The sequence below is a fragment of the Camponotus vicinus genome, unplaced genomic scaffold (genome assembly GCF_025532165.1).
Source record: "Camponotus vicinus isolate PSW18456_S1 unplaced genomic scaffold, iyCamVici1.0 SCAF_4, whole genome shotgun sequence".
NCBI classification, from domain to species: Eukaryota; Metazoa; Arthropoda; class Insecta; order Hymenoptera; family Formicidae; genus Camponotus; species Camponotus vicinus.
The window spans coordinates 1,226,043-1,286,990 of record NW_028141976.1 but is presented as its reverse complement, the minus strand read 5'-3'; the positions used below and the strand labels follow the sequence as shown (position 1 = coordinate 1,286,990).

The window sequence follows — 60,948 nt, the reverse complement described above, 5'->3', positions numbered from 1 at the left end:
TAGGTGCACGTTTTCAAGGTCCACAGAGGGCGTATCGCTTTCAGGGATCACCTAAAAGCGGGCCGTGACACCTCTCATTCTTCTCTCTGCACATACTAGCTGGTTATAGCCACTGTCCTCCAGAAGCAAATTTCTCGACGCTTGACGCGCCGTCTGAGAAAGTGGACGTGAACTATGTACGTTACGTTCGGTAACAATACATGGTTCGTGTCCATACTATGGTTCATATCCGAACTAGATAAGATGGACAGAGTCAGACAAAGACGGACAATCAATCGCTCTGGCTTTGTCTCACCAACGCATGAGCAAACCACGCGGCGAGCTAATAGCGATTTGTCTTCCCCGTCTCGTTTTTAACTTATTGATATTTCGAAAAGGATAAGAAATATCGGAAAAAGGATAGAAAATATCGGAAAAAAAAGTTTCACATATATATTTAAAATTTTATATATTTTACTCAAAAATTGTATTTAGGAGACGTGTTCTATTGTGTACATGTTTTTTATTTCTCATAATATAATATCTTTATGTCATCACTTTTGCCTTCGCCTGCACCTCTATCCCGGCTTCTACCTCTTCCTCTACCTCTACCTCTACCTCTTCCTCTTCCTCTTCCTCTATCTCTCCATCCCCTTCTATCCCTCCATCTTCCTCTTTGGACAAAAATATTGCTAATTACAGTTTGCAACTGTTCTGTTTGCAACAAAAAAATAAATCTATTATGTAATAAATATTATATTTAAAAAAATAAATATATGTGTATAATCAATATTATATTACCGTAATATAATATTAATATGATAAATTATTGATAAATTATTAACTATATTAACTCTAAGGCGAATTCTGAAATATCCGCGTGCAAGACGTTAAATATGACATATACATGACAGATAAAAATATGCTTTCTTAAATATATATGAAAGTGAGACAAAAAATCAGGCAAGATAAAGCAAAACATTCCGCGATTCCTTTTATTAACACTGTCAATCGCACACGGATAACATGAGATATATGCGGCCATCAAAATGTTAATTATAATATGAATATTGGTTATAATATAAAATTTATTAATTTTTTACTTACAGTTAATATAATTGGCTCGGTTGTCAACACCGTCGGGGCCGTCGGAGTCGTCGCCGTCGTCGCCACCGAAGCTGCCGTGGCCGTCGGGACCGTCGGTGCCGTCGCCGCCACCATGGCCGTCGAGACCGTCGGCCCCACCGAGGCCATCGTGGTCGCCGGGGCCGTCACCGTCGTCGCCACCATAGCCGTCGGGACCGTCGCCGTCGTCGCCACCGAGTTTTTTTGAGATTTAAAAATTTGCTTACTTAAAAAAAATACATAAATGGATAAAAAATAAATTAAAAAATGAAAATTTACATTTTTTACATTAATATTACAAATATAATTATTAAATAATTTTTATAAATATATTAATAAATAAAATATATTAATAAATTTATTTATCGTAAATTATTATATATTAAATTAATAATTTAAATTAATTTAAATATTTATATATTAATGGATTCTTATTAATTAATTTAATAAAATTTATCATTAATATTCAAATAAATTAATAAAAAATTAAACAAAAGAAAGAGAGGAAGTATAAATCTGTAAATATAATTATATCTTTAAATCTGTAAATATAATTATATATAATTATTAAATATTAAATTTATATATAAAATTTATAAACTTATATTATATACTTCACATATTTCTACAGCATATCTGAGGTGTCCTACCGAAAATACAAGTAGATCTCGTTAAATTAAACTAAAAAGTCCTATACTATTTTGCAAACAACATCGTAAAATTTCAAGATTTATTAAAGAAAGAGATTAATTAAAGAAGAGCTGATGAGCACGTCTCATTCGTGTGGCTAAATCGTGGGATGTACGCGCTAGGCATGCCAGCGGCGAATAATAAAGCACAATAATAAAGTTTGGCTGTACGCCGCCCGATTCTTATCTTTTCGTTGCTGTAATTGCTTGCAAAATCATATAAGACTTTTTAGTCCAGTTTGTACTTGTACGAGATATACTTTCGGTGGGACACTTTACATGAGACACCCTGTATACGTAACACATACTCGGATTTTCCATTGCTAGCATGTCAATATATAAAATAATGACATAATTATTGCACAGAGACCTACCTGTATTGTGTATCCACATATTGCATCTTACATCTTCCTGCTTTGGAAATCTGAATAGTCGTTTTCCATGCGATTTTCCATTCTTGCACTCTTTGTACACACACCTACCATAATAACTATTTACAGGGCACTGACTCGACATTGTTTATTAAAATGCGATGCGAAAAAAAAATTTAGAAATGAAGTAAAAAAATGAAAAAAACTTAAAAAGAAGAAATACAACACGTGAAAAAAACAAACACAGAACCGACACGATAGAAATATACATATACGCGTATACGCGAAAATATTGACGGGTAATCGGATGCCGGATCAGATGTCAGATAAACGAAACGGCAACACGTGTTGCAAAACACACAGATTTTACAGATCGCTAAAAAGAATATAACTTTGAAAAAGAGAGCCGTGTATACAGGGTGTCCGATTCGTGAGGGATCAAACGAAAAGTGATGATAGATTGGGTCAAACTAAGAAGAAAAGTCCTCTACCATTTTGCAAAATTCGCAATAATTATGAAGTAATAAGCAAAAATGTCACATGAAGGTTACCTTTAATTTTTTAAATGGGACCCCCTATTTTTTATTATGTATTCTTATAGCTTATCTCGAGAGCTTTCCAAAACACTATAATAAAGTATTTCTTCATTGAGTACTTTTCGAGTTATGAGGCTTGAAATAATTTCTTAATTTTACATAAACCATAAAATATTTAGTAAAATATTCATTTTTCGATTATCTTACCTTAATACTTTTATATACAACACAATGAGAGGAATCAATTGGTGTAAAGAAAAAACAGTTGTTTTTAAAAAAAAATATGTAATTTGTAATTAACAATGGTAGAGGACTTTTCTTCTTAGTTTGACCCAATCTATCATCACTTTACGTTTGGTCCCTCACGAATCGGACACCCTGTATATTGTAATATACTGTAAGCACCGCAGAACCGAACGTCACTCGTAAAGCTCGCTACGCTGACTGATTATTCTCGGCGTATTGTCGTGCTTTATTTGTTTCATAGTACTAAAAAGCCGCGAAATTATGACATTTGGAAATTCAGGAATAATTATAAAGCTTGCATTGAATAAAAATATTTCATCAATTCGCATCCAGATTAGTGGAGAAATAAGTGTACTCTAATTTGTAAAAATAAAAAAATGTTAAACAGAACGTAATTTTATTAACTATCTCCAAATGTTTCGTGGATAAAAAATTACTATTATCATAATTTATATTTCTAATTAATATATTCCATTCGTGATAAATCTACAGTCATAAGTTTTCGCATTATTGTTAAATATATTAAATTCAGTTTTATAAATCAGTTTAAATCAGTTTAATGAATTCTTTTACTATTGATATTTTATATATTTTATTTTTTATGAATTAATATTTTATTTTATATATTCTCAAATAATTAATTAGAAAATGTTCATGTCGATACGAATGATATCTTATTTTGATTTGTGTGCAACGTTCAAATATATAGTAGATATTTAGATATTTATGCATTTTGAGAATTATAGCATTTTGAGAATTAAAAGTATTTTGCATTATATTATAATTAAATATGAATGATATATGATTAACGGTATTTATTTTTGCAATATTTAATTTTATATAGATTATTTCAATCTGTTTATTATATCTGTTATTAATATGTACATATGTGTATTTATATTAATAAAGACACATACATATGTGTCTGACATTACAATATATGTATGTATGTATGTACATTTATTAATTCATTAATAGAAACAAATAGATATATAGATTATAATAAATACAGATATATAGATTATAATAAATTGAAATATCGAAATTATCGAAATATCTAAATATTTAAATTACATATTGTAAATAAATATGGTTAATCATACATTACTTATATTAAATTATAATATAATTCAAAATACTTTTAATTCCCGACATACTAAATTTTATTTTCAATTATAATGCACAAATATATAAATACGATAGATTTTAACATTACGGACAAATGCATCAAAGTAAGATATTATTCCTATTCACATGTATATTTTCTATTAATTATTTGAAAAATATATATTTACCAATAATTAAAAAAACCGACAGGGGTGAAAGACATGAGTTTTGCGATATAAATCGCCGTTAGCTCGCCTCGTGCCTATCGCCGCACAGTTAGTGAGACAAAGCCAGGGCGATTCATTATCGATTCTTGTCTGACTCATTGTCAGTCCGCCTTATCTAGTTCGGACATGAACCATAGCACGGATACGAACCATATACCGTTACCGAGCGTAACGAACATAGTTCACGTCCACTTTCTCAGACGGCGCATCAGGACAATATGCCCGTTAAAACGGGATGGCCGCTTTCTCTGGTTATAGCTATACATATAGTTTATATTAGATGTTTAAAGTCGACCGCACACGGTACGATTTTTCGTACTGGATTTGATAAAATTTAGTAAAATACTAAAAATGCACCAATCAGAATGCAGCATTTCTAATATTTTACTAAATCTTATCAAATCCAGTACGAAAAATTGTACCGTGTGCCGTAGGCTAAAGTGACGAGCAAACTCCGAACTGATATTGGAGACCTCACGCGGTGACAATGCGAAACTCCGGTTTCAGGGTAACCAACTTGAGAAATAAATTCTCGGTCTCTATGTAGAGGTGTATGTCCGTATACGTACAAACACCATTGCATTGCTCACGCGGATGCACCGCAGAGAAGAAAGACAGAAAAGGACCGACAATCATGCTATCCTTGTTCCTCTAACATATTGTTTTACGACCGAGATACAGCCTGAAAATGCTTTCTGGCCTCTCGTGGCAGAAAGCAGTAATGCAACAAGATTAACGGGCGCCCACTTTTTGTGAATTTTATATTTGCATGTATACATATGTGTATACATATATATATAAAGTTAAAAGAATGAAAAACTAGTTGAAATATAAAAGGAAAATAATATATTTTTCTTAGCCAATTTTGTTGAAGAGTATTTTGCATACTAAAATTTAAAAAACTATGTTTTGAAAAATATTAGGTAACAAAGTGATATATTTATATAGTACACATATACAAATTTTGAATGAATAAAATATGTTATTTTCTAGGCATGTCTCTTAATTTACAATTAATTACCCTCATGGTCCTTTTGCTTCCAAGTTGGTATTAATAACTGCTTTATCTCATCATTAACACTTTCTCTTGTAGGCGTCATCAAATACACTCCATTTTTCCATGGATCACCCTCATATACACATTTCAGGGATGTTTCATTGCCTACTAACTTGCAAAGGAAAAGATCTACTTTTGTATTCATAGAAGCGTCGGAAGGAACATCTTTTAAACTTATCTTTGCCGAACAACTTCGTTGCTATAAAAAATGTATAGGCAAAGAAATTAAACCGATATTCAACGAGTTAATATAATATTCTTTCATTAGTATATAAGAATATCACCGACCAGTGCCAAGTTTTCCGGTAAAACTTGAAGTTCTTTTATGTTAACTTCATCCACATTTCCAAAATCTGTATATACTATTTGTGCTTTATCATTCTGCATTTTTACGACCAACGCGCGATAACGATTGCCATCAGAGAATGGCGCGATGACTGCTTGCATATTCTTTGGAGGATCGGATAGATACGGTGCTGCAAAGAGGACAAAATAATTGATCAATATTAAATAATTACCTCGTTATCATTAATCAATCAATTAATTGATTAATAATTATTAATACATTAATTAATCAATTATTTTACCTGTTCGTGCGCATTGTGCTACACGTTGCATGATAGTGTTATAATATTCTACTGCCTCTTCATCCAAAGAACGCGCAAACATAAAATAATGATTTCGATAACTGGTAAGACATATCTAAAATAATCAATGAACATAATGGAATCAACTTCACACATGCAAGCTACTTCAATATATGTATATGAACTAGAGTAGGGTGAGTAAACAGATTTCATCTCTCATTGTTTAAATATATATCTTTTCATTTCCGTAATGTCTACATAACAAATAGAAATTTGAACAACTAGATAGAAACAAATAGAACAAACAAATAAATTCTGTATAATATTATAATTGTTAAACTATTTATATCTCCTTGGATGTATCTGTTTACTTTTGCCATTTAACTATAATTTAAAATATTATTTAATTTAATTAGAGATTATATATTTTAACATTAAACATGTTTAATATTCAAACCTGAGATCCACTCTTTATTTCGGAAAATGCAGGAACTGACGATTTATCAGAGTTACTTATCATAGATTTCCAGGACTTCATTATAGCCTCGCATACAAGTTTGGAGTCTTTAATTATTTTTATTTTAAGATTTTCTTGCTTGTGGTTTTGTTCATTCATAATTGCTGTGAATTCATATACTTCTCCCACCTTGCAACAATATTAAATGATTAAAATTAAATTTTGTATAACACATATATAAATAAAGTATACAACCTATTCTATAACTCTTTCTATCTCTCTCTTTAATTAAGATAATATATATTCTTTAAAATGGATTCTTATTTATAAGATAATATATACATATAATAATATATATATATATATATATATATATATATATATATATATATATATATTCTTTAAAATTGATTCTTATTTAATTTCTTTTATTTTTTTTTTATAAATTTAGTATATAGATTTTTAATAATTATTTTATAAAATAATCATTTAAAATAAGTTTTACAATATTTTAAATGTATGTATAATATTAGATTGTCCAAGAAGTTATTGTGATTTCTTAAAACACAAACCAATATCAGAAACATAATTATTAATAAAATACAAACCAGTATCAAAAACATTATGTAAAAAGACAAAGACATCAAGACATCATGATCAAAAATACAATCATTATCAAAATGTAGAGCGAAGTTTGCGCTTTAAAATGTAATATATAACATTAACGTAAAGAAACAATTTTATATGAAAAAAATAATCAAACTTTAAACAATAAAAACTGTAATAACTTTTTGGACAATCTAATAGAATATTTTAACATACGTATGTCTATGTGTATGTGCGTGTGCGCGCACGCGCGAGCGAGCAATATATCTTATACAATATATAAAGTAAAGATACTCACTTTCAATTTATTAGGATGGCTTACTTCACATATTACCCCAATAGTATAAATGTTTAAGTATTTTTCAGGACATGGTATAATTTTATTTACTTCCACAATTCGAGCTTCATCTATTGCAATAATACGTAAATCAGATGATGTCGAAAATGATAAGATGTATCCTCTATACCAGGTACCTTTTTCTTCGCCACATAACAGTTCTTCCACTTGTGGTCTAAAAAAATATTTCTATTCATTCCAACTATCTGTGCTTATGTAATATTTATATATAATATATAGTAAATGTATTTGCAGATCTTTAATATTAATCAATATAAAATATTTTTTAAATATATATTTGTGTGTACATGTAATATCCTTACTTATAATGTGCAAATTCTTGTGCATTTGCACAATCATCTTGTAAATTAGTTAAAAGCATCTCAATTTCAGTCTCAAAATTTTGAAGACCCAAAGTTGCACTATAAATATTCTCTTGTGTAGATTCATGAATTTGTATGAGACCCGTAAATTCTAATTCAGAAACTGCTTTCTGAGTGAATAAATCAGCAAAAGCATTTAAGATACTAGGTATTTGAACCATGGAAGCCTTTAGATTTTCATTTGATGCTTGTACGTTTTCTTGTCGTACAAGTTTCTCTGCTGTATTCTTATTTGAAACATTTTTCACAGGTGAAAATAAATGTTCTGATTGCTCTCCCACATCTACTATAATCGTTTTATGAGCATCTATGGACACCAGTTTAACAAAGATTATGTCGTCATATCGGAAATTCTTACATCTTTCACTTGCGGCTGGTGTCAAGCGAATTTTTCTAGCAAGAGGAGGAATTTTAATCATATCTTTAGGTATACCTCTGATCTCGGCATCTTTTTGTAATATTTCATCGTTACCAAAATCGAGATAATGAACTTTTACAGGATTCAAAGATATTACCACAGCTCTGTGCCAAATACCTTCATAAAGTACAGCATAAACACCATCGATAATCGGTTGCACGTTACGTGATTTTCCTGCAACGTCTTGTAACTTTGTCATTAGATTCGTACGCGTATCTGAATCCTTTAAAGTGGCTATCCAATACTTGCTATTATCCAATGATATTAAAATTTGTACTTCTATGAATTCTGTTTTTGATAAATATGTATCTTTACAGAAATTTAAATCCTCATCCACCATAGTACTACTGCTCGAAGAGTTACTTCCTGGTCCATTTTCTCTGTCATTGTAGATAGTAGGCTTTTTATCAATCTGCAGTTCATTCTTTTGGTAAGATCTATTACTATTATAATTTTTGTTTCTTAAATTACTATTATCGGATTTTTCTTTATCAGGAATAGTTTTCCTGATAGCACCATTATGATTGCGACTATAATGATTTTGGTTAGATGTCGTCGAATATCTATCATTTCTTCTCGACTTCTCAATATCCTCCTTAGTATTATTACATCCTTGCAACTGATTTTGTCCTAAAAAATCTTTGGTATTCATTGTACTTAATGCAGGTTGATCTGCAGTTTTAGTGGTATATACATTAGTATTATTATCATGAATAGACAAATGTTCCCGATCATTAATACCATTATTAGTAGAACAGTTTGTAATATCTACATTATTCTTATGCATATTAGTATTTGCATCTGTGTTATTTGAACTCTCTGCTTGCAATGCATTAAATGCATTAGGTCGTCGCAATTTTACTTCATTAGATGCAATTGTTTTACTTGTAATTGTTTTATTTAATGTTAATGGTATCTTTGTTTGATTTTCATCTTTGTTAATTTGCAGTGATGATATATCCTTAACTGATTCTTCCACTAATCTTCTGAAAAAGATCAAGTTACATAAATAGAAATTTTAACTATGTTAGAAAAGTGATTAATAATATAGAATAAATATAATGGACAAATGCTTTAACATATTATAGCTCGTTTACATTATTTGATAATTGATATCAATTGATAATAAAACGAAAATTTCATCCAAGCAATATTTTTATCTCAAAATAAAAAGTTTGTACAAATAATATCAGTAGAAATACATCTGCAGTTAAATGTGTGACTTTCATTATTACAACAATTTACTCTATATTAAACATATTTGATTATGTTTAATAAATAATGTATATAATTACGGTATGCGTTGACATTCGATTTTATGTCGTGGCCAATCATTTCTTTGACAGTTGATGCTACAATAATATGTGTTACATTTTTCACAATGTTTGTTTGTTTTATTGGAACAAACAAGGCACTTTTGTACTTCATTCTTAAGTTTGTCATCTCCATATTCATATAATCCCTATACAAAATAAAAAATATAATTATATATTATAATATTATAATATTTATATTTTATATAATTTTGTATTTGCAATATTTCTGAAATATTTCAGAAAGATAAAAAAGTTTGATAAAAAAATGATTATATCTGTATGTTTCTAAATATGTAATAGTACATATGTATATAGAATATGCTTCCTCGCTTTGCCGCTATGTGGCGCTGCATCAAATTAGCTAACTCGTATTCAACTTTTCGTCATAAAGTGTATATAAAGAACTGATACTAACACGGTCCAAAGTTTATTTTTTCTTTCAAGGACCGTCTACGATGGAACTAATATTGGTGGAGTGGACGGTGGAGTAAGACGTAAGAGAATGGTTCTTTTCCATTTCGCATTACTTTTCTAGTCTTACGCCTTACTCCACCGTCCACTCCACCGATATTATTTTCATTGTAGACGGTCCTTTAGTCAGTTTAATTTAATAAACTGATTTAATTTAAAATAATTTGTTTAATAATCTGGATCGCTTGTTGGGATTCAGAATATGGAACAGATTATTTGAAATTAAACGGATAAATGGGAGATAGCCTATTTATTGCGTATATTAAAAATAAAATATAAATAAAAATAAAATTATTCTTATGGCCGAGTGTATTTATATACTTTTATAAATGTCCAAGATATTCACTTATTAAAAATGAAAAAAGTAATATGTCTCGAAAGTTCATGAAATTTTCACATAGATTCCACGTAGATTCTAGTACCGTTTTTGAGCGGATTATCCACTCGAATATCCACGTGGATTCAACGATAATAATCTACGTACTAATAACGTGGATTTCACGTACTGTTTTTGTCGGGTTGTATATTATCTGCATTCGTATATCATTATAACATATATTATGCCGTTTTTCGAATACATTTACAATGTATTCTTCAACTTTAGGGTTCGACTTTGGGAATTCATATTGTATAGAACCATGTCCAACGATTACATGTCTTTGTCCATCTTCTGTGATGGTTACGTCACCTCTGAAATAAGATATATAAAATACAATAAGTATGCAAAATAGAATAAGTATTAACACAACCGTTGTATTTATTTACTTTATCCATAATTTATTTGTGTTTAGAGTAGGTTTCTCAATTTCATAAGGATTAGATGCTTGTGAAGAAGATGGTAATAATCCATTTTCTGTAGATCTACCTGACATTGTCATTTGTGATTCAAAATGTTTACAAAGTGCATTCATTGTTCGATCACGACTCATACCCTGTTGACTGCAATTATATATATATTTTACTACCATATCACTTTTGCATTAAATATATAAAATATAAAAGCTATTTGTTATATACATATTCTCAATTTATATTTAATACTTAAAATATTTTTTAGGAATATATCAAATGTAAAACTTAATATAAGATATATTTAAAAACTTTGAATAATAATAATTGTTAATCATAGTAATTAATAACATCTTAATGATAATTAATATTGATTGTACTGTTTTGTATCATTGTGAGTAGACACAAATGGTTCTGCAGTAGCATCTTTTGCTCTTGATCTTCCTCCAGAAGCTTCCGATACAGGTGATCTTTGCAATTCCTCTTCCTTTATAACAGACTTTACTTTCGCAAGTGTAACTTTTAAATATAACGGTCTTCTATCATTGAGTTCTCGTATAGCACGTTCCGCTTCACGATATGAATTATATGTAATATAAGCCCATGTGGCATTATGAGGGTAAAATATTCCAGTAATTCTACCATATTGATTAAAAACTTCTCTAATAGCAACCTTAAATATTAACACAGTATCATCATTATCGAATGATAAAATATTCCAATCAAAAATATAAATAATATATAATATAAAAATTCATGAGAGACATATGTAACTGGCAATATATAATTAAATATATAAAAATATCAAATTAAAAAAAAAATTTATATACAGGGCGATCCTGAAAAACGTTATGTCTTTAAAATGACGTATTCCTGACACCATTCTAAGACAATTTTTCCTTTACCAAAATTTGATTTGAAGCGTAGTTTTTGAATTATGAGCAAAAATAGTTAGTAAATCACGCGTCGGGTACAGAAGGCAGGCAGGAGCGGCGCGGCGTGCCGCGAGCGCGGGCGCAGCTGACCGCCCGACGGGTGATTATCACCGCATGAGTCGCTAACTATTTTATCTTATAACATAAAATTATGCTTTAAATAAAATTTTGGTAAAGAAGAAAATGTCTTAGAATTACGTCAGAAATACGTGTTCCTTAAAATAACGTTATTATAATAATGAAAAGTTGTTCCGGATCGTCGGCCGTCCGACGTTGCAATCAGCTGATTGCTACACGCGATGTGTGTATGGCGGAGTGTGTGCGTAAGAGAGAGAGAGAAAGAGAGAAAGAGAGGGAGGGTAGGAGGGACAGACATTCATACACACGCACGCACTTTTTTCTCGCTCTCTTTCTCTCTTTTACGCAACACTCATACACTCTCTCATTCAGTCTCTCACTCACACTCTCTCGGTCACTCACTCACTCACTCACCTGCTTACTCACTTGCTCACTCACCTTGTAGCAGCGTAGCGAATCTTCATGCTATGTATTGTTGTTATCTGCTGCACGGTTATGATTGCTAGAGATGCGCGACACATCGAAATTTTTTCGATTATTAGTCTCACACTCGATTGACACAATACAGATTACACGATAACGAGTTTACTGTTTATTCACTCACTATTGATTTATCGATACCAAAAATTACTTTCAAAGAAACGCGAATGCAAACAGCACATGACTCGACGCGAAGCGACGGACCGCGGAGACTGCGCGACCACAAGAGTTATGTTGAAACGCGACACGCGACGTAATTAAAATTACATTATTCTTGCGATTGACTTAAATCTTGCATCGTGAATGCAATAATTTCGAAAACGTAATAACGTACAACACATGCTTTTTAAAATAATAATTATTTATTATAATTAGAAATAGTTATTATTTATAATAAATAATTAATTTTTTAAGTATGTCATTATACGTTTCATGTTTTCTACCGCATTCGCAATGCGAAGGTTTTAGCCGATCGTTCGTCTTATCTCGCGTCAATCACGCGCCACGCGCAAGTCGTTTGTTAGATGTCGCGTGTCGCGTTTCTGGCAACATAACTCTTGTGGTCGCGCAGTCTCCGCGGTCCGTCGCTTCGCGTCGAGTCATGTGCTGTTTGCATTCGCGTTTCTTTGAAAGTAATTTTTGGTATCGATAAATCAATAGTGAGTGAATAAACAGTAAACGCATCGTTATCGTGTAATCTGTATTGTGTCAATCGAGTGTGAGACTAATAATCGAAAAAATTTCGATGTGTCGCGCATCTCTAGCAATCATAACCGTGCAGCAGATAACAACAATACATAGCATGAAGATTCGCTACGCTGCTACAAGGTGAGTGAGCAAGTGAGTAAGCAGGTGAGTGAGTGAGTGAGTGACCGAGAGAGTGTGAGTGAGAGACTGAATGAGAGAGTGTATGAGTGTTGCGTAAAAGAGAGAAAGAGAGCGAGAAAAAAAGTGCGTGCGTGTGTATGAATGTCTGTCCCTCCTACCCTCCCTCTCTCTCTCTTTCTCTCTCTCTCTCTTACGCACACACTCCGCCATACACACATCGCGTGTAGCAATCAGCTGATTGCAACGTCGGACGGCCGGCGATCCGGAACAACTTTTCATTATTAAAATAACGTTATTTTAAGGAACACGTATTTCTGACGTAATTCTAAGACATTTTCTTCTTTACCAAAATTTTATTTAAAGCATAATTTTATGTTATAAGATAAAATAGTTAGCGACTCATGCGGTGATAATCACCCGTCGGGCGGTCAGCTGCGCCCGCGCTCGCGGCACGCCGCGCCGCTCCTGCCTGCCTTCTGTACCCGACGCGTGATTTACTAACTATTTTTGCTCATAATTCAAAAACTACGCTTCAAATCAAATTTTGGTAAAGGAAAAATTGTCTTAGAATGGTGTCAGGAATACGTCATTTTAAAGACATAACGTTTTTCAGGATCGCCCTGTATAAATTTTCAATATAATTATAATTTACAATTAAAATTAACAAAATATACCTCGTCTAACTCTGGTGGCAAACAATTCACATATATTCTATACTCTGCATCCGGCCTGAATAAAAAAATATTTATAAAAATTAATAAAAAGTACAATATACAAGCATAAAAAATATATAAAAGATATGTACGATATAAATTAAATACATATTGTGCAAATGTTACATAAAAATTATTTTAAGATTATAAAAAGTATAAATGTGATGAAAATTACATATATATATGAACATAAATTTAACATTACGAGTAGTAAGACTATGAGGTTTCTAACGCAGGGGCTCCGAGGGGGGGTGAGGGGCGAGGGGGAACTGCGGGGGGGTGACGTCACGGGGGGGGTGATGACGTCACGGGGGGGTGTGACGTCACGTGCGGGGGATGATGACGTCACGCGGAGATGATGACGTCACGCGGGGGATGATGACGTCACGCGGAGATGATGACGTCACGCGGGGATGATGACGTCACGCGATGGATGAGGGGGTCCGCGCGGGTAGGGGGGATCCGCGGCGCGAGCGATGGACGAGGGGGTCCACGCGGGTAGGGGGGATCCGCGGCGCGAGCGATGGACGAGGGGGTCCGCGCGGGTAGGGGGGATCCGCGGAAAGAAGACGGTGGTGTGAGAAGAATAGCGCTACGTGTGGGAAAAGGATAGCGTAAAGTGTGTGAAGAGGACAGTGCGACAAGGATGACACGTGACATCATCAACGTGTGACAAGGATGGCGTCAACGTGGGACAAGGATGATGCATTATAAGATGCCACATAGGTGGGAGCAGGACGACGCAAAGGTAAGTGAGTGATAGCGACGAGCTTGTGAATGAGAGAGAACGATAATAGCGCGAAGAGAACGCATACGAAAGAGAACTATAATATCGCGAGAACAACGTGTGCGAGAGAGAACGATAATAGCTAAGATAACGCGTGCGAGCGAGAACGAAGTTATCGCGAGACTTACAACTAACGCGAGACTTATTGTTAGAACGATAGCGCGTACGAAAGAGAGAGAGAGAACGATATCGCTATACTTACAACTAGCGCAAGAGAGACGCAAAGGATGGGAACGCAAGGAGAGGCGCGTAAATAAATACATTTCTTTTCAATACTAAATATAACATTTATTTTAAAATGTGTGCGTGTATTATACAATTTGTGTGTGTGTGTGTGTGTGTGTGTGTGTGTGTGTGTGTGTCTAATAAAATAATAATAATATAAAATTTAAAAATTTAAAAAATATAATAATAATAAGAATAGTAATATAATAATATAAAATTTAAAATTTAAAAAATATAATAATAATAAGAATAGTAATATAATAATAAAATAAAAATATAAAAATATAAAATACATGGGGAGGCCGCTCCTGCAACAGAAAAAGAGACATGTCATTAGCTTTATTTTAATAATTAATAATAAAAATTATAAAAAAATAGATATACCTTAGCCCCCTGGGGCTACTAAGTCCTCCCACTCCTCCTCTTCTTCCCAATCTTCCTCTTCTTGGACCCATATCTCTTCTTCTATTTCTTCGTAGGGCTCTTCCCCGAAGAGCCGCCGCAGATCAAATATATCTCCATCTAGGCCCTCCGGGGTGTCGCCCCACACGTCTCCAAAATTCTCCCTCCCGGCCCGGCGCACCGCCCGCACCCACTGGCGGTGCTCTATGTTCATGAAGCCCGGTATGCGGACTTCATCCTGGAACTACATAAAAAGTATAATTAATATAAATACAAAATTTTTTACACTTTTTCACAAAATAATCACAAAACACTACTTACGTTCCACGTGAAAGTCATGTTGAGTGCTACGATACATAATATGTCCATCAATTTCGTCTTCCAGTCCTTGTACAATGATGCAAGATGATCCATTGTTTTTTAAACTTTTACACACTTCTTACTCGCGCACTTCTAAACTCTTTCTGATGAGAGAACGAGGTCTCGGCACGAGATTTTATAGCAGAGATGCGGCATTATCACCATATCAAAAACGCGTCGTAAGACAAAAGTATATGCGGTCCCATGCAACTCTCAGCGTGGTATATAATATAATATTAATATTATCATATCGCTACTTTGTGAGGAGACAACGAGGTCTCGACACGAAACTTTAGAATAGGGACATATCATTATCGCTTTACCAAAAACGCGTCGTAAGACAAAAGTATGCATGATATAATATAACATTATAATGTGTCAACCCTGCTCGAACGGTCATCGAACGCAAACGAACGCTCGTCGAACGGTCATCGAACGGAAACGAACGACTGTCGAACGCAAACGAACGGTCATCGAACGGAAATGAACGGTCGTCGAACGGTAATTGAACGGTCATCGAACGCAAACGAACGCTCGTCGAACGGAATTGAACGGTCATCGAACGCCCGTCGAACGGAAACGAACGCTCGTTGAACGGTCGTCGAACGGTAATTGAACGATCATCGAACGGAAATGAACAGTCATCGAACGGAATTGAACGGTAATCGAACGGAATTGAACGGTAATTGAACACCCGTCGAACGGAAACGAACGCCCGTCGAACGGTAATCGAACGGAAACGAACGGTAATCGAACGGAATTGAACGGTAATTGAACGCCCGTCGAACGGAAACGAATGCCCGTTGAACGGTAATCGAACGGAAACAAACGCTCGTCGAACGGTAATTGAACGGTAATCGAACGGAAACGAACGCCCGTCGAACGGAAACAAACGCTCGTCGAACGGGAATGAACGCTCGTCGAACGGTCATCGAACGTAAAACTATATTCAATTATCAAATATTTAAATGTTTTATCATGTACCACAATGTAGTATCGAAATACAATATCTGTGGCAGCTGTGTCGCGTACGGAAACACGATACTGCACACGTACATAGATAGAGATGAGGAAAGAAAGGAGAGAATAAGAAAGACGATAAAAATATATTGCATCATCAATTTATTATAAATATGGATTCGATGAATCATGATGTTTCAACCACCAATTATAAATCTTAAATACATTTTCTAAAGCGCAATTTTTTACATGATTTTCACAACGTACAGTATTCTTAACATCTAACTTATTTAAAGAAGCTACATCCTCATAATCTGCATCCAAAGTTTCGATAATCACATCGTTTCTTGCATCATTGTCCAGTATATCGGCTAGCCATTGCCGTTTTTCATGCCCTTTAACGTACACGAGAGGTGACGCATCATCATCCTCCCCCGTTGCACCCATCACCGCTGTCGTAATTAAACGTTTCGATTTCCAATATGAAACGTGTCCATCATTCCACGATAATCCATGGTGATTTTTCATCAACCATAAAACCTGACATCTCTCAGATTTTGTGAGCATGTGCCATGGTTCGGGACATGTAAAAATATAATGAGAAAGTACGGATCCCTTTCTCAGAACAGCAGCTTCCTTCACGACAAAATTTTTCCCAACGATAAATCCTTGTAGATCCACAAACGTTGGCACAGCCATGATGACAAGATCCGATCGCAGACTGATGTCGATCGTCAAACATCTCAATCTTTTATATTTTTTCATATGCAATGGAGGGGATATTTGCTGACTTATGTAATTTTGCGGACTACATTGGTCAATGGATTATATTCGACAACCCGATCGTGCAAGATGAGACAGTAGGCGGTAGTATTCGCCGGTATATTTTCCCTGCATTCAAACTCTATTCTCACGTCCACGGTAACAGTTTTGACAGACTCGTTTTGTCGCGAGCAATCAATGACCGCGAGAGGACCGCAATGTAGAAACTTTGAAATGGTTAATAGCGTTGCATTATCATCGCATCCATAATAAGATTTGCGAAAACGAGAGTACATGTTGAATAGAACGGCGAATCTATTTTTTTCAAAATCTAAATTTAAATCATCATAGGGATAAAATTCCGAGTTTAAATAGAGTTTAACGTTGGTTAATTTGCAATCATCGAATAATGTAACATCTTGTGACACTGAATTCTTTTTACCAGTTTGCAATGCAAAGATCACGTATCGTGGTTTCTCTAGCTGGGAGGCGGCTTTCACGGTCCATGAATGCTTAGTCGTGCTATGCAGCAGAGGAAATTCGTATAGATCCCAAGATCTGAAACTCATATTCAAGTATCGTCCGCTTTCCAACATTCGCAACATCGACAATTTATTAATCTCGTTCAATATTACATGAGGCATACGCCACTGTATCTTGAGTAATTCAATCTCTGCCTCCGACGATGGGTGTCCGAATAGACAATTATTATCGTTGCGCGAACGTATCAAAATCAATTCGTGACGAGCGTTAATCACAACGCGTTTATAATCTTCACAAAATCCTAGCAGAATGTTGAGCGGTACGCAATAGTTGAAATAATTTTTGTCACCATTGTACGTCAAATCCCACGCAGCGTTCTTCAAGTTTATACTTTTCTGGTGCGTTAGAGAGACATAATTTTTGAGCGTCGAAGTTATTCCAACATTTCTGTTGCGATCAATCTCTACTCCGTCGAGTTCGTATCGAAGCTCATCAAACATGAATGCGACGCAATTGTTTCCCAATACAACCTTCATTTCGTCATTCGCTTTACGCACATTAAACCTTCCCTCGATGTAAAGAAAGCTTTCACACGGTAACGTGTACAAATCCTGATGTTGTATAGGTATTCGTATCTCGTCGCTGTATCCAAGCGTCGTATTGGCGTACGGATTGTATGTATGAGTCTCAATCTTGACGATGCGATCGTCAAAGACTGGTTCACCTCCGATATTCAAAATATCAATCATTCTTTTCGTACGATGAATCCCAATGATTTTAAAAATTCACGATTCAACGTGCTCAGCTTCTTCTTAATGGCTATCTTATTATTGTCACCCGATACCGCAATAGTATTGTCCCTCGTAAAAGTATTGTCTCTCACGTGCTCCGTTTCGTTCAGCACGAGCATACTATGTTTGTCGCCGCCGTATATGCAATCTTACGGTAATTTCCTCTCCTCGAAAATCGAGCAATCGACCTCTTTGATCCACAATACGTATCGTTAAATCCGTAATGCTCCGTACGATGATCGGCAGGTAAATGATCTGTGCCGGCGTTTCCGATATCTTATATCCTGGTGGTACGCTCGGTGAAAATTCATGTATTGTGTGTACGCGCATGCCATTGCTGTACGCACCAGTAGTCATGTTACATTCTATACGAATAATATTTACGTTTATAATATTAACTGGTTCGTCTGATTCGTACCACTCGCGAGGTTGCAATATACGATTCGATGAGAATCCAAGCAAGGATCCTACATTGTTGGGTTTGGTAAAGTTTATTCTGTAGGCACATTTGATTTCGCTCTTTAGCGTGCTATGATTGGCGCGGAGCGCTATTGGATATTCCTCATCATAATCGTTTTCAACATCTCTGGAAAGGTGTTCATCTTGCAAAATTGCACGTTTGAGATAGTCATTTATAGCGTGCAATTCGTACGATCCTTCGGGAATCGTAATTTCCTTGTCGTCGTTGCCAAAGTAAAATTTATTATTCGAAAAATTTACGTTTGGAATCGTATGATAAGTTTCAAAATCCGTTAATCCAAGCTCGTAATCGGCATCAGTCAAATCTATAGCGGGAAAATAGCTTACAGCGAGAACGCTGCTTCTGCCAGTCAACGTAAGTGTCAGTGACATGTCGAACGAATACTGAGTCGTGACGATGGATTGTCAGGCTTTAAATTGATCGTCGACTGTTTGAAGAAATTTTAAACACAACTGTCCACAGATGCTCTGATTGTAACTTTGATAAGATGCATAATTGTATTCAATTTTCACTCGTCCGAAATATCGCACAAGTTCCTTGAGTGGTCGAAGGTTTCCAAAACTGTCGAAATATACGACACGATCTCCCCTCTTTGCGTACGCTACCCAATGAGTACCGGGACCATCAACGTCATCCAAATTGACGATACCGCTCTCGTTTCGTCGTACACCGCTTATTGGTAAATTATTGCGCATGAAAACACCTCTAAAGAACGGTATGTGCATACGTTTCGCCAATTGTTCCAATTGCACGTTAGTTGTCGCACCAGTAGGCATTTTTAATGTTTTTTCGACGTTTTTTTTTTTCTTAGACTTTGTTGAGAATCCCTGTCCACGCTTGTACGGAGCGAGATAAAGTCCGCGACCTTCCATAGCGCGATTGTGACGCTGCAACTCTTCCAGCTGACGTTGCGCCGCCTTGCTATCGTTTACCGCCTTTGCGATTCCCGCCGCACCGCCGGCCAAAGAACCGACAACTCCCAACAACGGTAAAAGTGATAAAATACCACCGCGTTTCGCTACTGGAAGTATTCGTTTTTTCCTCCTCTTTGTCGTCGATGGCTTTTTCATCCCCATGCCGAGTTTTGTCTTTGCCTTCATTGCCGCCCAAACAGTCGTAGCGGCTGCTCTTTCGCCAAGAGTCGAATCCCTCGCGGTAATGCGTTCTCGCGCTCTTGCAGCTAGTATGCGATCCGCGACGTGTCGTTGACCGAGGTCGTTGCTTCGCGAGTAAGCAATGTCGTGCTCGCGACAAGCGGTGTCCAATGGATTGATGCCTCGATCGCCTCTAGCCAATCGTTTCTCTAATCGAGTTCCCGGGCCGCAAAACTGATAACCGGGAATATGTAATTCAATGGGAAGAGCGTTTATCGCACGATTTAAGAGACCGCTACCTCTTACGATTCTCGCTGACATTCGTAGCAATTTTTTATTAACGGTGGTGGACCGTCGATGTGTGTTCGCATCCACGGCTGATTGTAATGTCGCATGCACGAACGATATTGTCGAACCTCCGAATCAGCCTTTATATATTCTGGAAGCTTGTCCCACAATCGTTCCACGTAATCACCAAAATTTTGTAGTAAAACAATCTTTGGGATATACTGCAGTTGTTCGGCGGTAAGCCGGAAAATGTCTCTTTCATCCGACAGAAGGAGAAACATTTTGATACTGAACGGTTTCGAGTTGAGACACCTCTATAAATAGGTCTCCCCCCTCGTGATCATTCGCAAAATTGATTCGAAAGAGAAAACATGCGGTTCGTGCGACAAGCGCGGATAATCAAAGTATCAAATTTCAACGATAGACTAATATCGGAGAAAAAAGTACGCAAGCATGGAAACATGCTACCGACTACTATACGCGGTATCGTTTGCGGCCCTTCAAACTGCGGTAAGACAAACGTGTTGATTAGTTTGATAGAAAGTCCGTACGGTGTACGTTTCGAGAACGCGTACGTATACTCGAAATCGCTTCAACAACCGAAATATAGATACTTGGAAAATTTATTAGCACCTATAGACGAAATTGGCTATTTCACATTCTCTAATAACAGCGATGTCATTCCACCGAGCGAGGCGCTTCCGAATTCCATCTTTATCTTTGATGACGTGGCATGTGACAAGCAAGATACGATAAGAGAATACTTTGCAATGGGTCGACACTCGAGCGTTGACTGTTTCTATCTTTGTCAAACGTATGCCAAGATACCTAAGCATCTTATACGCGACAATGCGAATCTTTTGATTTTATTTAAACAAGACGGCACAAACTTGAAACATGTATACAACGATCATGTAAATACCGACATGTCTTACGACGATTTCCACACATTGTGTCAGAAATGTTGGCAACGCAAATATGGCTTCGTAGTCATTGATAAAGACAGCACGTTGATCAATGGACGATATAGAAGAGGATTTAATGATTTCGCGATACCGTAAAGCGATCAGTCGTCATCGACACATTGATCAAGCATCATGAACGACAATCGTGAAAAGATTGCGATAGAGATTGCAAAAATGAGCGAATCAATTCGCAAAAAATATCGCGCTTTGAAAACTGGTAAAATGGAGGAAGACGTTGCATTGGAAAGACAATTTAAGCCAATTACCGAACCTTTAAAACAGCTTATCGAAAATACTGCGGAATCTGATGCGCCGAAAATTGAACCATTGAGTTTAACGTTTGGAGAGAAGCACGAGGAAAAAATAAAAGAGTCGAAGCAAGGAATAAAGCGAGCACGGATAAATATGCCGATAAACGATTCGCCGATATATTCGACACCGAATCGATCGAAACGAAGGAAACAATTTTCTAATATGGCTACTGTTTCTACTCCGATAAAAGTACAACCGCGTCAAACAATACCATCCCCGTCCGTCGAAGAAATTTATGAGACCACGCCCGATTCGTTTGTAACATCGGTCCGACATGAATTAGAAACGTCCGAAGGTCAGAAAACGTTCCGAGATCATTTTGGTCCATTAGCGCAAAAATATATAGGAGCTATCATGAGTGTTGATAAAAATAAGAGTATGGATTACGTCTACGGTGTTAAATTTACCAGCGAAGGAATGATGCTCGGTGATAAACGTTTCGATGTGGACATGGAAGATAATATAATTATCGATGGAATAAAATATACGGGATCCGAAGGTATCTACGATTTGATTTTTAGAAAATTTCCCAATCATAAAAAATACACTCAAGACGATTTGTATAAATATCAAAGTATATTAAAAGCAACAAATGCGCATAAACGTGACAACAAAGTTAATAATCCTATTAAAAGTAACAAAGGATACAAGTACAAATATATAATTGCACCATTATTCCCCGATAGAAAGGTGGGAAGAGGTATAGACGCGCCGCACACCATGACGCTAAGCGACAACATGATCGATTACGTGCATTGGAACGATCCCAACGAATTGGTAGATCGTTTGCGATTGCTGGACGCCTCGCGTCGAGCCGGCAACAATGCTCACGACAATGAAATCTTGTCAATTATCGAAGAACTTCGCGAGGCTGGCATTATTATAAATTAAACTATGCGTCAACGATACATGTCATTCCGTCAAAGTTCTCGGTACCGAAATGTCGATTAATAAATTTGGATTATCGCTCGGAACGTCGAATAATTTGTACTATCAATGGAATGGATTATTGAGAAATTACGTTCGCGATAACGCTCTCTGCCAGACTACTACCGGCTTTGACGCAAGGTCGCGCAAGATTCAACGTGTAGCGCAACCGGAAACTGATACTGACGCTGTCAACAAACGATATGTGGATAAACTTTTGAGAGATCGACAGGGAGAAATTGAGCAAAAAATTATCACGCTTGAAACACACGTGCAGGCGCTACGAATAATGATGGGCGAGATAAAGAATGTGCTGAGATATGCAACATCTGACTCGACACAGTAAACGAGACATACTAATATCGCAATATTAATTATGCCTCGATCAAACGTGCGAAAGAAGATAAACACCTCCGAAAAGCGACAACTTGTCGAGGAACTACATGCTCCGGCGAGAAGAAATTTTCCACGAAGACGCGTCATTGTACGCGGATACGACGATCTGTGGCAGGCGGACGTGGTCGACATGCGTTCGTATTCTCGACTCAACAAGGGTCATAAATACATACTCACAGTTATCGATGTGTTGAGCAAGTATGCGTGGGCCGTACCGCTCAAGAGCAAGAGCGGAAACGAAATGTCCGAAACGATCGCAAAGATTATTGGAGACGATAAAAGGTGTCCGAAAAATTTTCAAACCGACAGAGGAAAAGAATTTTACAACGCGAGTGTGCAGAAACTCATGAAGAAACACAACATTAATCATTACTCGACGTATTCCATTATGAAAGCCTCGGTCGTGGAACGATTCAACCGTACTTTGAAAAACAATATGTGGAAAATGTTTACGCTCAACGGAAATTACAAATGGATCGACGAGTTATCTCGACTCGTTGCAGAGTACAATACGCGAAAACATCGCACCATCGGTATGAGACCTGCCGACGTCACTCCAGCGATCGCCGAAAAACTTTTAAATACGGTGTATAGCAACGTAAAAATTGCGGCTCTGACAAAATTTAAAGTAGGCGATTCGGTACGCGTAAGCAAATACAAGACCATCTTTGAAAAAGGTTTCACACCTAATTGGACGACCGAAGTTTTTAAGATTGTCGAGGTGCAGAAAACTAATCCCGCGACATTCATACTCCAAGATTCGCGTGGAGATCCCGTCGCTGGAGGATTCTACGAATACGAATTACAACGCGTCGCTAATCCCGACGTATATCTCGTGGAAAAAATTTTGCGGGAAAAGGGTGATGACGTATACGTGAAATGGTTGGGAATGGATAAATCATACAACTCTTGGATACATAAAAATAGTGTATTATAAATATTTATTAAAATAATATACATATAAACTATATAAATAATTTAATATATAAATATTTAATAATATAAAAATATATAAAGTGTATTAAATATAAAAATATATACATGGTTATGTACAAAATATACAATTAATAATAAATAAAATATACATTTATTTACAATGGTATTCTATAATGTCCCCACGGTAACGTATCGGTGGTTTCGGGTACGATATACCGCTTATCGTCGTACGGACTCAGAGCAATTTTCGTCTCGCAGATCGTGTATACTTGGTGCAGTTTAGATCGTATACACGACTGCTGACGCGTCATTTCAATTTCTTCTTTCAAACACCGCATGTAGTCGTCAAACGTTATCGTTCTCGCGACAACGTTACTCTTGACACCTTTAACTTTCTTCGTGTCCTTTTTTCCATTCACTCGTAACGCGTACATCTTTGCTCTGAGCCCGACGAATTCGGTCATTATGGTACCGTTGTTTTCGTCCTTCATCAGGCCCGGTACCTTTTTATTTACAAGCGGTATACCGTACACGTTATCCACTGCATAATCGCTCGTGTCGAATCTGATGATATCGCGCTTCATATTCTCATACACATCCGCGCACTCAATGTGATATATGAGACTATCCGTATCGGTGTACATTACCTGGCATTTGTCGCGATACATTGGCGTCATATACTCGTGATGAAACTCGTACAAACATGTCTTGGATATGTCGAGTATGCACATACCCACGTAAATCGGTTTGTAGAATTTCACCTCGAGTTTGCGCAATTCCACAGCGATTAAGTTTTCTGAAAAAACGCTTCTGCTGTGGAAATTTGGTTTCGCGATCATTGCCTCTGCGCCATACCGACCATCCCACTTTGTTAACAATTTAACATCGACACGATTGCGCACATTTTCCATCGTTTTACCAAACACTGCATTGTTCATTAATTTATATAAATTTTTTTCGAAATCATTTTTAGCCAATGTTCTAAAATGTGTATTTAATTCTATATAATTTCGAAGCCACGGAGATTGTGAAAACTGTAAAATTCGATGTATTTTTGTTACGCGAAGACCGTGACGCGTACACTGCTGCAGGTTGCGATAGTGTATCACGTAACGCTTCTTATCGTATAGCGTTGCAAGCAGTTAAATTCCCGCTTGCCAGGTGGTTTGTCGCGTGTCGGGCAAAACGGCAGGTCAGTGTGCGCATCGTGAAGATGTTGCGGGTACTCGAGGTCCACTTCGAGGACATAGCCTGTAGGCGAATCTAGCGTGATGGATGATACATCAAAATTGGTCACATCGTCGACCCATTGAAAATTGGCGTAAGGCAACGGTTGACACATTGCCCATCCGTACAAATTATTTATATCAAAGTACATCAAGTACGATGATGGTTTCGATGGATCGTACGACTCCATGTACTTGTTATTAGCGCGAGCGTATCTACCCGAACATTGACTCAGACCGCCGCGTATACCACGTTCGATGAACATAAGCATGTCGATGTCAGTAAGCAGCTCGAACGTGATCTTGGTATGTTTCAACATGGCGTCCCACGTGTATCCGGGGAGAGTATAGTAATACGCGGGGTCGAGTCCGTAACTTTCGATACATTTATCTCGAAAGTTTTCGAAAATGTCGGCTAATAACAAGACATCAATTTTAAGATATAAATCGCTATATTCGCCTAGCGTTCGAATGGAGAATCGCATCCAGATGTTCTCGGCGTGCGCGTAATCGCTCTCGGATACAGTATCACCGGTCAAGGAACTGTAAAACGATTCGCGCGGTGGTAAACACGTATCTTGCAACCTCTCTACAGAGTCGATGTATTCGTACGGAAATACACCTTTTCGCGTTAACAAATTGAAATTTTCTGTTGATAAATTTTGAAATTCTGATTTTAAAATTTTGAGTTTATCTTTGTCCAAAAACGATGCCAATTTGTCGAGACTCGATGCGAGAAATTTGAATGAATCGATGAAACGTAATTTTACATGATTTTTTGATTCTTCATCCATACAAACATCTTTTGTAAACGAAATATATTTCTCTTTTGTTATCGGAAGTAACTCGATTTTCCCTTCGAACGATGTGGCTATTTCCTCGATAATGAAATGTGAATCATAACCGGATAAATTGTGAAAAACTATGGGAATACAAAAAGATTCTTTATAATTTAAATTGCAATTTGAGTGTGCTGGACCTCTGTACCGCCCGGTCAGATGGCAATGATCGCGAACGCGTGTATCGTCTTGCACGAACGGTTTTTCGCATATATGACATTGAGTGGCGCTATGGAATTTCTCCCACTCTTCGGACGTCAAATTTACCATGGGGACATTTGTTTTTAAAATATTTTTTACACGTAACGCTAAATTTTTGAGATCTGCGGCGAACCATGCTATACAATCGGCGCTACGACGCGAATGATATGCCGATAAAGATTCGTCGTATGAACAATGTACATAATAAGCTAAACTAAATACTTGGTGATGTTGATATGCGTTTTTCTCTTCTTCCGTCTTGGCCAGAACGCATTCCAGGTCGGCGTAGACCACAAATGGAAGCCGCTCCTTCCGATTAAAGTTGTTGAACGATAACCACTTGTCCTTATCGCTCGGCAATCGGACAGCACAATCATTCATCTTTCCACAGTCGACCGTATGCGACTGCAACTTGGTGTCCGAATTAAAATAATGCAGGCATCTGTAAAAGAAAATTTTTTTAGATTTATATACAATTTGCTACATAACTTATAATTATTCAAATTAAACTTACCGATCGCAGATATATTTTGGATTCTTGTGTTTGCTCAATTGTGAGCTCACGAGCCGGGATAAATTCTTAATCCATGCAAAATGTCCGACGCTGTTGTCGTCTTCAATGTAAAGCAAGTTGATATGCTTGTCCTGCTTCTGCTGCGAAAGACGCATCGGGACAATGCTGTTCTTGTCTTCGATGTTGTACACATTTATAGAAATGTTATTGGCAAGTTCAAAATTTTTTATTTGGTTCACAGTCACTGGAAACTCAATGTTCTGGAGATTCAGCACTGTCGTGTAATGCGGGTACGATGATTCCCGATTCGTGTCTCTTTCGGCGGGGTATAGGGCGGCGACCACTGCCCACGCGAAACACGCATTGTCTTTAGATTGTACATTAATCACCGCTCTTTTCAACATAATCTCCCGCGGTAATTTGATGTGACACCCCGCACGCATAGGATTATACTTATTTATATTTACAGTTAAATTTAGTATTCGCGACAAAGCCCACCCGCTGTCGCGTTCCTGAAACTCTTCCAGAGACGCTAGGGTGGGTTCGATAACACGTCGTTCGTACCACTCGCGTAAATCGGATGTGCGAAAGAGTTCATAGTTTCGCGTATTGATACTTTTGTTGGCGTGTTTATCCCCAGCCACGAATTCACCGTTAAATATAGTGTTCACTTTCACATTACAGTGTTTTTTCATAACGTCCTGCACATGTTCTATCACTATGTCTTTGGCGTCATCGAGAAATTGACGAGGTTCAATGTGATTATAGTTTATCACCGCACCAGTCGATACGCGACTCTCGAACGCCGTATCAAGTCTATTTTGACGCGCGCTACATCCGGCACCCGCGTGTACGAAACGTCCACGTACCGAATTTTTCAACCCTTCGAGGCGCGCGATCCGAGCAATCAGCGATTGTCGATTTCCGATCGATAATCGCGGTCGCTTGATGCGACTTTGCTCTTCCAACGACTCGATGTATTGGTCGCATCGTTGTTCCCACACAATGTAATCTTCCAGCGAATCAATCAATGTGGATTGCTCTCGCAAATTTTGTTCCTCCATATTGTAACACACTTGCGAAATGCGCTTCCCAATGATAGTTCCGGATGTACTTTAGCAAAATTACTGGCGGGGTGTGCCTCTTGATCATGATTTATATACTGTCTCGTGCATATCATCGAACATTCTAGAATGATTTCATCTTAAAAAATTCCCCGGAGTAGCGTCTGCAATTTAACCTTGATAATTTCGCGTTTTGTCACGTACATTTGAAAAATCTGATGTGGTTGCATCGGGAGCAGCCGTAAAACGGCGCTTGATTTTAACACATTTAGCTAAATCTTTGTCTAGGGGTGATGTGCGTTTTAACCTTGGCGGTTAATCTTTGTTCCGATGCACATCTTAACCTTGAAAATTTCGCGTTTTGTCACGTACATTTGAAAAATCTGACGTGATTGCATCAGGAGCAGCCGTACATCGACGCTCGATTTTAGCGCATTCAGCTAAATCTTTGTTCTGATGCGCAATTTAACCTTGAAAATTTTACGTTTTGTCACGTACATTTGAAAAAATCTGACGTGGTTGCGTCGGGAGCAGCCGTACATCGGCGCATGATTTTAGCACATTCAGCTAAATCTTTGTCTAGGGGTGATGTGTGTTTTAACCTTAACGGCATGATTTATATACTGTCTCATGCATATCATCGAACATTCTAGAATGATTTCATCTTAAAAAAATTCCCGGAGTAACGTTTGCAATTTAACCTTGATAATTTCGCGTTTTGTCACATACATTTGAAAAATCTAACGTGGTTGCGTCGGGAGCAGCCGTACACCGGCGCTCGATTTTAGCGAATTCAGCTAAATCTTTGTTCTAGGGATGATGATGTCATCGCCGCCGTATATCGGCGCGACAAAATTTTAGAGGAAATTAAAATGTCGTGTCAGCAATAATCCCCTCTACATCGCAATTTGCGATACTATTTGAATTGATATTAATTCTAATACGATCAGTATTGCATCAATCGCGCGTGTGAAAGGTTCACTGAAGAAATCAACATGAATTTTTACGTTCCGATTCGAAACGGTGAAACTCCACCGTGTAAGAAGCAAAAATGTGACACGTAAGTTTCGATCTTTAAATATTTAATTATTTAATTTTTTTTTTTAAATATTGATCTAATTTATATATTTTTATAGCATTCAGCCTCGTCGTGCGACTCGCATACTTGGAAGAAGATACGCTCTAACCCCAACGTCGTACAAGTATTTGGACATTGGAATAAGCGTTGGAGCTGTGTCGTACGTGGAACTGATTCTCGGTGATAATCGAGGCAATCAAATAGTGTTACCTTTTTCAACGTGGAATTTGTTGTTGCAGAAGCAAGCAGACATTGAACAATTTCTACAATCGACTGCTCTCGCATTAAGGATTGGAGATTTATCGATCGAAATGTATCAATCGAAAATTGTAAAACTCACATTATGTGACAATTCTTTGTACATGAAACCACCGACATTATTAAATTTATTTAATTTTGAAAATTGTATCGATCATATGCATAATTGGTTATGCGAGAATACGTATCTCGTAAATGAAAAATTTAAACAATTTGAAACTGTTTTACGACGTAACAATATTACTACTGTATGCGATGCTGTAAAAACGATACGTAATAGTGACGTCTTTAACAGCGAATCATTAATCGATTGCGAATTATTAACATGTGCTGTAAATGATATTCTTTACGATGCGTGCAATAAATAATTATTTTTATTCCATCTATGATTTTAATTCTTTCCTTCCATACGAATAAGAATAGTTATACTTTTCTCAACACGCTCCGCTAAAGATGTAGAGAAATGCTGAGGTAGATGAGACGTGATGCTCTAGTTGGAATGAGACAAAAGATATTAAAAGATATATAATGAAGAGGAGCCTGCGACATTAGAATATTATTTCTTTCGTTGTTCTTTGCGTTTCGTTAGTCTTGTGTTACGTTAGTGCAATGGCTGAAGAAGAGATTATTATCATCGATGACGAAGATGTTATTATCATCGACGAGGATATTGAAGAGGTTGTTATCGTTGAAGATGGCAACCAAATGGATGTTGATAATCTAGACGAATCAGACGAGGATGGCTCTGAGGAAGAATCCGAGGAAGAAATACCACCTTTAGTGGATTCAGATTATGCCAGTGATAATGATGAAGAATTAAGACTGAAAAAGTATAAACATTTAAACGCGATGGAAATAAATAATTTGGATATTACCATAAAAATGTGTCGCATCAAATATTATTATTATGATGTGGAAGAAGGAACTAAGTATTGTTCAGACTGTTTTCTGAGATTGGCATCATCGTTTCGAAACGTATACTCCGTCAGGAAACACAAAACGGATTATTGTGCTCTATTATTAGGCAGTTATTGCAAAGAGTGCAGGAAAAATTTGCATCAAATAATATCATGCAATATGTGTCCCATTTGCACAAATTAAAATAAATGGATAATATTGTAAGTAACTTTCAATTTATATTACATCAAAAGTTCTAAAATAAATTATTAAAAACTATTCAAATGTCTTTTTCTGTTCCAGGAGCGGCTCCACTCAGCCCGGCACATCGACCCCTTAGCATTCTAGGAGCGGCCTCCTCCTTAGCCCGGCACACTCCCCCCAAATATATTATTCTTATTATTTTATTATTATATTATTATTATTTTTTTTTTTAAATTTTTAAATTTTATATTATTATTATTTTATTAGACACACACACACACACACACACACACACAAATTGTATAATACACGCACACATTTTAAAATAAATGTTATATTTAGTATTGAAAAGAAATGTATTTATTTACGCGCCTCTCCTTGCGTTCCCATCCTTTGCGTCTCTCTTGCGCTAGTTGTAAGTATAGCGATATCGTTCTCTCTCTCTCTTTCCTACGCGCTATCGTTCTAACAATAAGTCTCGCGTTAGTTGTAAGTCTCGCGATATCTTCGTTCTCGCTCGCACGCGTTATCTTAGCTATTATCGTTCTCTCTCGCACACGTTGTTCTCGCGATATTATAGTTCTCTTTCGTATGCGTTCTCTTCGCGCTATTATCGTTCTCTCTCATTCGCAAGCTCGTCGCTATCACTCACTTACCTTTGCGTCGTCCTGCTCCCACCTATGTGGCATCTTATAATGCATCATCCTTGTCCCACGTTGACGCCATCCTTGTCACACGTTGATGATGTCACGTGTCATCCTTGTCGCACTGTCCTCTTCACACGCTTTACGCTATCCTTTTCCCACACGTAGCGCTATTCTTCTCACACCACCGTCTTCTTTCCGCGGATCCCCCCTACCCGCGCGGACCCCCTCGTCCATCGCTCGCGCCGCGGATCCCCCCTATCCGCGTGGACCCCCTCGTCCATCGCTCGCGCCGCGGATCCCCCCTACCCGCGCGGACCCCCTCATCCATCGCGTGACGTCATCATCCCCGCGTGACGTCATCATCTCCGCGTGACGTCATCATCCCCCGCGTGACGTCATCATCTCCGCGTGACGTCATCATCCCCCGCACGTGACGTCATCATCCCCGCGTGACGTCATCATCCCCCGCACGTGACGTCACACCCCCCGTGACGTCATCACCCCCCGTGACGCCCCCCTCGCGTGACGTCATCACCCCCCCGTGACGCCCCCCCCCGCAGTTCCCCCTCGCCCCTCACCCCCCCTCGGAGCCCCTGCGTTAGAAACCTCATAGTCTTACTACTACGATTTAAAGATTCCTAAAGTCGCATATATAAAATGTAAAAAATCATATATTCCATAAATATCTGTAAAATTAATATTCTTTCCGATTTTACAACACACAATATTTTGCAAGCAATAACATTTAACTTTCCCAGTCAGCAAAGTCTGTTCAAACAGATTTTGTCAATTTCTGCTACAAATTTTTATCGACAGTAAGATTGCAGATTGTATAAAAAATTTGTTATATCAAATAATGATAACAGAATGTCAGCAGAAATGTTACAAAACCTGCTGACATAATTTGATAGCAGAAACTGAACAGGATTTGTTTAAAATTATCATAGCAGATTGGTGGCAGAAATTGAGCAAGATCTGCGCAACACAGTTTGATATCAGATTGGTTGCAGAAACCGAGCAGGATTTGCGCAATGAAATTTGATATCAAATTCTCGGCAGATATCGAGTAGAGCCTGCTGATATAACTGACGGCAGATTGATGGCAGAAATTGAACAGGATCTGTGCGACGCAATTTGACAACAGATTGTCGGCAGAAACCGAGCAGGATCTGCGCAATGAAATTTGATGTCAAATTATCGGCAAAAATCGAGTAAAGCCTGCAGATATAACTGACGGCAAATTGATAGCAGAAATTTAACAGGATCTGTGAGGCGCAATTTGATAGCAAATTGATAACAAAAATCGAGCAGGATCTGCGCACACAATCTCTGATAGCAGATTGACGGCAGAAACGGAACAGAGTTTGCATGATTCGATAGTTCCTTCACTTACCGTTACGTGAGCTGTACTTTCTCGTAATCTAATTTCTGTCAGAAATATATATAAAGTCACGAATATGAATAAAAGACTAAAAATATAGTAATTACCATTTTAATTTCTATCACTTTAATTTCTGATATCTGATACAAGCAGATGAGATTCAGAATATTAAACTGATTGGAATCAATATGATAAATGGTAAATTATTCATGTACTGCCTATTTGAGGCATAAAGCAAGAATTTAATTCTAAATAAATTACATCTCCAGTTTTACAAGTTACATTTACTTTTATCATTTACTTTATTATTAATTTAATTTAATTTAATTAGTCCTTCGCTATATATGAGATATAACTACGATATAACATATATTACATTAACATATATTACGATATAACATATGACATATATGTCATTTTAGAAGAAAATTGTAATTAACTTGCCGATAATATTCTTATTTAGCACTTGTAATAATCAATTTTGTTGCATTTATATAATATTAATAAAAGTAAGCGCAAATCTTGTGCAGTTTCTGCTGTCAATTTGCCATCAGGTTGCATGCGCAGATTCTGCTCGATTTCTGCTGGCAATCTAACATCAAATTGCATCGCGCAGATCCTGCTCGGTTTCTGCCGACAGTTTGTTGACAGGTTATGTTTTACAGACTCTGTCACCAAAACAAAAGCTTAATGCGGACACAGATGGCTATGGTTCTGGTGTGGGATTTTGATCGAATTTGCTGCCAATCTGCTGCCAACCTGCTAACATTTTGCTTACTGGGTTTGTTCTTACCTATCAAAAATCTGCTCTTGCTCGGCATCCATATCGGCATCATAATTCGTCATATCGTCTATCTTTTATCTCTTGTGAACGGTTGCAAAATCGTTCCGCCTTAAAAAAATCGAAATCGCGTCGAAGAGATTAACTTTCTTTGTTCGCTCACGTTACTGAGAACGTTACTGAACGATACCGGCGACCTGTGTGAAGTTAGCCCCGCACTTTTTGAATAAAAGTTAGTTAATTTTAAAAAATCGATATTTCGGAAACTATAATAGTTAGAGGCATGCGGTTTGCGCGAGAATACTTGTCTTATCGAATGCAACTCAGAACTCTAGCATTTACGGCCAGAACTCGTGATTTTCCAAAATTTTCATAAAAGTTGGTTAATTTTAAAAAATCGATATTTCGGAAACTATAAGAGATAGGAACATGCGGTTTGCGCGAGAATACTTGTCTTATCGAATGCAACTCAGAACTCTAGCATTTACGGCCAGAACTCGTGATTTTCCAAAATTTTCATAAAAGTTGGTTAATTTTAAAAAATCGATATTTCGGAAACTATAAGAGATAGGAACATGCGGTTTGCGCGAGAATACTTGTCTTATCGAATGCAACTCAGAACTCTAGCATTTACGGCCAGAACTCGTGATTTTCCAAAATTTTCATAAAAGTTGGTTAATTTTAAAAAATCAATATTTCGGAAACTATAATAGTTAGAGGCATGCGGTTTGCGCGAGAATACTTGGCTTATCGAATGCAACTCAGAACTCTAACATTTACGGCCAGAACTCGTGAGTTGTTTTTTCAACTAAAGTATGTTTTTTCAACTAAAAACGGCAGAACTCTTTCAAAAAAGTATCAGGAACTCCGTAACTATTCAAAAGAGTATCAGAACTGTGCTCAGAACTATTTGATCTCGATGTGTCGAAATTCGTGAAGTTGGCACCCCCATTTTTCAAAATCGAATTTCATTATCATAACGGGCAGAACTATTTTTAAAAGTGATCAAGAACTTTTTCTTTTGTTCTAAATAACTCAGAACTCTTAACAGAACTATTGTATCGTGACATAGGGGTGCCAACTTTTGCAAACACAGTATAAATAAATTTTTAGATGGAAAGAAATGTTTAAAACCAGTTGCGAGAACTATGATAAAACTTCAGTTACATTGTGACCGGACCGAGTATGTAAACGCCTGTAAAGGGTGTCACACTCACCAGAACGCAGGTTGCGACGAGTTCTGCGACGGTCGCCAGTTGCTTTGACCTCAATAAGCAACAAGGTCCAGGATCGCAATCCTCCGGGGGCAGTCGTCCTTCCAGCAGGAGGTACTTTCCGCTCGCGCCGGTCCACGCAGAAGTCCCTTGGGAGTCTCCTCGTCCTCTGGCAGTTCCTGGTCGACGCTCTGGGATCGCCAGGGTCAACTTTGATACGCCGGGAAAATTGTGGAGAGGAGAACAGGAATGTTCACGCACACACAATATGACACAGAATTAACTGTTATAAAGTCCTTTAATTTTATATGCGCGATACACAATGTCTTATGAGCTACCGTTAACCCATACTCAGCACTTTCTCGCACTCTGGTAGCCTTGGTCTCGACGCGTAATTTAATCTCGCGAACAGGTTATTTGACGACTATTCTTATTACCTTTACCGGTTGGAAATTCGTCGCGCACTCAGCTCTCAAGCCCTCGCGTCCTCGCCTTTTATCCTCTCGGTCTTCAGTAGGCGCCCCACCATCGGCCGTCCGGCCAATGTTTCGTCGTTGCTGCTTCGCGGCTTTATTTTATTTCTTCGTTTTTCGCGTTTTGTCGCGTCGAGTTGTACTTCTCGGTAATTTTCTTCGTATCCTGACGTTTCGTCTTCGGATTCTTCGCTCGTCTTACTGTCGTCATTGTCCGACGGCGGACGGCTTTCATCGGTTTCCGATCCTCTAACACTTTTATTCGCGTCGGTTTCGGTCTCGCTCTCGGTTGCCCGATCGTTCTCTTCGGCTTCGCTCGAGGAGTCTTTGTTATTCCGTATCGCGTTTAATTATTTACGCTTTCTTTGTCGGTGTTTCGCAGATCTCGATTTTTTATAAACGACGCTTGGCTTCGTATCGCTTTCGCTTGTCGACGCTGTGTCTTTGTCTCTGCGAGTTTTCGGCTTTGCTTTTTTCTCGATGCTGTCTTTCTTCTTGATGGCGTTTATCGCCTTTCCTCCTTTCTTGCCACGATCGTTCTTCTTTTTATTCCGGTCGATTTTTTCTTTAACGAATGTCAATCCCGTCTTTTTCGCGCTATACTTTTGTTCCTGCTCGCTTTCGCTAGTCGGAAATTCGACGATCGGTTCTTTCTGTTTATTCGTGTCGCGATTTTTGTCCGCGTTCCCGCGACCCGTCGTCGTTTGACCAGTTTTATTGCCGGATTTTCCGCCTCGCCATTTGTACGCGTTGTTCCGGTATCCCGAGCTTGTCGCCTTTTGCGCGTTTCCGAACGATTTCGTGTTTGATTTTTGATCCTCGCGACTTTTGACGCTTGTTTCTATTTCGTCTTGTACCTCCTCCAGGAGGCACGTTAAATCCGCGATTGTTTTTATTGGTTATTTTCATAGACCTTACAGATATGGACTGGCAATACGTATCAGACTGTGTCCGGAGGAGGTTAGAGAGAGAAACATCTTTTTGGTACTTCTCTTTCTACAAGTGTCCATGCATACTTCCGGACACTTGTAGAAAGAGAAGTACTAAAAAGTATGTTTCTCTCTCTAACCTCCTCCGGACACTGTGCTTCTCTACAGAAACTATAGGCAATTGCCAGTCCATACTTATAAGGTCTATGGTTATTTTAATTTCGCGCACAATTTCTTTGTCGAAATGTCGCTTGACGCATCGTATAATCTCCGCATCGCCCATGGGCGGATCGAGTCGTCGACTCGTCTTCGCCTTTTGTCCTCTCGGTTTTCAGTAGGCGCCCCACCATCGGCTGTCCGGCCAATCGTCGCGACACTCCCGCCGTGATGCTCTCGGCCATGGCGTCATTCTCTGGGCTAGCGTCCACGCGATCATGTCGCTCCTCGCATTTATTTCTAATATATCGTTATTCGCTCTTAAACATATCTCATGAAGATATTTCGCTCTTTTTACATGTAATTCAAGCATGCTCGTATTTGCCTCGACCCAACCTCGTGTTTCCGGCATAGGGTACGGATTTCGCGCTTTTGACAAGTCCATTGTTATGACAATAAGATTTCTACCGCTCATACGACCGTATCGTTCTATTGTATATCGCATCGGCTTAAATTCTAACGACGTCCTCTTTATAATATAAACTACAGGCATTACTAAATATAAAAATCCATGCATAAAATAAAACTCGTAATCTCATCATGATTTTATCTATCATACTATTTTTGCATTTTATGTTACGTGCGATATAAAATAAAGTAAATATCATCTACTCTTATAATGGTTAATAATTTTAACAAAAATTATATATAACTATAAAATCATATCGCCAGAAGAACTAAATGAATAATATGTTGTTTTATATAAAATATGCTATTCTAGGAATCTTCATAAATAATAATTATTTATATGCTGCTCGATTTATTAAAATAAACTGTTCTTTCACAATGACTATTATAATATAAAATAAAAGAAATATGAATAGCACGCTGGTACACGATGCCTGGTCGTCCCGCATCTACCTATCACACGCTTCGCATGAAATTCCGCCTTTAAGACTATTCCTTAATACTTTACTATACAAGTCCTTAACTATTGTCCGGTTAAACTTGTATCGCTCTAAGGTACGCATTCCAATAATAGAATCGCATGCAACGGTAATTTTGATCTTTTGTCTGAGAGAATCGCGGTGCCTTCGCCTGTAATGTCCGTCCGACGGCTGTTATCAATTGATATTAACTTCTCTACCTCTGACATTCGCAATTTAGTCGATCGCTGGTCGCTGGTAGAGTATCGTTGAGAAAGAACAGAACGTAATTGTTAACAACGAAGAGATGAAACAAAAGAATGACAATGTTTATCGTGTTAGCTAATTTTTATAAATTAGACTTTTAATAATTAATGATTATTTTATATATGTATCTGTGTGTAAAATAAACATCTGTTTTCTTTGATTCTCTAATTATTTCCCTTATTAAATAATAGTTAAAATAATATTTGAAAAAATATAGAAAATAGAATGTATAAATGTATAAATGTTTTTAAAAACTTAAATATTATTTCAATTAAGAGAATTTTTTAAAATTATTATTTTTCAATTAATAAATTCAACTATTTTGCATTTTAAATAAATGTTTCCTATGTATCTTTGTCTTTATTAAATCTCATTGAAAAATTTAAAAAAATGTTCGAACAATATTTTATTTAAAGAAAACAGTATATTTTACTATATTTTATTTGTGATATTTCTCAAGATTCTTTTTTTTCTAAAAACTAAAAATCTTAGCAATTTAAATTTTTATTCTGTCCTAAATCGACATCTATTTCGTCAAGAGATGACCAATTCGTTCTATTATCCAGAGATTGAATCTAAATTTTTAATTTTCGCCCATACACCTTTGCGAGACACAAAGGACTTGGGGACTCGGAAGAGCGGCACTCGCATACTAATTAAGCAACCGTGCATAACTCCACCATGGTCCATTATTTATCGCGTCGGTTGCGTATGACAGCCACATTATGTATTCCTCGACTTCGTCATCTCGAGCGGTTAGCAACCGAGACCGCCACGAAGATCTCGAAGCTCGGAGCTCGTTAATTAGGTGATCCGAAGAATGTTGCTTAGTTACATGCAACGTTCTCATAGCCGGCGCGCTCAAAATGGACATCTTGAAATACACCGCATGCGTTTGGTCTCTACGGATCGCAAACTTCCGACGAGCAATTTTTAATATCAAAAGCCTACATGTCTCTTATTAAAAGTTCGAGTACGATTTTTATTTACTAATCATAGGTGTAGAAATATTTACGCTTTTTGTTACGTGATCACTGTGTGAATAATTGCTACAATTTTCCCTGCAAATTATTACATTTTCAATGTTATTTAGATCGTTTTAGAGATATAAAGGCAAGATTTATATCTCGATAATTGCGTGTCGCGACAAATTCGCTTTGTCCAACGGTAGAACGATATTCATTCAAGTATTCAGATTTATGTGATAAGATATACAATCTTGCGGAATCTAACGAGCACGTTTTGCTTGACACACTCCGAAATACGATATAAAAATTTTGTTACTAAAGACCAAGACAAGATATAAATTTTCGAAAATTTTCAATACTAATATAATACTTTTATAAATATTACCTCAAGTCTTGTGAATCATAAACTACAAACACTACACATAATAAAAAATTATCATAGTTTGAGAAAAAAATAAAATGGGATACTGATACAAATCTTGTATACGCATCAGTTCACCTATTATACAATAGCATATGATTTAAAAGTAGGTATACAAGGCCGGTTCTAACCCAGGTCCTCTCAGGGGGGGTGAGGCGCGAGGGGATCTCAGCGGCGCGGGGGAATGACGTCACGCGGGACGAAGGGGATTTCGTAGGCGCGGGGGCTGCGGGGCGGGGCGGGGGACGTTTGTGTTGGATGTTTTATGACAAGTATAAACAATCATAAACCGATGTTCGGCTGCTTTGTACCCTTGCAGCGCGTGTGAGAGAGAACGATAATATCGCGTGCGAAAAAAATGCGTACGAGAGAGAACGATAGCGAGACTTATAATTAGCGCAAAGAATGGGAAAAGGGTAGTGCAAGGGAGAGGTGCGTAAATAATTATACATTTTTCTTTTTGAAATATAATTTCGGTGGCGCGGGGAATGACGTCACGCGCGAGGAAGGGAGTCTGCGAGGAGAAGGGGGATCCGCGGAAAGAAGACGGTGGTGTGAGAAGGATAGCGCTACATGTGGGAAAAGGACAGCGCTACATGTGGGAAAAGGATAGCGCTAAGTGTGTGAAGAGGACAGTGCGACAAGGATGACATCAACGTGCGACAAGGATGGTGCAATGTAAGATGGCGTGAGAAGGACGACGCAAAGGTAAGTGAGCGACGAGCATAGAAAGAGAGAAAACGACAATAGCGCGAGAACAACGCGTGCGAGAGAGAACGATATTGCAAGAATAACGCGAGTGAGAGAGAGAGAACGATAGCGCGTACGAAAGAGAGAACGATAATAGCGCGAGAACAACGCGTGCGAGAGAGAACGATATCGCTATACTTACAACTAGCGCAAGAGAGACGCAAGGGATGGGAGCGCAAGGAGAGGCGCGTAAATAATTGCAATTTTTTTTTTCGTTACAATTAAAAATATGTAGAATTTATTTAAATGTGTGTATGAGTATTACAAATTGTGTGTGTGTGTGTGTGTGTGTGTGTACTTAATATTAAAATTTAAAAATTAATAAAATATAGGGAAAGAAAATAAAATGATGAATATAAAATAATGCGGACGGTGCGCCGGGCTGTAAGGGGGAGGCAGCTCCTGAAACAGGAAAAACGCTACATTAATTTTATCTTAATTAAAATAAAAAAAATAAAAAAAAAACTAATTTAAAAATTTTAAAAAGAAATATGTACCTTAGCCCCCTGGAACTGCAGAGCCGTACCAGTATTCCAGTAACCGTCTTCTTCTTTCCTCTCCCAGTCTTCTTTGTATTTCCCGTATTCTCTCCTCTTCGATTATTCTGTTCTCTTCGTATCTTATAACCGATAGTTCGCAGATTTCGTCAAATAGGGACTCCATCCCGAAGAGCAGCCGCAGATTAAAAATGTCGAGATATCTCCACGATCCATTTACATCATTATCCTGGCGACTCTCCGGGGTGTCGCCCCATTCCTCCGCGAGATCGTGTCGCGCGTTCCAGCGCTCCGCCCGCACGTTGCGTCGATGCTGTATGTTGATGAACCCGGGAATTTTGACATCATCGGGGTACTATAAAATAATATATATTAAAAATCCACATACACATACGCACAATTGTTTTCACAAAAACACTACCTACCTTCCAGACAAATACCACTTTTAGTATCACAGAAAATAAGAGCTCTACAAAACTCCTCTTCCAAAATGAAAAATGAAAAATAGAATCCATCTTATTTGCAGCGTAAGAAATAATCACACACGGAAAAAGAAATACCACGGTTAAACTCGCTGACGCTCTCCTTTCGGACAATACACGACTGAGATTGAAATCGAATGTTACTCTCCGCTGTAGGAATTATAAAGGTCTCAAAACTGGAAGGGTTACACTAGTGTACGAATATTTTTTACACCCACTGTATATATTAACCATTCATGATCCTTTCATGGTCTTTTTCTATGCTCGGTATAAACAATATGAACAGTATTCCTATGAAGAGAAATGGATCTTGGAACCTTCCTTCTTTTTATGTTTTCTGTTTATGATACCAATATTCGACTGCTTTACACCCTTGCCGCGCGTGTGAGAGAGAACGCGTACAAGAGAGAACGATAGCGAGACTTATAATTAATGCGAGAGCACGCAAAGGATTGGAGCGCAAGGGAAAGACGTGTAAATAATTGCAATTTTTTTTGTTACAATTAAAAATATATAATTTATTTAAATGTGTGAGTTTAATAAAAAAAAGTATACAATATAAAAGAAAAAATAATATATAAAATAGGCCGTCGGGCTATGTGGGGAAGCCGTTTCTGAAAACAGAAGAAAACATATGCATTTCATTAGTTTAAATTATTTAATAATTTATTTTAAGATACTTTTGATATATCATATAATAAATTAAAAGATACTTACAATGTTATCCATGACTCATCTATTTTAATTTGTGCAAATAGGGCACATGTTGCAGGGCAATATTTGATTCAAACATTTTTTTGCACCCTTTGCATGACATATTATCCATATTGCTACAACCTATGGTTCTATGTTCCCGAACAGAACTAGTTTCTTCAAACTGATACGGGTCTTCTAGAAAGCATTCGGTACAATATTTCGATCCATTTTCCATATAGTAATAAGAAATGCAACATATCTTTGTTGCTTCGTTTAATGTTATTATTTCAGGTATGCTTAAATTTCGCTGTTTCTTTTGTAACTTTTCATCAAGAATATCGTCACTATTGTCACTATCGTAATCACTGTCCTTCGCCAAGGGTTCTATTTCTATATTATTGAACTTGTAAATTTCTATTTCCCTTTTTAATAATAAATTGCAGATTATAATTTAAACATTAATTGCATACATGTGCTATGATAATTACGTTCAGATTATTTTCTAATGCAAAGTATATAAAATGTTTTATCAAATATACTACAATGATATACTACAAATTGTGTATGTGTAGGTGACAGAACAAGAATTAATAGACTTAGTGGCAAATAACATGATGATGATCAATACAAACTTCATGCTGAAGTGATATTTCTGAATGCTTTTCCACGTACAAATTCAGGAAAGAATTAAAAGTTATGGCTAAGAAATTAATTTCAGAGCAAAAGGATAAATTATATTTTTTATAATTATTATAATATTGAATTATAATTTAATATTTTCCATATAACTGTGGGCATATATAAAACTTAAACATATATTGTTAGAAATTTCTTTCAAGTTATTAATAAATCATACACATTTAAAGACAATGGAAAATGGAATGTATATGTATATATAAATATATACACATATAAATAAAATTAATAAAATCTACATATGCACGTCTATTTTCAAATCTTTTTCCTTTATGTATTTTTTTTTTATAATATAAATGTATATCTCTTCTATACGAAATGATAATTATAATGATCAGTTTTATTATCGAGAAATATATGTTATGCCATTGATTCTTATTTTCATTTAAATTTAAAATAAAAGCGTTCTTATAATTCAAATGTAACTTCATTTTAATATTTCAGAGTAATAATGTTGATCATGTTTCATACGAATCGTTATGGTATAAGAAGTATTTTTACAGAAAGACTTAATATATGTTGCATTGCGATGTTAGCAGCTTATATCCGTAACTGTACCATGCATACTACCGATTCTTTCAATTAATTACTATGCTTCTGTAAGTTATACTGGGATACCTGAGATAATTTTGGCGATATACATAATTTAACATATTTCTAACCATTTCTCTTTGCAACAAAAACACAATGCAAAAATTCCTAGTAAATAATAGTTGCTGTTTTCGAATTATAAATATTATTATTTGTATATTTTAAAACAAATAAATTTCTGTTTGCAGAAATATTTGTTACTTAAATTAAACTATAAAATTGAAAATCATTTATGTATTGGGAAAAATAATTAGTTAATTAATCTATATATGTTCAAAAACTATATAAAAATCCTAATTTAACTATAATAAATTTTGTCGAAATATATTTGTTGAATATGTATAAATCTTTGTTTCATTAAATTGCAATTCTCTCTATATCTACAATTAATATATCTTAAATTTATATTTGATCAAAATAAATGCACATAGGCGAAAGTAAAATAAGTAACATAAAATTAAAACATATAAGTAGATAAAAATAATATAATATATAATATAAGAACGACCAGAAATGTAAAACTTACTGCTCGCATATGTGTTAAATTAAAATTAAAATTTGAATGGTGTAGACTTCATTGCCGGAGCGTTTAAAATTAAATAAAATGAATCCATTATATATAAACTCAAGCTACAAATTTTATTTATCTGTTTTGATAATTCCTCATATATTTTGCGAATCTTTATTAATTCTTTTGTAATATTGCATAAATAAATAATAAAAAAAATAAGATAAGATAGCAAAAATGAAAAGAAGAAGTAGAGATATAGTAGATAGAAAGGCAAAAAATTAAGAAAGGAATTCTGCGGATCTATTAAGAATTTTTAATAACTAAATGTGTATTCTTTTACACTGCATTTAAGTACAGTGTATTAAATAAAAAATTGATAGCATTCGATCGATTTGCATTTCGATTTGCATTTCGATTTCGTTGAAAAATTAGTTTCCATTTTTTTTTATATGTTCCGCTTTATTATATGATGGGCATTAACCATAAGTTTTATAAGCAAAAAAAGAGAATATGAAAATCAATAATCTATCTCTTTAGCACATACATGTATAAATTTTGTCTAATTGAAATAAAAAAGTTCCATATTTATATCAGTCACGTAATATTTTTAAGGAAATCACAAAAATTAATGAAATATAATCAAGCAATTATTGAATATGTCATATTGAAGTGTATACTAATATCATATTCAAAAAATTACATAATTATAAAAAATATATAATAATGAATAATAAATCTTTTATTAAAAATAATTTATAGGCAAAGAAATTTAATTAAAATCATAAAATGCCGGAAAAATTATTACGCTATCCGAATCGTTATGTGGAATATGTAGTTTAGGCAAATACGCTTATTGTTTGACAGAATAGAATGTTGGAATGCGCAGCAATTTCTTTCTAATTAGTTTTTATCTTCTTGCGTTTTACAAAAAAGTATCGTATATATTACTTCAATTTTCTCTCTCTTTTGTTTGATATATTTATTCAAATCTTATCTTCTTAACAATACAAAACAATCACATCTTCTCTCTTAAGCATATAATAAAAGTAGAGGTAATATATTTCTACTGTATGGTACAGTAACTTTATGGAATAATATCTTCCAGTACGTTGATAATAGGACATCGTCAGTATTCACTATAGTGGTTACTACATAATATTGTACCAGTGAGTATAATTTTTAGCATATTAAGTGTATTCATTCGTTACAAAAATTTTTTACAAGCAGTATACAACTAAAAAAAGAAAAGCAAGTCAACATTGTTGTCGACGTGTAAATAGGAACGAGTGATATTTGGTTTTCTCAAGATGCCTCGATTACTAAGGAATTATTCAAAACTTTTTGTTTTGGAGAAACTGAAATAAGGAATGAAATAAGGAATCGTGTTAAGAATGAAATATACAGCTCAGACTTGATAAACGGTTTTTTATTTTTAATTTAGACGCACGCTTCTATTTAAAAACCTATGCAATTTAAATATAATATATTTTTGAATGTTATTAAAGATCGTAAACCTACATTGTATATTTAATATCTTAACAATAAAATATGCATTTTTTAAATTTGTATGATTATATAAAACTATTTTAAAAAATTATGAATTTTAATTTGTTAGTTTTATAATTTTATTAAAAAATTATTATCATAATATGAAATATGTGACAGTGTCTAAACACTATACTTTCTATGCACTAATTTTAAAATCGTAAAAATGCTTCAAATTATGCTTTTTACCAATTATATCCCAATCACTCTTGATTTAATTTTAAGCTATGCAATACTCATTTAAAAGAAGATTCATTTTATTTTAATGAAAATGTATATATTATATCCACTTCACTAATTTAATTTTCGTTTAATTAATTGAGACGACCAAAATAAAATTTATTTAGTGCAATTATTTAGGGTACAGTGCTATTAATCGCTAAATCGATTTTTAATTGAATTCAATGTTTCATACCTAGGATCTAAAATTCAAATATTTCCGGCAAAATGGATGATTCAAAGATAAATGCAAAAACAAATATAATCTTATATAATATTTAAATAGCAAACTATACTGTCAATATGAAGTGAGATATGCACAGAGCATTAAAGATATGAGATGCAAATGTACTAGGTTTATAAAAATTTTATAATTAATTAAAAAAATAAACATCTATTATTTTTAGAATTTTACTGTGGAAAATAATGTTTATGGCTGTCGAACGGCTATCGAACGGGTCAGAAACGACTGTGAACGAGGCTACGGACTACCAACAGGGCCAAGGACGGCAACAAACGGGTCAAGAACGTCTATCGAACTCCAACGAACGGGCCAGGAACATCTATCGAACGTCTATCGAACGCCAACGAACGGGCCAGGAACGTCTATCGAACGGCTATCGAACGGGTCAGAAACGACTGTGAACGAGGCTACGGACTACTTAGAAGCGACTACCAACAGGGTCAATTACGGCAACAAACGGCTGCGAACAGCTATCGAACGGGGCAGGAACAGCTAACGAACGGCTATCGAACGGGTCAGAAACGGCTGTCGAACGGGGCAGGAACGGCAACTAACAGCTATCGAACGGGTCAGAAACGGCTATCGAACGGCAACTAACAGCTATCGAACGGGTCAGAAACGGCTATCGAACGGCAACTAACAGCTATCGAACGGGTCAGAAACGGCTATCGAACGGAGCAGGAACGGCAACTAACAGCTATCGAACGGCTGTCGAACGGCTACGAACGGTAGCGGACGATACAGAACGGCTATTGAAAAAAAACGACAAACGGTAGTGAACGGCTCAGAAACGAAGAGCTAAAGAGTGGCAACGAATGATAAAACGCACGGTGATACTCGGGGCACATATCGTTTGATCGACGAATCGAAACAACGATGGATCGACGATCGGGAATAACCGAGGAAGCGAAGAAACAACATAGTTTAGAGAAATGGCAGTACACACACACACACACACACACACACACATACACACACACACACACACACACTATTTCCGTTCGATAACCGTTCAACGGTCGATCAAACGATATGTGCCCCGAGTATCACCGTGCGTTTTATCATTCGTTGCCACTCTTTAGCTCTTCGTTTCTGAGCCGTTCACTACCGTTTGTCGTTTTTTTTCAATAGCCGTTCTGTATCGTCCGCTACCGTTCGTAGCCGTTCGACAGCCGTTCGATAGCTGTTAGTTGCCGTTCCTGCTCCGTTCGATAGCCGTTTCTGACCCGTTCGATAGCTGTTAGTTGCCGTTCGATAGCCGTTTCTGACCCGTTCGATAGCTGTTAGTTGCCGTTCGATAGCCGTTTCTGACCCGTTCGATAGCTGTTAGTTGCCGTTCGATAGCCGTTTCTGACCCGTTCGATAGCTGTTAGTTGCCGTTCCTGCCCCGTTCGACAGCCGTTTCTGACCCGTTCGATAGCCGTTCGTTAGCTGTTCCTGCCCCGTTCGATAGCTGTTCGCAGCCGTTTGTTGCCGTAATTGACCCTGTTGGTAGTCGCTTCTAAGTAGTCCGTAGCCTCGTTCACAGTCGTTTCTGACCCGTTCGATAGCCGTTCGATAGACGTTCCTGGCCCGTTCGTTGGCGTTCGATAGACGTTCGATAGATGTTCCTGGCCCGTTCGTTGGAGTTCGATAGACGTTCTTGACCCGTTTGTTGCCGTCCTTGGCCCTGTTGGTAGTCCGTAGCCTCGTTCACAGTCGTTTCTGACCCGTTCGATAGCCGTTCGACAGCCATAAACATTATTTTCCACAGTAAAATTCTAAAAATAATAGATGTTTATTTTTTTAATTAATTATAAAATTTTTATAAACCTAGTACATTTGCATCTCATATCTTTAATGCTCTGTGCATATCTCACTTCATATTGACAGTATAGTTTGCTATTTAAATATTATATAAGATTATATTTGTTTTTGCATTTATCTTTGAATCATCCATTTTGCCGGAAATATTTGAATTTTAGATCCTAGGTATGAAACATTGAATTCAATTAAAAATCGATTTAGCGATTAATAGCACTGTACCCTAAATAATTGCACTAAATAAATTTTATTTTGGTCGTCTCAATTAATTAAACGAAAATTAAATTAGTGAAGTGGATATAATATATACATTTTCATTAAAATAAAATGAATCTTCTTTTAAATGAGTATTGCATAGCTTAAAATTAAATCAAGAGTGATTGGGATATAATTGGTAAAAAGCATAATTTGAAGCATTTTTACGATTTTAAAATTAGTGCATAGAAAGTATAGTGTTTAGACACTGTCACATATTTCATATTATGATAATAATTTTTTAATAAAATTATAAAACTAACAAATTAAAATTCATAATTTTTTAAAATAGTTTTATATAATCATACAAATTTAAAAAATGCATATTTTATTGTTAAGATATTAAATATACAATGTAGGTTTACGATCTTTAATAACATTCAAAAATATATTATATTTAAATTGCATAGGTTTTTAAATAGAAGCGTGCGTCTAAATTAAAAATAAAAAACCGTTTATCAAGTCTGAGCTGTATATTTCATTCTTAACACGATTCCTTATTTCATTCCTTATTTCAGTTTCTCCAAAACAAAAAGTTTTGAATAATTCCTTAGTAATCGAGGCATCTTGAGAAAACCAAATATCACTCGTTCCTATTTACACGTCGACAACAATGTTGACTTGCTTTTCTTTTTTTAGTTGTATACTGCTTGTAAAAAATTTTTGTAACGAATGAATACACTTAATATGCTAAAAATTATACTCACTGGTACAATATTATGTAGTAACCACTATAGTGAATACTGACGATGTCCTATTATCAACGTACTGGAAGATATTATTCCATAAAGTTACTGTACCATACAGTAGAAATATATTACCTCTACTTTTATTATATGCTTAAGAGAGAAGATGTGATTGTTTTGTATTGTTAAGAAGATAAGATTTGAATAAATATATCAAACAAAAGAGAGAGAAAATTGAAGTAATATATACGATACTTTTTTGTAAAACGCAAGAAGATAAAAACTAATTAGAAAGAAATTGCTGCGCATTCCAACATTCTATTCTGTCAAACAATAAGCGTATTTGCCTAAACTACATATTCCACATAACGATTCGGATAGCGTAATAATTTTTCCGGCATTTTATGATTTTAATTAAATTTCTTTGCCTATAAATTATTTTTAATAAAAGATTTATTATTCATTATTATATATTTTTTATAATTATGTAATTTTTTGAATATGATATTAGTATACACTTCAATATGACATATTCAATAATTGCTTGATTATATTTCATTAATTTTTGTGATTTCCTTAAAAATATTACGTGACTGATATAAATATGGAACTTTTTTATTTCAATTAGACAAAATTTATACATGTATGTGCTAAAGAGATAGATTATTGATTTTCATATTCTCTTTTTTTGCTTATAAAACTTATGGTTAATGCCCATCATATAATAAAGCGGAACATATAAAAAAAAATGGAAACTAATTTTTCAACGAAATCGAAATGCAAATCGAAATGCAAATCGATCGAATGCTATCAATTTTTTATTTAATACACTGTACTTAAATGCAGTGTAAAAGAATACACATTTAGTTATTAAAAATTCTTAATAGATCCGCAGAATTCCTTTCTTAATTTTTTGCCTTTCTATCTACTATATCTCTACTTCTTCTTTTCATTTTTGCTATCTTATCTTATTTTTTTTATTATTTATTTATGCAATATTACAAAAGAATTAATAAAGATTCGCAAAATATATGAGGAATTATCAAAACAGATAAATAAAATTTGTAGCTTGAGTTTATATATAATGGATTCATTTTATTTAATTTTAAACGCTCCGGCAATGAAGTCTACACCATTCAAATTTTAATTTTAATTTAACACATATGCGAGCAGTAAGTTTTACATTTCTGGTCGTTCTTATATTATATATTATATTATTTTTATCTACTTATATGTTTTAATTTTATGTTACTTATTTTACTTTCGCCTATGTGCATTTATTTTGATCAAATATAAATTTAAGATATATTAATTGTAGATATAGAGAGAATTGCAATTTAATGAAACAAAGATTTATACATATTCAACAAATATATTTCGACAAAATTTATTATAGTTAAATTAGGATTTTTATATAGTTTTTGAACATATATAGATTAATTAACTAATTATTTTTCCCAATACATAAATGATTTTCAATTTTATAGTTTAATTTAAGTAACAAATATTTCTGCAAACAGAAATTTATTTGTTTTAAAATATACAAATAATAATATTTATAATTCGAAAACAGCAACTATTATTTACTAGGAATTTTTGCATTGTGTTTTTGTTGCAAAGAGAAATGGTTAGAAATATGTTAAATTATGTATATCGCCAAAATTATCTCAGGTATCCCAGTATAACTTACAGAAGCATAGTAATTAATTGAAAGAATCGGTAGTATGCATGGTACAGTTACGGATATAAGCTGCTAACATCGCAATGCAACATATATTAAGTCTTTCTGTAAAAATACTTCTTATACCATAACGATTCGTATGAAACATGATCAACATTATTACTCTGAAATATTAAAATGAAGTTACATTTGAATTATAAGAACGCTTTTATTTTAAATTTAAATGAAAATAAGAATCAATGGCATAACATATATTTCTCGATAATAAAACTGATCATTATAATTATCATTTCGTATAGAAGAGATATACATTTATATTATAAAAAAAAAATACATAAAGGAAAAAGATTTGAAAATAGACGTGCATATGTAGATTTTATTAATTTTATTTATATGTGTATATATTTATATATACATATACATTCCATTTTCCATTGTCTTTAAATGTGTATGATTTATTAATAACTTGAAAGAAATTTCTAACAATATATGTTTAAGTTTTATATATGCCCACAGTTATATGGAAAATATTAAATTATAATTCAATATTATAATAATTATAAAAAATATAATTTATCCTTTTGCTCTGAAATTAATTTCTTAGCCATAACTTTTAATTCTTTCCTGAATTTGTACGTGGAAAAGCATTCAGAAATATCACTTCAGCATGAAGTTTGTATTGATCATCATCATGTTATTTGCCACTAAGTCTATTAATTCTTGTTCTGTCACCTACACATACACAATTTGTAGTATATCATTGTAGTATATTTGATAAAACATTTTATATACTTTGCATTAGAAAATAATCTGAACGTAATTATCATAGCACATGTATGCAATTAATGTTTAAATTATAATCTGCAATTTATTATTAAAAAGGGAAATAGAAATTTACAAGTTCAATAATATAGAAATAGAACCCTTGGCGAAGGACAGTGATTACGATAGTGACAATAGTGACGATATTCTTGATGAAAAGTTACAAAAGAAACAGCGAAATTTAAGCATACCTGAAATAATAACATTAAACGAAGCAACAAAGATATGTTGCATTTCTTATTACTATATGGAAAATGGATCGAAATATTGTACCGAATGCTTTCTAGAAGACCCGTATCAGTTTGAAGAAACTAGTTCTGTTCGGGAACATAGAACCATAGGTTGTAGCAATATGGATAATATGTCATGCAAAGGGTGCAAAAAAATGTTTGAATCAAATATTGCCCTGCAACATGTGCCCTATTTGCACAAATTAAAATAGATGAGTCATGGATAACATTGTAAGTATCTTTTAATTTATTATATGATATATCAAAAGTATCTTAAAATAAATTATTAAATAATTTAAACTAATGAAATGCATATGTTTTCTTCTGTTTTCAGAAACGGCTTCCCCACATAGCCCGACGGCCTATTTTATATATTATTTTTTCTTTTATATTGTATACTTTTTTTTATTAAACTCACACATTTAAATAAATTATATATTTTTAATTGTAACAAAAAAAATTGCAATTATTTACACGCCTTTCCCTTGCGCTCCAATCCTTTGCGTGCTCTCGCATTAATTATAAGTCTCGCTATCGTTCTCTCTTGTACGCGTTCTCTCTCACACGCGCGGCAAGGGTGTAAAGCAGTCGAATATTGGTATCATAAACAGAAAACATAAAAAGAAGGAAGGTTCCAAGATCCATTTCTCTTCATAGGAATACTGTTCATATTGTTTATACCGAGCATAGAAAAAGACCATGAAAGGATCATGAATGGTTAATATATACAGTGGGTGTAAAAAATATTCGTACACTAGTGTAACCCTTCCAGTTTTGAGACCTTTATAATTCCTACAGCGGAGAGTAACATTCGATTTCAATCTCAGTCGTGTATTGTCCGAAAGGAGAGCGTCAGCGAGTTTAACCGTGGTATTTCTTTTTCCGTGTGTGATTATTTCTTACGCTGCAAATAAGATGGATTCTATTTTTCATTTTTCATTTTGGAAGAGGAGTTTTGTAGAGCTCTTATTTTCTGTGATACTAAAAGTGGTATTTGTCTGGAAGGTAGGTAGTGTTTTTGTGAAAACAATTGTGCGTATGTGTATGTGGATTTTTAATATATATTATTTTATAGTACCCCGATGATGTCAAAATTCCCGGGTTCATCAACATACAGCATCGACGCAACGTGCGGGCGGAGCGCTGGAACGCGCGACACGATCTCGCGGAGGAATGGGGCGACACCCCGGAGAGTCGCCAGGATAATGATGTAAATGGATCGTGGAGATATCTCGACATTTTTAATCTGCGGCTGCTCTTCGGGATGGAGTCCCTATTTGACGAAATCTGCGAACTATCGGTTATAAGATACGAAGAGAACAGAATAATCGAAGAGGAGAGAATACGGGAAATACAAAGAAGACTGGGAGAGGAAAGAAGAAGACGGTTACTGGAATACTGGTACGGCTCTGCAGTTCCAGGGGGCTAAGGTACATATTTCTTTTTAAAATTTTTAAATTAGTTTTTTTTTTATTTTTTTTATTTTAATTAAGATAAAATTAATGTAGCGTTTTTCCTGTTTCAGGAGCTGCCTCCCCCTTACAGCCCGGCGCACCGTCCGCATTATTTTATATTCATCATTTTATTTTCTTTCCCTATATTTTATTAATTTTTAAATTTTAATATTAAGTACACACACACACACACACACACACACAATTTGTAATACTCATACACACATTTAAATAAATTCTACATATTTTTAATTGTAACGAAAAAAAAAATTGCAATTATTTACGCGCCTCTCCTTGCGCTCCCATCCCTTGCGTCTCTCTTGCGCTAGTTGTAAGTATAGCGATATCGTTCTCTCTCGCACGCGTTGTTCTCGCGCTATTATCGTTCTCTCTTTCGTACGCGCTATCGTTCTCTCTCTCTCACTCGCGTTATTCTTGCAATATCGTTCTCTCTCGCACGCGTTGTTCTCGCGCTATTGTCGTTTTCTCTCTTTCTATGCTCGTCGCTCACTTACCTTTGCGTCGTCCTTCTCACGCCATCTTACATTGCACCATCCTTGTCGCACGTTGATGTCATCCTTGTCGCACTGTCCTCTTCACACACTTAGCGCTATCCTTTTCCCACATGTAGCGCTGTCCTTTTCTCACACGTAGCGCTATCCTTCTCACACCACCGTCTTCTTTCCGCGGATCCCCCTTCTCCTCGCAGACTCCCTTCCTCGCGCGTGACGTCATTCCCCGCGCCACCGAAATTATATTTCAAAAAGAAAAATGTATAATTATTTACGCACCTCTCCCTTGCACTACCCTTTTCCCATTCTTTGCGCTAATTATAAGTCTCGCTATCGTTCTCTCTCGTACGCATTTTTTTCGCACGCGATATTATCGTTCTCTCTCACACGCGCTGCAAGGGTACAAAGCAGCCGAACATCGGTTTATGATTGTTTATACTTGTCATAAAACATCCAACACAAACGTCCCCCGCCCCGCCCCGCAGCCCCCGCGCCAACGAAATCCCCTTCGTCCCGCGTGACGTCATAGTTCTATTTCGTCTTGTACCTCCTCCAGGAGGCACGTTAAATCCGCGATTGTTTTTATTGGTTATTTTCATAGACCTTACAGATATGGACTGGCAATACGTATCAGACTGTGTCCGGAGGAGGTTAGAGAGAGAAACATCTTTTTGGTACTTCTCTTTCTACAAGTGTCCATGCATACTTCCGGACACTTGTAGAAAGAGAAGTACTAAAAAGTATGTTTCTCTCTCTAACCTCCTCCGGACACTGTGCTTCTCTACAGAAACTATAGGCAATTGCCAGTCCATACTTATAAGGTCTATGGTTATTTTAATTTCGCGCACAATTTCTTTGTCGAAATGTCGCTTGACGCATCGTATAATCTCCGCATCGCCCATGGGCGGATCGAGTCGTCGACTCGTCTTCGCCTTTTGTCCTCTCGGTTTTCAGTAGGCGCCCCACCATCGGCTGTCCGGCCAATCGTCGCGACACTCCCGCCGTGATGCTCTCGGCCATGGCGTCATTCTCTGGGCTAGCGTCCACGCGATCATGTCGCTCCTCGCATTTATTTCTAATATATCGTTATTCGCTCTTAAACATATCTCATGAAGATATTTCGCTCTTTTTACATGTAATTCAAGCATGCTCGTATTTGCCTCGACCCAACCTCGTGTTTCCGGCATAGGGTACGGATTTCGCGCTTTTGACAAGTCCATTGTTATGACAATAAGATTTCTACCGCTCATACGACCGTATCGTTCTATTGTATATCGCATCGGCTTAAATTCTAACGACGTCCTCTTTATAATATAAACTACAGGCATTACTAAATATAAAAATCCATGCATAAAATAAAACTCGTAATCTCATCATGATTTTATCTATCATACTATTTTTGCATTTTATGTTACGTGCGATATAAAATAAAGTAAATATCATCTACTCTTATAATGGTTAATAATTTTAACAAAAATTATATATAACTATAAAATCATATCGCCAGAAGAACTAAATGAATAATATGTTGTTTTATATAAAATATGCTATTCTAGGAATCTTCATAAATAATAATTATTTATATGCTGCTCGATTTATTAAAATAAACTGTTCTTTCACAATGACTATTATAATATAAAATAAAAGAAATATGAATAGCACGCTGGTACACGATGCCTGGTCGTCCCGCATCTACCTATCACACGCTTCGCATGAAATTCCGCCTTTAAGACTATTCCTTAATACTTTACTATACAAGTCCTTAACTATTGTCCGGTTAAACTTGTATCGCTCTAAGGTACGCATTCCAATAATAGAATCGCATGCAACGGTAATTTTGATCTTTTGTCTGAGAGAATCGCGGTGCCTTCGCCTGTAATGTCCGTCCGACGGCTGTTATCAATTGATATTAACTTCTCTACCTCTGACATTCGCAATTTAGTCGATCGCTGGTCGCTGGTAGAGTATCGTTGAGAAAGAACAGAACGTAATTGTTAACAACGAAGAGATGAAACAAAAGAATGACAATGTTTATCGTGTTAGCTAATTTTTATAAATTAGACTTTTAATAATTAATGATTATTTTATATATGTATCTGTGTGTAAAATAAACATCTGTTTTCTTTGATTCTCTAATTATTTCCCTTATTAAATAATAGTTAAAATAATATTTGAAAAAATATAGAAAATAGAATGTATAAATGTATAAATGTTTTTAAAAACTTAAATATTATTTCAATTAAGAGAATTTTTTAAAATTATTATTTTTCAATTAATAAATTCAACTATTTTGCATTTTAAATAAATGTTTCCTATGTATCTTTGTCTTTATTAAATCTCATTGAAAAATTTAAAAAAATGTTCGAACAATATTTTATTTAAAGAAAACAGTATATTTTACTATATTTTATTTGTGATATTTCTCAAGATTCTTTTTTTTCTAAAAACTAAAAATCTTAGCAATTTAAATTTTTATTCTGTCCTAAATCGACATCTATTTCGTCAAGAGATGACCAATTCGTTCTATTATCCAGAGATTGAATCTAAATTTTTAATTTTCGCCCATACACCTTTGCGAGACACAAAGGACTTGGGGACTCGGAAGAGCGGCACTTGCATACTAATTAAGCAACCGTGCATAACTCCACCATGGTCCATTATTTATCGCGTCGGTTGCGTATGACAGCCACATTATGTATTCCTCGACTTCGTCATCTCGAGCGGTTAGCAACCGAGACCGCCACGAAGATCTCGAAGCTCGGAGCTCGTTAATTAGGTGATCCGAAGAATGTTGCTTAGTTACATGCAACGTTCTCATAGCCGGCGCGCTCAAAATGGACATCTTGAAATACACCGCATGCGTTTGGTCTCTACGGATCGCAAACTTCCGACGAGCAATTTTTAATATCAAAAGCCTACATGTCTCTTATTAAAAGTTCGAGTACGATTTTTATTTACTAATCATAGGTGTAGAAATATTTACGCTTTTTGTTACGTGATCACTGTGTGAATAATTGCTACAATTTTCCCTGCAAATTATTACATTTTCAATGTTATTTAGATCGTTTTAGAGATATAAAGGCAAGATTTATATCTCGATAATTGCGTGTCGCGACAAATTCGCTTTGTCCAACGGTAGAACGATATTCATTCAAGTATTCAGATTTATGTGATAAGATATACAATCTTGCGGAATCTAACGAGCACGTTTTGCTTGACACACTCCGAAATACGATATAAAAATTTTGTTACTAAAGACCAAGACAAGATATAAATTTTCGAAAATTTTCAATACTAATATAATACTTTTATAAATATTACCTCAAGTCTTGTGAATCATAAACTACAAACACTACACATAATAAAAAATTATCATAGTTTGAGAAAAAAATAAAATGGGATACTGATACAAATCTTGTATACGCATCAGTTCACCTATTATACAATAGCATATGATTTAAACGTACGATGCTTACGAATAGGGGAAAAGCGGGTAGCCCCGGACACTTAAATAAAACGCATAAAATAATATATAATCAACAGATTTTAATTAAATTACTCTTTTGCAAAATAAACTTTGAACTTTTTTGATTTCTTATTAACAAAGAATAGAACATTTTTCTTAAACTATCTTAGAAAAAAAAATCAATAACTTATTACTGCTATTTTTGAGCAGTTAAAAAATGGCGGGTAGTCCCGGACATATATTTCAACAATTATCTATTCGTTCTTTGTTCTTACAAATGTCACAATAAAAATATACAGGGTGTCAGTGAAATTTTAGCCCATACGAAGTAAGGAGGTAGATTGGCTCAAATTAAGAAGGAAGGACTTGTACTGTTTTGTGATATTCGCAATAATTAACGAAAAATTAAATAAAGAATATCGGCCAATCTGCGTGAGTAGAAGCGCGCGGCGACGAGAGTCGTCCCACTGTAATCTTATACTAGGCGCGCGGCGAAGCGATGGCCGGATCGCTCTCCGAGACATGATGGTGGCGTGCGATATATCGCAATACCGCGCCGAAAAATGACCCGTCCTTTTAGTGGCGAGAAAATGATGCGCAATCATTTCCACACCACCTTGCGGTAGATGGCATGGTGCGCTTTTTTTATAGTGGTTTCCCCCATAGGCCTATTCCACTCTCAATTTAAATATTTGTGAAAATTGTTCAAAATGCCGTTACTGTACGCTGAATGTATCATAAATGTAAAAAATTGATGATGACAGTACCTTCACAAAAATTGATCCGTGGTTGAAAATCCCTCGATAAAATGTGTTACACACGTTGGTAATGATACGGACGTAATCCATTACACGTAAAGCGTGATGTACTGCGTATCGCGAAAAACCAAATTCGTGTGTCACATGACGCACGCTAGTTCTAGGATTTTCATAAAATGCTTCCAGAATCCTTTCTTCATCTCGTACACGAAGACGCACTGCTGGACCGGTTATCCCGATATTATGCACGACACCCAGTTTTACATAATTATTGCACAACACGTAAAAACGTCCTTGGTTTTCGCCCGGGAAATCATTCCACGTAATTTGCGGCCGCGTGATAAGTATTTTCTCCCGCTAGCCCGTATGCCACAATCATATCGACAATATCATCGACAAAATTTGATGGGTGTCGTAATATCACTCTTAACGGGAATAAAACTGATTATAACATCTGATCCGCTTGGCGTACATATTATTACTGATTTGCAATTGTTCATGTGCTGAGACAGACATGTTTTAACGTGTCATTTGTTTTTTTAAGCAGTTTAGTATCAGAGATATTAAAATGTCCGGAGTTACCCGCTGTCCGGGACTACCCGCCTTTCCCCTATGTGTTGTTACTTGCAGGGGCGGCACTACGGTCTCTGGATAACAATCAATCGGGAGGGGGGGGGGGTAGGATTTGATTTTTGAAAAAATTTTTTTTATCAGTTTAATTCATGCAAGAAAAGTTTAAATAAATAACCATGGTTCAAAGAAAATGACACACTATATTAATTTATCTTTTATATCACAGCAAATGTATGCATTCTAATGTTATGTTTCTTTATAAATTCATTTAATACCTCTTCAGTATCTATATCAGTCATCTCATAATAAATATTTAACATCGAAATGTCATTTAGCCGATCTTGAGACATTGTTGATCTTAGGTAGTTTTTTAATCTTCTAAGTGTCGAAAATGACCGCTCGAAGAGAGAGAGGAAACGAGCCCCTCTATTCTCGCTCTCTTTCTAGATGTTGGCTTCACTCAATTAGACCGTCAATTAGACGGCAGAACAAAGGGCGTTCGGAGTCCATGTATACTACGTCCATGGGTAAAGTAGAATTTAAAAAAATTATCCGTTTATGATTGTCAGGTCTGGATTTCCATACCTACTCATAAGTGAGGTCTGGATTTATCCAGACCATCCCTAGCGCTAGTGCCGCCCCTGGTTACTTGTTGTCAAAATAATTAAAAATCTAGATACACCCATCGTCGTCTTAGAAAATCAAGGGATTTCACAAAGGATGCGGGATTTCTGTCGCATTTTACAATCACATCTTCGATTTATCGAACAGCACCTCCCTAAAAAAAAAATCACTCGTGGAATGGGCATAAGCTGCAAGAATTATACTCACTTGTATTCCCCCGTTTCTGATGTCACACACACGTGGCAAGACAGTAAGATGTAGGGGTACGCTTAATATGCGCCATTAGGATGAAAAAAGGAACAAACCGGAGATTTATAACGCGCTTATGTAAGCGACACTACTTAAGCCGAGACGTCTCCCGGTAAATCCACGACGAAATATCGCGGAGAGGAGGAATGTGCGAAAGTAATTAGCTCTTCATAACGTAGAAGCTGGGCCGGTTTCGCTGTCGGTCCAGGGCTTATAGGACGCATGGACACGTTTTTCTCGGGGGCCCGATCGCGTGATCATAAGTGTTCCTTCCTCCCTCGCAAATGTATGTGTGTGTATTTTAGAAATACGATGCAGCGGGTATCATCAAAACGTATCCCTCGATTATTTCGTGGAAATTATTTCCAACATTTCACGTATTGCTTTGACTGATTTATAATGGGGGAAAAATAGACAAAAATCTAGTAACAAGATGTTATAATTACTTTAATAATAACATTATTATTTTGATCCTAACGAGCTGGTAAAATATCGAATTAAATATTGGAAAAATAAAGGGCTAATAATATATATTTATAAAAATAAAATATGTAATATGAAAATAAATATAAAAATAAAATATATAAAAAAAATATAATATAAAATAATATAAAAGTAATATAAAAATAAAATATATAATATATATATCTACATAGAAGCTATATAATATACGTTTATATAAAAGATAAAAAATGTGTAATGCACACAATGATACGAACAAAATTTACATTTATAGAACATCTGTTTGAAAGAGATCTAAGAACTATGTGTCACGTATATGACTTCTTCGTAAAAATAATAACTAATTAATTAATAAAAAGGAGAATCGAAATTTTTATGAGAAAAATCGTATCATGATGACACATTTGATCAAAACTGTATACGAGTTATTTCGTCGCCTTTTCAATAATAAACAGAGATGATGGAGCATACGCTAGCTGAGGCTCATCTTGTGGGTTGTGTATGTGTCGAGCGTACAAACTGGTCGCTCGGTCGTGGCAGGATGGATGTTGTGTGCGTATGTACGTGTACGTTTGTTCGAGGAGCGGTGGCTAGGTCACGGTCAGGGCGATGCCCTCTTCCTTTGGGAGAAAGAGAGAGAGAGAAAGAGAGAGAGAGATAGAGAAAGAGAGGAGGCCGCTGTGCGATGCTCGAAGAGGCTTTGCCTCTCGCTGCCGGGCCACACGACTGACGACTCTGAGCGAACGAACCTTTCCCGATATCGGGTGCGTGCTTTACATCGCGATCGGCTCTCGTCTCGGGACTCGGCTCAATTGGAACGCGAAGGATAAATCTTGGTCGCGAGGCATCGTAGAGGCCTCCTTGCGATCTTCCTTGAGCGCGAGAATTCGGACAATCGGCGCATCGATCGGTCGCACGTGATCGAAGAGAGAAAGCACGTGCTATTGAATGCATTTTCGCGAAGAAGCGAGATTTCGTTAGCATCACGTAGACAAGACAAATTTGTCAACTTCATTCTGGAATTGTTAATATTTATTCAGTTTTTTTTCAAATTTTGCGAAAGACCTCTCATTATCCTTATTTCTATCTTTCCAGGATAACGTCTAATTGTAAAAAAATGTCCTAAAGATTTTTTAATATTCCAGATACTTTCGTTCAAAATTACAGATGAAGAGAATATTTTAAAGATTTTTTAATGCAACTTTTTCTAAAGTAAATTTTTTTTGCATGCGTCTTTTAATATTTTTCTCTCCTAAAAACATAGTCTTTTAAGTTTCTAGCTAGATTTGTAAATATATTAAAAATAGCCTCTGAGTAGCTTTTGCAAGCTAAATAGATTCATAGATTTCATTTATTGATAAGAAATATTTAATATCTAATCATAATAAAATATATTTAATAGAGACAAAATTAACTATATAAATATATAAATTTAACATATAAACAAAGATATATATATATATATATATATATATATATTTAAAATATATTTTAAATTTATATTTCACTTGGCTTCCCGACTATTTATAATATAAGTAAAATTATCAAAGAAAGAATTTTTAAAAATATTCCCCACTAATAATTTTATGAATTCGCTCATTTTACCAGGTACAAAAGAAATGACAATTTCAAAGTTTTCATGTTTTTCCAGAGAGCAGACATTCTATTTTCTTAAAATTAGATAATCTATGAGATCCTCAGGAGTACAATTTCACATAAATAAACTTGCATCGAAATATAGTGATGAAAAATAATAAACAATGTAATTTTCATGAATACTAAAATTAATATTTATAATCAGCTCTTACTTTTTCGATAATCACTAACTATGAATTATTACTTCATTTTATTTCATCGTGTTGTCCTTACAAGCATAAGGTAATCCTATGCATGACTATATATTACGATACTATATCTTGTGTATGTACATATATGCAAACAACAAGAGAAAAGAAAAGACACGCATCCGTATACGCATTGTACAATGACTTGTCAGTGCCGTTGCACGCGTGGCATATACATAGCAGCAGAATCCGTTCGCTAATTATAAGTAAAAGAGGAGAAGAAACAGAGGAGGAAACACGGAGATATACCTAACGAAGGTATGGTCGTTTGCATCGTGTATACAATAATACAATAAATTCGCCCATTGTAAATATGCGATTCGTCGCGTACGGGGAGGTCGTTTCCAAGTGTCATCGAAATTCCTGGGCATGCGATCCGCGTCTGCAGGGTGGACTTGAACCAGGAAATTGTGACCTGTGTGAAGTTAGCCCCGCACTTTTTGAATTTTATATTTTTATTAATTGTGCTGCATTGTGCTACGTTTGTGCTGATTTGTGCCGCAAACCGTAGCTTAATAACTTAAACCATTTTTAAGAAAATTAAAAAAAACGAAATTTGCGGCAGCCCCGCACTTTTTGAATTTTTATTGATTGTGCTGCATTTGTGCTACGTTTGTGCTAATGTGTGCCGCAAACTGCAACTCAATAACTTGAACCATATTCGAGAAAATAAAAAAAAAGTTACTAGCCCCGCACTTTGTCCCAATCGAGTTCAATTTTTTTAAATAAATTGGCATAAGTTTGTGCCGTATTGTGCCGTTAAGCAAACTTTGTTATCTTATTCCATTTAGCTAAAAAAAATTCGTAAAGTTAAAAACAATAATACTACATAAATCATTTTTTATAGCATTAATTGAATTTCTATCAATTGTGTTATATTGTCCTCATAATTAGAAAGGATAAACAGATAAAAAAATATAGGTAATTATAAAGTTTGATTAAATATCAAG

General features: G+C 35.7%; 4 protein-coding genes across 9 annotated transcripts; all 4 read right to left on the bottom strand.

Annotated features, from left to right (window-relative positions):
* Positions 1-230: 230 nt before the first annotated feature.
* Positions 231-5,110, bottom strand: LOC145970133 (uncharacterized). 3 transcript variants are annotated; one of them, XM_083096621.1, is made up of 4 exons: positions 4,431-5,110; positions 2,168-2,271; positions 1,087-1,330; positions 231-693 (listed from the first exon to the last, which is right to left on the bottom strand). In XM_083096621.1, the coding sequence occupies exons 1-4, from the start codon at positions 4,431-4,433 to the stop codon at positions 676-678; spliced, it is 369 nt and encodes a 122-aa protein (XP_082952747.1). In that variant the 5' UTR covers positions 4,434-5,110; the 3' UTR covers positions 231-675. The 3 variants fall into 3 exon arrangements, with proteins under 3 accessions (XP_082952747.1, XP_082952748.1, XP_082952749.1); XM_083096622.1 differs by having other exon boundaries at positions 231-653; XM_083096623.1 differs by lacking the exon at positions 4,431-5,110 and adding an exon at positions 4,242-4,422.
* An 81-nt stretch (positions 5,111-5,191) lies between these two features.
* Positions 5,192-34,689, bottom strand: LOC145970132 (uncharacterized). 3 transcript variants are annotated; one of them, XM_083096619.1, is made up of 13 exons: positions 34,212-34,683; positions 33,007-33,105; positions 13,697-13,751; positions 11,082-11,374; positions 10,678-10,851; positions 10,419-10,602; positions 9,421-9,587; positions 7,648-9,108; positions 7,286-7,499; positions 6,382-6,570; positions 5,925-6,039; positions 5,626-5,813; positions 5,192-5,536 (listed from the first exon to the last, which is right to left on the bottom strand). In XM_083096619.1, exons 2-13 carry the CDS (start codon positions 33,057-33,059, stop codon positions 5,294-5,296), a joined length of 3,336 nt encoding a protein of 1,111 aa, XP_082952745.1. In that variant the 5' UTR covers positions 33,060-33,105; positions 34,212-34,683; the 3' UTR covers positions 5,192-5,293. The 3 variants fall into 3 exon arrangements, with proteins under 3 accessions (XP_082952745.1, XP_082952744.1, XP_082952746.1); XM_083096618.1 differs by having other exon boundaries at positions 5,195-5,536; positions 7,648-9,111; positions 34,212-34,682; XM_083096620.1 differs by lacking the exons at positions 5,192-5,536; positions 5,626-5,813; positions 5,925-6,039 and adding an exon at positions 6,147-6,308 and having other exon boundaries at positions 7,648-9,111; positions 34,212-34,689.
* On the bottom strand, positions 14,869-16,508 carry LOC145970278 (uncharacterized). 2 transcript variants are annotated; one of them, XM_083096877.1, is made up of 3 exons: positions 15,471-16,508; positions 15,132-15,393; positions 14,869-15,055 (listed from the first exon to the last, which is right to left on the bottom strand). In XM_083096877.1, exons 1-2 carry the CDS (start codon positions 15,561-15,563, stop codon positions 15,133-15,135), a joined length of 354 nt encoding a protein of 117 aa, XP_082953003.1. In that variant the 5' UTR covers positions 15,564-16,508; the 3' UTR covers positions 14,869-15,055; position 15,132. The 2 variants fall into 2 exon arrangements, with proteins under 2 accessions (XP_082953003.1, XP_082953002.1); XM_083096876.1 differs by having other exon boundaries at positions 14,869-15,393.
* Positions 24,937-27,453, bottom strand: LOC145970234 (uncharacterized). Its single transcript, XM_083096801.1, has 2 exons — positions 26,685-27,453; positions 24,937-26,612 (listed from the first exon to the last, which is right to left on the bottom strand). Exons 1-2 carry the CDS (start codon positions 27,377-27,379, stop codon positions 25,010-25,012), a joined length of 2,298 nt encoding a protein of 765 aa, XP_082952927.1. The 5' UTR covers positions 27,380-27,453; the 3' UTR covers positions 24,937-25,009.
* Positions 34,690-60,948: the final 26,259 nt, after the last annotated feature.

Excerpts from the sequence above, each read along its gene's own strand:
- LOC145970133 (XM_083096621.1), bottom strand. Across the intron at positions 1,331-2,167 it reads TATGTGGATACACAATACAG|TAAGCAAATTTTTAAATCTC; the intron begins GTAGGTCTCTGT and ends ATTTTTTTTAAG.
- LOC145970278 (XM_083096876.1), bottom strand. The coding sequence starts at position 15,563 with ATGGATCATCTTGCATCATTGTACAAGGACTGGAAGACGAAATTGATG. Across the intron at positions 15,394-15,470 it reads ACATGACTTTCACGTGGAAC|TTCCAGGATGAAGTCCGCAT; the intron begins GTAAGTAGTGTT and ends CTTTTTATGTAG.
- LOC145970234 (XM_083096801.1), bottom strand. The coding sequence starts at position 27,379 with ATGAAAAAACACTGTAATGTGAAAGTGAACACTATATTTAACGGTGAA. Across the intron at positions 26,613-26,684 it reads CCAAAATATATCTGCGATCG|ATGCCTGCATTATTTTAATT; the intron begins GTAAGTTTAATT and ends TTTCTTTTACAG.
- LOC145970132 (XM_083096618.1), bottom strand. The coding sequence starts at position 33,059 with ATGACGAATTATGATGCCGATATGGATGCCGAGCAAGAGCAGATTTTT. Across the intron at positions 11,375-13,696 it reads TGCCACCAGAGTTAGACGAG|GTTGCTATTAGAGAAGTTTT; the intron begins GTATATTTTGTT and ends TTAATATTTAAG. Across the intron at positions 9,588-10,418 it reads TATACAACCCGACAAAAACA|GGATTATATGAATATGGAGA; the intron begins GTACGTGAAATC and ends TATTTTGTATAG.